At 36.4% G+C, this 66,686-nt stretch overlaps 7 protein-coding genes and 1 long non-coding RNA gene across 9 annotated transcripts in view; 6 read left to right on the forward strand and 2 right to left on the reverse strand.

Annotated features, from left to right (window-relative positions):
- LOC110855180 (probable chitinase 10) overlaps positions 1 to 1,313 on the forward strand; it is a 3,683-nt gene extending 2,370 nt beyond the window's left edge. The window contains exons 4-7 of the mRNA XM_022103597.2: positions 1 to 124; positions 212 to 484; positions 862 to 1,073; positions 1,146 to 1,313. The exon at positions 1 to 124 is cut by the window's left edge and continues 16 nt beyond it. Coding sequence (XP_021959289.1) covers positions 1 to 124; positions 212 to 484; positions 862 to 1,073; positions 1,146 to 1,238 — 702 coding nt within the window. The 3' untranslated portion in view covers positions 1,239 to 1,313. The remainder of the gene's footprint in view (positions 125 to 211; positions 485 to 861; positions 1,074 to 1,145) is intronic.
- Positions 1,314 to 1,549: 236 nt separating this feature from the next.
- On the forward strand, positions 1,550 to 6,425 carry LOC110855246 (putative WEB family protein At1g65010, chloroplastic). Its single transcript, XM_022103662.2, has 13 exons — positions 1,550 to 3,143; positions 3,223 to 3,289; positions 3,352 to 3,389; positions 3,467 to 3,830; positions 3,910 to 3,992; positions 4,052 to 4,248; positions 4,343 to 4,590; positions 4,662 to 4,831; positions 4,904 to 5,054; positions 5,132 to 5,370; positions 5,450 to 5,823; positions 5,891 to 6,290; positions 6,366 to 6,425. The coding sequence occupies exons 6-12, from the start codon at positions 4,153 to 4,155 to the stop codon at positions 6,179 to 6,181; spliced, it is 1,569 nt and encodes a 522-aa protein (XP_021959354.2). The 5' UTR covers positions 1,550 to 3,143; positions 3,223 to 3,289; positions 3,352 to 3,389; positions 3,467 to 3,830; positions 3,910 to 3,992; positions 4,052 to 4,152; the 3' UTR covers positions 6,182 to 6,290; positions 6,366 to 6,425.
- Positions 6,426 to 7,206: 781 nt separating this feature from the next.
- Positions 7,207 to 8,764, reverse strand: LOC118437119. Its single transcript, XR_004835880.1, has 3 exons — positions 8,529 to 8,764; positions 7,811 to 8,232; positions 7,207 to 7,719 (listed from the first exon to the last, which is right to left on the reverse strand). It is a non-coding gene; the product is annotated as an uncharacterized LOC118437119 (long non-coding RNA).
- A 9,250-nt stretch (positions 8,765 to 18,014) lies between these two features.
- Positions 18,015 to 19,324, forward strand: LOC110855316 (cell wall protein DAN4). The gene is made up of 3 exons (XM_022103745.2): positions 18,015 to 18,136; positions 18,215 to 18,278; positions 18,447 to 19,324. The coding sequence occupies exons 1-3, from the start codon at positions 18,077 to 18,079 to the stop codon at positions 18,983 to 18,985; spliced, it is 663 nt and encodes a 220-aa protein (XP_021959437.1). The 5' UTR covers positions 18,015 to 18,076; the 3' UTR covers positions 18,986 to 19,324.
- Positions 19,325 to 25,182: 5,858 nt separating this feature from the next.
- On the reverse strand, positions 25,183 to 26,971 carry LOC110855403. The gene is made up of 4 exons (XM_035856155.1): positions 26,555 to 26,971; positions 26,243 to 26,472; positions 25,600 to 26,184; positions 25,183 to 25,508 (listed from the first exon to the last, which is right to left on the reverse strand). The coding sequence occupies exons 1-3, from the start codon at positions 26,952 to 26,954 to the stop codon at positions 25,609 to 25,611; spliced, it is 1,206 nt and encodes a 401-aa protein (XP_035712048.1). The 5' UTR covers positions 26,955 to 26,971; the 3' UTR covers positions 25,183 to 25,508; positions 25,600 to 25,608.
- A 6,652-nt stretch (positions 26,972 to 33,623) lies between these two features.
- Positions 33,624 to 41,716, forward strand: LOC110855247. The gene is made up of 4 exons (XM_035856154.1): positions 33,624 to 33,776; positions 33,851 to 34,262; positions 36,307 to 36,960; positions 38,729 to 41,716. The coding sequence occupies exons 1-4, from the start codon at positions 33,726 to 33,728 to the stop codon at positions 41,338 to 41,340; spliced, it is 3,729 nt and encodes a 1,242-aa protein (XP_035712047.1). The 5' UTR covers positions 33,624 to 33,725; the 3' UTR covers positions 41,341 to 41,716.
- Positions 41,717 to 48,941: 7,225 nt separating this feature from the next.
- On the forward strand, positions 48,942 to 52,177 carry LOC110855309. 2 transcript variants are annotated; one of them, XM_022103736.2, is made up of 5 exons: positions 48,942 to 49,172; positions 49,608 to 49,919; positions 50,319 to 50,604; positions 50,977 to 51,269; positions 51,844 to 52,177. In XM_022103736.2, the coding sequence occupies exons 1-5, from the start codon at positions 49,091 to 49,093 to the stop codon at positions 51,972 to 51,974; spliced, it is 1,104 nt and encodes a 367-aa protein (XP_021959428.1). In that variant the 5' UTR covers positions 48,942 to 49,090; the 3' UTR covers positions 51,975 to 52,177. The 2 variants fall into 2 exon arrangements, with proteins under 2 accessions (XP_021959428.1, XP_035711956.1); XM_035856063.1 differs by lacking the exon at positions 48,942 to 49,172 and adding an exon at positions 49,383 to 49,434.
- Positions 52,178 to 52,867: 690 nt separating this feature from the next.
- Positions 52,868 to 55,121, forward strand: LOC118437182. Its single transcript, XM_035856028.1, has 2 exons — positions 52,868 to 53,368; positions 54,650 to 55,121. The coding sequence occupies exons 1-2, from the start codon at positions 52,943 to 52,945 to the stop codon at positions 54,674 to 54,676; spliced, it is 453 nt and encodes a 150-aa protein (XP_035711921.1). The 5' UTR covers positions 52,868 to 52,942; the 3' UTR covers positions 54,677 to 55,121.
- Positions 55,122 to 66,686: the final 11,565 nt, after the last annotated feature.

A 66,686-nucleotide genomic window follows, 5' to 3' on the forward strand; every position in this document is an offset into this window, starting at 1 on the left:
GATGGTGGACCGGCCTCAGATAAGCAAGGATTTTCCGCATTGGTGACCGAACTGCGACAAGCTCTTCCCGCCGGATCAATCCTTTCGGCCGCGGTTTCCGCCAGTAAAGGGATCATACCAAAAGGTTGTAAAGCGCTAAATTTAAAATTCTACCTCAAAAGTATTCTAATTTTAAATAGTAAAGGAAATTTATCGGGTTTCTTAATCGCAGCGTACGATGTTCCTTTATTGTCCGCCAAACTGGACTGGATAGGAGTCATGGATTACGATTTTCACGGCCCGTGGGATGGCATGACTGGTCACATTGCGCCACTGTATTATAAATCCGGCGATAAGGTTGACTACTTTAATGTCGACAGTTCCATCGAAGTCTGGACTTCGCTGGGTGCCGATCCCGCCAAACTCATAGTTGGTGTGCCCACCTATGGGAAAAGCTTTACTTTGAGCAATTCAGCCAATAATGGGCTTAACGCACCGACATCAGGTAATAAGAATTATAATAACGGGGAGATTGCGAATTATAGTATATGTTATATTTTCACTTAAACTCTAAATTTTTCAATATTTTGAACGATGGACCTCTTAATTCGCAATCCCTCTAATACTTGATAGATTATGAAGAGTTCAGTTAGGCGAACAGTGTTAAAAATCCGAAAGAATCACAAATATGTTAATACTCGAGATTGGTACTAATTTGGTAGTAATTTCCCACCGGGTTGGTAGCAGTTTATTTCTGAGTGGTAAATTCTTAACTATCACAAGATCAGTAAATGTTAATGCTCGCTAGAATGCCAGTAATTGCATGTATGCTCCGGACAGTGTTGATTTAGTACTCGCTTTCTAAGAGTGTGCATTACGCAGGTGCTGGAAACTCTGGGCGCTACACGAATGCCGCTGGAACGCTGGCATACTATGAAATCTGTGCAAATAGTGGATGGACGGTTGTGCAAGATTCTGAAGGAAAAATGGGGCCGTATGCATACTCCGGAAATCAATGGGTTTCCTACGACGATCCCGCATTTGCAAGAAAGAAGGTTGCCTATCTCAAGAGCAAAGGATTGGGGGGAGCAATGGTAAATTGAAAATAATTAAAATAATTCATGATTTTTATAGCTTGATAAACATTTTATAAATTGTGACACAAGGTTTGGTCCCTGGACTTTGATGATTTCAATAATCAATGTGGCGGTGGACGATATCCGGTCATAAATGCCCTCAAGCAGGCCCTAAATAGCTGATTTTTTTTCTGTTACGTTACATATGATTTATTACTTGATCAATAAAATGTATGCCTTGAATGTAGTTATCTATAATTTCCTAAGCTAATTCAGACACTTGCCTTTACAAAAAAATTGAAGCTTGACCTACCAAATAGAATATGTATTTGAAAATTAAATTTTAAACCAATTCAATAACTAGACGAAAGGGTAAAGTTAGTAATTAATATTCCTATTTAGTAAAATCTCATACATAAATAGTTATTAAAATTAATCCCATTATTACTCAAAATTTATTGAACCGAAGGAAGACATGCACATGCAAACTCAGCGACTGTAAATTTACAAAATATGTATGTATTTACATATTTATGAAAGACCCACGCACTGTTAAAAATGTACTGAAGTCACATATATCTGTATTTACACCCCGTTGATAGGTACATACATATGTACATACATACATAGTTTGGCTTTGATTGCGCGGTATGTTTTCATCACCACAACAGTGTATTCCTAATGCCCTACGGGAATGCACGTTGTTACCGTGCTGGTGAAGTCATACATATATGTACTCCATTTCGATTCAATGACATTTTTTTAAGAGTGTAGACACTGAAATTAAGTTGGTTGCTAAGTAATTTTGAATTTCAGATATGCAGGGACAGTTTTTATCATACGGATAAATATATTTCATATCGTTTATATATTTTGTAATGAAGTACATAAAATGGTAAAGTATTCTCTTAAATTATTTTCAATTCTATATTGTAGGATTGACAGATATCTAGATGCGTTTGCCAAACATTTATTTATTTCCAGTTATCATATAAAAATAAAATATTGCGTATTAACTTGATCAGATTTCGCATTACAAACTTAGCATTATGTAACAATGTGAAATTTTAGAGGCATGAAACTTTCGTGATGAAACTTTTACAAGGCTTTATATTTACATACATACATGCGTACACCAGTAAAACTTGTTTCTGCTCGCTGGAATGAATACATTTCTATTTTGCAACCATTGCAAATTGCATTCCAGAATTTTCCATTCATTTACATACATACGCAAGACAACGTTCTCTGATAAGTGCAATGTGCACAATATTTGCATACGAATCACAAACATCCCAATTTAGCTCAATTTTGTGTGTTGAGGATACATACATACGTATTTAGAAGGGACTTATAATCATACATATATATGGTTTATCACCCATGAGTGAAGTAATGTAAGCGCACAATATAGGAAGGCATATATGTACATGCTTTGTGATGGGTGTGAGAGTAGATCTTTTACCTCCAGATCACTTCATTGGATGAGCTTCACCATGTGCAAGGTTCATGCGAGTGCTTTAGCATTGACAGAGTTGGCGAATTTCTGCCAAGTCATTCCAGGTATTTTTATTTACCTATAGCTTGGGTGGTGGTGGTATTGCGCGAAAAAATATCGGGAACCGTTTAATGTTCTTTGTGTTCGTACTCGACGTGAACATAATGTAAAATTTTACCCGTCAGACAATATAAACTGTTCCTTTCTTCGCAAAAATACTGCAAATTATAAAATATTTCAGTACATTTCTATCCTGTGGATCACGGTGTAGATCAGAGTGGATAAAAGTTCATCACAGGTTTTTGTAGCTTGATTTCATATGTATGTAAAAAAAATTGGCTGACGGAAACTAAGTAATAGCGAATTTAGTACATACATATGTACTAAATTTATTTGTTAATAAATTTTTTACGACAAAGTAATTGGTAGTGGAATTAACCGATTTAAAAAAAATGATAAAACTAAAAACCTTGGAATTTTACGGGATAAGAAGCTTCAGCAGTCTTGGGGATGATAATAAATTAATGCATAAAATTAATTTCCACGATAATTTAACCATATTGCAAGGACATAATGGAAGCGGTAAAACCGTAAGTTTTCAGCAATAATTGTTGATTTTTTCAATAATGGCAAGAAATTTCAGTAATAATTATGCACTAATTATGACAGACTCTCATTGAAGTTATTGGGTTCGCACTGACAGGAAATGTTCCTTTTAGTCCCGGGAAAGAACACAGTAAGTTTTTCAGATTCCGCTTTACAGATTTTACCACTTATTTACATATAATTTATTTCTAGTGAAGTCATTCTTATCTACAAACCAAGAAGACAGCCAGGTAGATAATAAAATAATATACGACTTTATTAAATAATGATCCGGCTTTAATATTCATATGTCATTTTCCATTTTTAGTCTGACTCTCCTTCCGCATATATTCTACTGAGATTGGAGAAAGGTGACAATCCGTTTGACATTGAATGGAAACTTTACAGCAACGGAAAGAAAAGTCAAAGACAATCAAACTGCATTCTACGATGGCGCCAGGGGATGTCGGAGTGTTTAAATGCAGATACAGCAAGGAAACGTATTTCAAAAATTCTGGAAATATCACCGTCAGTAATACAAAATTTGCTACTCGTGCGACAAGAAGAAACACTTTGGCCATTTGAGCTTACAGGAAATGAACTCAAGAGTCGATTTGACGAGTTGTTCAATTTTGGAGAAAGAAATGATAACTTGAAGGATTTAGTAGAGCGCAGAGAAAGTTTACGCAAAAGTGCGTAAGAAACATAAAATTTCAAATTTCTGCCAAGCACTATTTTATAAATATTAACATCGTTTTATGTTTTATGCAGAATTGGCAGAGCTTGAGGACTCAATTGGGCCAGCAAAAGCATTAGATTGGAAGCATGCAAAACTAACAACGGAAAGGGAGAAAGTACTAGAGAATCAAAAATTTTACAGAGAAGAAGAAAAAAAAACTTTCAAATGATATAGGCTCACTGAGGAGCACATTACATAAGTATGAAAAAGTGGATTCGTGGGAGAAGGCATACCTGAAAATTTTTAATGAAGAGGCTAAACCCATCGGTCTTGCCATGGACGATACTTGCAATTATGAAGAAGCTAAAATGACCACAGCAGAAGATAATTTGTCAGATCAGTTGAAAATTTGTGAGGAGTCAAAGAAACAAGTAAATACATAATACGCATGTTAAATATCTAGGGTACCCGATAATAGAAATTTTTATCCCTTGATACATAAATTGCTCTTGATCCAATTAACAGGCTCAAACTGAAATAGACACACTTACCACCAGCTCTAAAGCACAAACTTATGAATTACAAAACGCTTCCAATTTTTTGGGAAAGGTTCAAGGTAGTATAATTGCGAGAACCGAAATACCGAGCATTTTAGAAAGTACTGGGTCTACTTCAAAAGATCATCTGGAGGCCAAAGTTAGGCAACTGGAACAAGATTTACTAAAACTGGACACTCAAAAATCCGGCCTGGAAACGAAATTGGTTGAGCTGAGGTATGTGAAGATATGGTACAAAATTATTTACGGAAGTATGTATTTACTCATTTTCCTATTTCTGTATGCAGGACCAACCTTAGCGTTGTAAATAAAAACATTGAGGACAATTCAGCCCAACAACGAGAGAGTACAATAAAATCGAAAAATTTGCAAGCCAATTTTGAAAGCGAAGTGAAAAACGAGAAGAAATGGAACTGGATTGATGATTTTCGAAATGCCAAATCCGCAGAAATTTTGGGTATCCTCAACTTTTAATATGTATTGTTGTCAAATTTATCTTTCTTAAATTTCAAACCTCCATATTTTTTAGAAAACAAACTAAAAATAACACAGCTGGGTCTGTCAGAATCAACAATTATACATGAATTTGAAATCAAGAAACAAGAGGTCTTTATGATTGAGAGAATTATTGGAAATCTAAACGGGAAATACGAACTGGCCCAACAAACATTGAACTATCGGTAGGTGACCAACCTTTGCAGTGATTAATTTATAATTACAAACTTGTGTTAAAAATTCATAATGATTGCAAATACAGAGATGAACTTGCTCTGAGTGATAAAACTCGAGCTCACATGGAATGCCTTACGCAGTCTCTTGAAAAGGAGATTAGCGAGAACCTTATAAAATTGAAACAAAAAACACAAAAACTTCGGTCGCTGGAGGAAATATTTTATTGTCAATTACGATTAGAAAAGTTAACGTCATTGGTGGAATACTTTCAAATTTTGGAAGAGAATCAGGAACCTAGTCCTAAAAAGGCGAAAATTATCTTTCGTATGTTATTTTAAGAATTATATTCTTGGTGCCAAATGTACATATAATCAACCCGTAACATTTTTTATTTAAATTTAAGAATCAAAGTCATACGAAATTCGAAAACAAATGGAGAACGAAACTAAGTATTTGAGTCAACTTCAAGCAGAAACTCCAGGATTTCAAGAACGATTGCAGGATTTGCAAAGTCAAATTAAAACTGTGAAGGAAGAATTTAAACCAGTCTCTGAAGAACTCGAATACAAATCTGCAGAAGTTGCTGGCTTGAAAAATAATTTGTTAAAACTAGATACACTCACGCAGACATTTGACAAGGAATTGTCAAATATTGCTGACACGGATGCGCAGGCAAGGGTTGTTGCGTGTAAAAAAAATTATGATGAAATTGTGGAAGAATTGAAAGTTGCGCAAAATAAGGTTGTTAAACAAGAAGCATTAATTGCAAAAACTCAGGTATAGTTATTACCTAAGTGAGAAATATCATTCACGCGTAATATGTATATTACTTTTTCGTTCATAGGAGAATTTGCAACTTTTGCGGCAGAGGCACAAGGTCGTCAGAAAGCTTAAACAAGAAAAGGAGAGCTTAATTTGCAAGAAAAAGCTTCTATTAACGGAAAACCTATTTCAAAAATTTGGAGTACCTGAACATCTAAAAGTGGAAATAAGCCGAATAGAAAATGAAATCGCTATTAAGGACACTTTACATACACAAGCGACCGCAAATTTGGCAGTTTTTACCACAAAATTGCGAGGCATTGATGATCATCTTGAAGGCGAAGTCATGGGGAAAAGTTTCTGGCCTCGTTAATTGTTCGGTTTGCATTAGTACAACACCGTATCCCAGGGTTTCCGGTGTTTGGTTTTGACGCCCCTGAGGGATTCTTGGACTCGGATGTAACTAAAAGTTTAATCGACAGGTATATTACCGATTAATTTAAATAGTGTATTTTTCCTGCATTTACAACGATTTCACAGTTCATTTCAATAAACAGATTTTCCGAACTTATTGGTAAGAATCAAGTAATTCTGACAACTACTTGTTCCGAGTTTGCGAAAAAAATTATGACCCAGGAAAACGATTGGAGTCCTTTGCTTTACCAACTTGTTAAGGAAAACGGGTAAAATGTACATTTTTTGATTTAGATATGATTTTATCTATATTGAGAAGATCAATGTGCTTTTATGTGTTTGAAGAATTTCAATCCTGCGCAAACAAAACGATGTCGCAACTACATCCCCTGCACGATAAGGTGATGATACAACAAGAGAAAATGATTAATTCAAGATTTTAATGTGCTAAATCATGAGTTAATTTAACTTTTAAAAATTATTGCTCAATAGAGACATTTCGAATTATTTCATATTTTTAAATGTTATATAAATACATTTGTTGTGCCATAAATATATTGGAATAAAAAAATGGATAGAATTTAACAAATATTGGTGGATTAAATTAAATTAAATATGCCAACATAAGCTTAATTTACGTACATTTGCATTTTTACTGTGTGCATATTGACAAGTTGTCAATGACAACAGACTGCTAAAAACTGTACGATGAAAATTGCAACTCGCTCCGACAATTTTTTGAGCAGTAATCAGCTCGCAGCACAGATTTGGAGTATACTTACTCGCAGACACTGGGAAAAATGGGATTCGGGAAATTCATGAGTTTCCGCCCAAGATTCCTTTCACGATTGGGGAGATGACTAGAGGGTGGATGTGTTTTTAAGAATAAATAGCAGGAATATCTATCTAATATTTACGATAAACGCAAAAATATGCAAGATTATATGTACATATGTACAAAAAAATGTAAAATTTTTGCAAAACTTGCATTCCTTAATATAAAGTTCTGTGTAATTTACTCTTAAATTTCTTTGAGCAAACAAATTTTGTCTCTTGTCTATACATTATTACTGGAATATACAGCACCAGGGCATAAATTTAAACCCACTCATATGCTGCGCGCCCCGATAGCTCAAGCTTATCAGTAGATTTTATTCAGCCATCGGGTTTAGGTGTATGTTGTACAGAATTTAACTGGCTTTCCAACGGTACTACATTTGGTTATGAAAAAGCTAACGGGTATGCGTAATTAATCATACCAGGAAAAAACACACAAAAATTAGTTGCAAAAGTTTAAACCCGCTTCTTATTAAAAATTACTTCATAACGAAGGGGGGTTAAGGCAAGGGTTTAGCAATTATTTACATTCATCATACATTCATCATTATTACATTCATCATTCATCATACTCTACTTGCAGAAAAAACTAAACAATGGGAAAAAATCGGGAGTTGACCATTGTGATAACAAATTATTGTAAATCTCCGCGAGCGAGACCTGGGACACATAAAAATTAGTGCTATTACCAAATTTAACAGAAATTCAATTAAAACAATGATTAGGAAATAGAACAATATAGCTACTGTACCAAATAAGCCTAAATCGGGACGGCCAACAGTCAAATCTAAGCGAATTGACTTAAATATTGCTTCAAAGGAAATCCAAAATCGTGGGATGGCACTCCAAAATTTGACCTCCGACAGCAAGGGTCATTGTGAGATCCAAATTAGCGCATGAATTGTAAAGAGGAGACCCCATGGACCAAGTCCCAAGCGACGATGAGTTCGAAAAAAAATGTACCTACCTGTGAAAAGCTTAACCCGAAGCCTGAAATGGGCCAATGAGCCACAAGCACAACCCGCCGGGTCTTTGCACGCCCACGCGACCACTTCCGGTTTTCCGTGATAAATTTCCCAGGAATATTTACAAGAAAGGTAGGCAGAACAATCTTTTCCACAAGAGCCAGCCTGGCTTGCATTTACAGTTGTCGCAGCGGAGGAGACCCCATTCCTGTAAAAAATAGCATGTTCGCAAGTGTTTGTCGGTCCTCTTTATGTATGTACAATGGGGATGCAGACAATGTGCAACCCAGATTATTTTTTGGACCACTCAGTTTGCGAGACTAACCGTTTAGAAATAGCTTTAACATCGACAATTGCGCAGAACTGCAAAATTCAGAAATTCGCCTAAATTTTTGAATTTCTAAATGTTGTTTCTAAATAGTTACTCCTATAAACTGAGCTGGTTAAAAATCAATCTTCGTTGAACGTGGTTTGCGTCCCTCGTCATAATAGCAAAATAATTACCCCGTCATGCAAGCACACGCGCAACCAATCGGCTTAGTGCACAATGACTCCAGCGCCTGGCTGGTTGAAGTAGTTGTACCAGCTGTTCTTGCATTGCAAGTATTGCCAACACTTGTCCCTACACGTGGTACTTTGACCGCTGGCCGTGCCGACGAAGACAATTGCAAATAGGACGAGAAATGGGCCCATTCTGTATTCCATGTTTTCCTAAAATTTCCCAAAAATTTGCAAGCAGTTTTGCAAAAAAAAGATACTGAAATGATCGCCTCCCTGCCTCGTTTTATATCAGACCCGATCAAAAGAATAATTAATACTAATTTTCATAGGATGAATAAGAACGAGCCGAACAAAACGTATTTCTGTTGAAAATTTTAATGCAAGGTTAAATTTTACAATTAAATTTTGGATTTGGCCGGATCTGAGTTACCTCTTCATTCATAAAATTTTCCATTAAACAAATTAAATATGAATCATTCGGTCCTAGTAAAATGATATGAATCATGTAAATATTTAAATATTTCAAGCCTGCTGGTATTGTTAAAAAATTACATATGAATCATTTTGAAGATATGAATGTAAATATTTAAATATTTCACATGTGCTTGAATTGCCAAACGCGTATTATTAAAACAAAAATTGTACCAAATGCATATGTACATGGTAAACTCCAACTATTAAGGTTTTTGTTAATGAAGTTACCTACATATATAGGTACGTTTAGCAATTCAATACCTACTGCGCATCGCATTTAGGCGTGTGGATTCTTAAGTGGGTTATTATTTATTACTTATGTATGTTATATTAAGCATTCATATACATATTGTTGCTTTGAAATGTGTCTTATTGTTGAGTTAGTAACACGCAGATCGATTATGTATATGTAAGCAGGCAAGCAATATGCTTGTGCTTCTGGCTTTAATGCAGACATTTAAACACTTGTATAGGGTGCGTCCATATATTATGTTATTAAAAAGATGTATGGGTGGTTTTTGCCTACCAACTTTTTTGTGTTAGGACTAAATATATAACATTAGTGGGATAGGGTAGTGCTGGGTGGAGGGTCAAAGATTTTCACGACATAATATATGGACGTTCCGTCACATATTCATTGTGCCGAATAATTTAATTGACTCAGCGTCCCCGAAGCAGAAGTAACCGCACGACTGTCCTCGCACAGAAGCTCGTCATAACAAGTGGGGTAGAAATTTCCATGTAATTACTTCCGAACCTGATCTTCATCTGGGCCGACGATAGTGCCACCTTTCGCAGCAAATTCACCGATCTAAGGCCCGGCTCCACTTGCAGGGCCTTCTTTTCCATGAGAACCTTGCATTCTTTTGACCGTTTATTGATAAACCCTGACATGGTTCCTAGAGCCAGTATTCCAAGACCAGAACCCATGGAGAGAATGGGAAAGATTGCGTTGCCCGGATGCCGGAATAATTCAGATTTTAGTGCGACCGTAGTACAGACTCCGAAAATGTTGACCGACAAGAGATACACGAGCACTGCAGGGAGGAGGACCTGCCTGCAACACAGGTTTATCTGGGCGACCAAGATTTGCAGCTGCTTGTAAATGAGGAGGACCCGAATCAGCTGATCGGGGAATTGTATCCGGTTGAATTTCACACAGCTGAAAAGTAAACCGATACGTTTCATATTTACTAGCACTTATAACGGTTTATATTAATTTATTTAACAAAGAATTAGTGATCCATTCATTCAGTATTCAATAAATTCATTAATAATGAGTGAATAATTTATGCTTACCGCCTTAAAGTTGTCACATGCATCGCTACGCACTGCAACGTCCCCAACAATAGTTGTCCCACTACGAGACAGAAACCAATTCCCATCACCATGATCATCCAGCCCTGCGCGAGAAACACAATGGTACGTCCGGCAGTTACTAGTAATCCAGCTTCGTTGTATGGTGGGAACACAGAGGTCAAGAAGGGTCTCAGGCCAGGTTCGAAGAACGTAATAATGACCATGGTAGGTGATGCGACGACACCACCATAGATCGCGACACAGAAACAACATTTCATTCCACGCTTCCAGCTTCTAACCTGATCAGCGGAGCATCCTGTACGCATCAAAGAAGTTAATAAGTAATTGTGACTCTTTAAAACAAATGACTTCGCAAAGAGTAAAACTATATTCACTGCCTCATGTTAATGGGTGTTAAAATGTACCCTATAAGTAAATTTATCAAAGGGTCCCACGGACCGGTCACTGGACGGATCGGTGACTACAAATACGTGTGTGCGTCTACCAGGGTTAATCACACGCCGTCTTTATGTCATATATTCGTCATGGGAATAACCAACAGCTACTAAATCTTCGCACGGAAGAAGCACACCATAATAAACACACTGAAAACTACTATCAGCAGAGTGGGTAGAGTCACGCGTATGAACTGAGGTCTTAGAATGAACAGTAAAAGGTTTATTTTTATCCCTTCACCTCGTCCTTCAGAAATTCATATTTCAATTTTTCATAATCAAAGAAAATCATAAAAATTTACTTACTGAACCCGAGAAAATACATCTTCTCAAATCTTAGAATCATATTGAGCGAATTCACAACTTGCTTTGGTTCGATCAGAAACGGCAGAATGGTCACAATCGCAGTTGAGTATCCAAACGTCAGCATCGTCATAATAACACCATACAGCACACCCAGCTTTACCTTCAGAAAGGAGTACGATGCGTTCATCACCATGCCAACAATTAACGAAACGACTATGCAGATCTTCAATTTTTGACGCTTTTGAGGGCAACTCTTTACAAATTTCTTGCTTTTCACGTCATACTCGATCGTGCTAATTCCCACTTTGGACAAGTAAACCAATTGGAAAGAAATCAACTTGATTCCTTCTTGAAGCATTTTTATGATCAGAAACTTAACTTGCTCCTCTGAAATTTAGCCTGGCAATGAAATGACTTTGAAGTTGTAACCGCAAATAGATAAAGTGAGAAATATGTATATATATTTGCAATATTTATTTTAAAGCCCCATGTCACCCATGGGTCTTGGTTGATGTAAGGTGCTTAAATATTAATTCCGCCACTTTGAAGAGCATAAATTGTGCATAAATTTATTGGTATCGAGTCAAATACATTGTTAAAGTGATAGTTAATTTCAATTTATTTCCAAAGTATTGCTATTAATAAGCAGTTGATTACATGGTCGTATTGACCTTTGGTGCAAAAACATGGGTCGCTGTAGCTTATTTGTTCACGAGCAAGGCTGCGGCATCCTCGTAACACTGGATTCCGTAGTTGTAATAATTGTGCTGGTATGTGAATATGCAGGATTGTGTAAATAATGCGGCACTACCTGGCCAAACCCACCTTAGTAAATACATACATGGAGAACTAAATTCTTGTGTAACAATAATATAATTGATTCCTGCTAATTTTATTATTAAGTAAAAATTAGAAACTTTAAGTCCCTCAGTTCAATCTTGTGCTCGCTTTAAGAGAGAAAGTCAATTTGTGTTATTCATGACATGACAACATTTTCGGTCTCTCAATTCCTCTCACTTAAACCATTTTTTTGCTGCTACATAGTTGCAGTTATTTCTCCGCTCTGTATTACATAAAGTGTACAATATTATTTAGACTTTTAACGGATGATGTTGAATTCAATCAATGCAGCAAATTTAGGTGAACTCAATATTTTGCAGATGTGTGAACTTCATCCAGAAACAATGCAACTTAATGAGGAGGTTGAGCTGGACGTCGCATTAGGCAATAAAATGATTATTGAACATCCGTAGACCTCTGATTTCAGCTCATCATCAAATTCATTTCATTATAAAAGCAACATCATGTTGGCGTGAACATATATCAAAAGAGCATCCATAATTCGCTGATCTCCCTAGACCAAGTTTGTGCTGAAATTATGTATCTGAACATCTAGAAGAACAAATTGCAACACCTGAAAGTTGAAAGGACTGACCATGTGGGTCAATGAAGCTTACTTGGACACAATGGAAGGTACGACATCACGCAAAATATCATGTACTCTAAGAATTGTACATGTCTAACCTGTCTCAATTTACGTCGAATATACTACTCAATATTCGAATTCAAGTCAATAAATAACAAGGAAGGACATTGCCGAAAACGTGTCACCGGTTTTCTTGAACTTAAACCACACAAACTTTAATTAGTATGCCAAGCATGACAAGTCGGTACGATGTACATAAATGCATCCACTCAAATCTGACACATTCCATCGGAACCTTCGCCACCAAGAATAATTAGAAAAGGGTAAGCATTCCATCACCCTAGTTGTGCCTGGCCGTCTAAATTATTCATGCCCTATACTGGCTATAATATGTGGCCCCATGCTTATACTCACTCCGGTTTATCTGGGTGACCTTAGATAATCGTACATAAATATTTAATCCATTTTCGCCGGAATTTCCAGCCCGGACAAGATTTCTTTTATTCATGCAGAAACATGTCTTCTCTCCAGCCTGAAAATAAATAGCAAGTCCACCGAAGTATTTGTGTCCTATTTTGAACTTTGTACGCAATTATTGTATAATTTGTAAATACTTACCAGGGCAGTAACGTCACTGCACTAATAGTAATCCAATTAACCACTAATGCACTAATGCACTAATAATCTAATTAACAGTGCCCAATTTGGGTGCATGTAATTTAGGCTGTTATCCTTCTTATAGACATAAATACAACATCCAATTGGTTTCCATATCAAGAATGAACATAAATCGGAAATGAATTTTTTGAGCGACTTCTGCGTTGTCTGTTTTTACGATATATTTACTGTGATATTTACATTTGTCTGCATAATTTCAATTCTTACTGAATAAATAAACCAGTGGACATACATAAACCGGTATAACCTAGTTTTGTATTAATGTCAATATGAATGTTCTACGTAAATAAAATAAATTCGCACAACAGCAAAAATATATCACAATTTGAAAGCTAAGAATTTTAAGGATTAAGAAATTTTATTTACTTTTCAAAAACATAACACACTTTTTAAGACTTACATAAACATGTTTCTCGAAGGGATCACAGTGTTCAACTTTCTTCTAAAATACCTTGAGATATTTTTCATTGAGCCAATCCAGTACGACGCTAGGAAATATAAGTACTATAATTCGAAAACTTCTTTAACAAAATGTGTCATAATCCTAGGTGGAATTTTTGCCCTTATCGTGACTGGGATAAGATCCACACTATTTACTAATGTTACCTCCGATCAAAAAGTTTTTATTTTATTTTTCGTCATCGCATTCAGTTTTGCGATTGTGATTTGTTTGCCAATTTTAGTCCGGGTGGATACATTCGTTTCCTTGTTAAATAAAATGATAAGCTTTGAGAAGGATAAGCGTTGGAAATTATTGGGTAAGTTGTTTTCCTTTCACAATGGAGGTCTCCCACCAAGCGTATGCTCTGCAAATTAAATGTGTCAATCAATCGCAAATTTAGCTAGTATTAAATTTGCAAAATACACAATCTCCCATTGCGCACGTTTGATAGAGAAATTGGGAAGAATGAAGAAAAACCGCGCAAAAAATTGACAAATTTTATACGTCCGAAATTTACTGGGAGTTTTCTCCTCTTCTGATACAAATAACTTTGCCAAACTTGGAAATTGCGGTACATTTAGCAAATTGCATATTAGATAATCATTTATTATCGATTGATAATACATAATTTGGCCAAAATTACATAGCGAAGCCTCTATCGTTAGTTTTACTATAAATTTTGAACCTGAGTTTTTTAGGTCTGGATAAAAATACGACGAAAAACTGGAGAAAAATGCTCAAAATTTGCTACTTTATTTCGCTCTTCATCTCAATAACGGGAGTGAATGGTGTCATCGCACTGACAATTTATGACCCTAGTCTCCCGCCATTTCTAGGCTCGTTGCTGTCATTGAGAGAAAATGGGTGGGCATTTGCGAAATTTATGCACCTGGTGACCTTCACCTTTCAGGCGTGGCTGTTCTCAGTGGTTGGGATTTTATTCAGTCTAACGGTCGGAAACGTATTTGTTGGGACGTTGCTATGCTTAAACTTTTATCTGGTGGGATTAAAATGGTGAGATTATTGGTAGAGAACTTGAATATTTATTTACAAATTCCGACTTAACAGGAACTTGCTAAATTTTGCGAAAAATTTCACATACCCCTTTTTGGAAAAATAATAGACCCAGATTTCCTATTGTCCAATTGCCATAGTAAATAATTTTTATAGGTTAGTAAACTCAAAATCAAGATAAATTAAAGTAATTACCTTTTTACAAGCTTAATCATTAAAATTCCCATATTTTAATGATCTGAATTTTGAAAATTTTGACTTATATCCTTTTATTTTCAAATTTGTCCCATAAATGGAAATTTCCTTACTAAAAAGGATTACACTTCTTAAGTTAATCGTGATTGGAAATGTCCATAAAAATTTGAAAAATTCTGAAATTTTCAGCTCCATCAAACGCCACCCCCTCTCAACCATTCTCCAGCTCTATAAACACCTCGAAATTCTGGGTTTGCATTTAAATCTCACCTTCCAAGATAGCATTCTACCCGCCACGTTGCTCTACTTGCTCACCATCAACATTCTATCGACCTATTTGTCCATTTCTTTTCAAAGATCTTTCAAAGGATTTGAAAACGTGGCGCACCTAATTTTTCCTATGTTCGCAATTGAGACAACCGTCGCCATCTTGGGGTTGGGCACGATGGCCTGTTTGGTCAACAAAAGGTCGGCCCAGTGCATCACACGCGTTCGAAAAGTGGCTTTATCGTTAGAATCCTGGCAGAAAAATGAAAAGCAAAGGAGCGGAAATAAGTTTTACTGTAAAGTCGTGAAAGCACGGAGACCTTTGAAGATCAGATTTGCCAGCAGTTTCGTCGCTGTGTCCACACCACTTGTGATGATTAGCTTTTGTGCAAAAACGACCGTAAGGTTGATACTGGTTCAATCGTAGAGATGATTAAAATAAAATTATGGAGGAACCTTCGATGGAGGGACCACACCAACATTTTTGAATAATGTGATCTATTCGAATGGGATACTTTAATCAAGGCATTATTCCTTTCACACGAAAAAGTTACTTTTAATAATGTTACCCTTTTGAAAAGCAAATATTGTCGACATTCCATATTAGGCTAAATATACTAAATCCTGAGTAGAGCTAACTTGATAAAAAGAGTGAAGATTGCTCTGGATTTAGTGTAGAGGGTGTTCCGGAAGTAATGCAACTTTGGTAAAATGCATATATGCAAGGGTATCAATTTGCCCCAAATTCGAAATTGGGTTAATATTGTAGTCCACACATTTATCTAGTAGAATCCGAAAACCAGAAGTCGATATCTCTATCCGTTCCAAAATGAGGTCAAATACCACCAAGCAACTCGCAACCATCGTCTGCCACTACCTCGAAAAAGTGGTTACGCGCTCCAAGAAATTGAGCTGTGTTCACTTTAAAAAATAAGAAATTCCAAAAGTGACGATTTGTTGTGTTATACTAAGGTATGAGCTGCAAAAAACGACTAATCGCATAAAATATCTGGTCGGTACATTCGTGTGGCAGCCCCGAAAGTAATAAACTTCGTGTAGATAGAAATTTGTTATGTCGGAGCGAAATTCGCTGAAGTACTTGAAGTTCTCACCGAACACCATACATTATTTGAAAGCTTAGAAGTTGGACATCAAATCCTAGAAGGTTCTAGAAGCTTATAAATATAGTCAGGAGTAAAATAAAAGTAGCAAGCAGGAGGGCAGAAAAAGTCCTTGACCTGAAGTAATTAAAATTAACCAAAATTCATCGTCCTGTACAAGACGATTTACTGCGCAGATTATCAAAATGCTTTTATTTGCACATAGTACAACTCTCCCACCTTCAAGAAAACCATTTATGCAAAACTGGAAATTAAATATAAGCCAAAGTATCACGCTCCGCCTTAAAACGGATCAAATGCAATTAACATGGGAGAGGTGAACGTTCCCAAATTTGCCAAATACAAGACCTATTGAAAAATTTTAGTTCCTATCCTAGAAAAAATATTGTAATCGAAAAACTTCAGTCAAAAATTGGAACTTATTTCAACACATGTGGTCAAAAATCTCAAAAAAGGTGACCAAAAACAGTGGCGAAGCACTAATTGTGAGCGCCCAACAAAAACGTCTCCAAATTTGGCGGAAGGGGTGTACGGACCATTGGAAGTAAAACTTAATTAGCTTTAACCTTTGTCCCTTTCTGACCAAAATTTCGCTTTAAAAAATTCATTCGTTGAGTTTATATGTGCATTTGACCAAAGTTGCATTACTTCCGGAACACCCTCTAGTTTACTTAATTTAGAATTAAGACAGTATATACTTAATTCTTAGCGTAGCTCTATTGTTAAAAGTGTACCATGATCAGAACTTAAAAATTCGTGGATATTTTTCACCTAGTGCGGTATCCTGCGAGAACAGCAAGTTGTCAAACCTATGACATTTTTCTCCATTATAGGGTGTATGCAATCGTGACATTTTCTCATATCTGAATTTATCGCTCTGAATTGAACCAAAGTTAATATTCGTAATAAGTTGGCCCAAATCTGGCATAAATTTGTTAATTGTTTTATGAAATAAACTGCTGGATTATATAATTTCACTTGGTTTTATACACGAGTGGACTTTGAACTGACTTTTACGTCATTACTCTCATCCGAAGTGTTAACGTAACTTTGGAATTATATAAATCATCCCTACTATTCTAAGTAAATGCGTTACATAAAGCGGATTATTTAATAAGACAAGTGTTTTTCACAATCTCCGGAATCGTGTTAATTACCAAACCACAAATACATTTTACTACCAAGTTTTTGATTTATCTCGACCATGAAAACATTTGGGCTACACACACGTGTAAATTATCCGAAAATCCGCAATTAGACCTGTCAGATTTAACCTTCACTCACCTTGCCATTGTAAAAATGAGATTGTGTAATGTCTACAATAATTATTCTAAATAGGAAAGAACTCTTTAAATAATGGAGTAAAATTTGCAGCATATGTACTCATAAAATTTATATTAGATACATGGGGCAGCCATGGACGCATAACTTATAACTTAAAATTATGACGTATAACTTAACTTATAATTATAAATATACGTCGCCTTATGGCGTTTCTATGACTTATAACTTATAAAATAAGTTATACGTCATAATTTTAAGTTATAAGTTATATGTCCATGGCTGCCCCATGTATCTATTAACTAAATAAGGCTCATAACTTGTATTTGCAAATAATTTGCATATTTATTTAAGTATCGCGTAATTATGCAATTTTGAAAGTCTAAAAATAATTAAGTATTTATTTACGTATTTATTAAGGGTGTAATACATTTCTGGCAGAAGAAACATCTGTGGCATGTGCTTGAAATATGTACATCCGGATTGAAAATGGATATAAAAACGGCTCCAATTCTTTCACTTAAACATTCGCAAAAAATTAACCTAACTAAAATTTAGGAATTAAAAATTTACAACATAAGTATTCATTAGCCATGTATTTTTCTTGGGTCATTTTTTCCTGCCTACTTGCAGTACATGCTTCACCCATCGAGGTATGTATTTATAACACTTGCCAAATTTTCAATTGTTCAGGGATCATTAATTAATTTTCGAAATACGCATTTGTGTAGGTGAACAATAATGCAGTAAGGTCGGCTAGAAATGTAAAGTTCCCCACAACGTTTGACATTCCTAGTAAGTGGATTTTTAATAATTATTAATTTAAATATCAATTGTGTATCCCATTTCGACGGAATTTTAAGTTGACAACTTTGTGCAAAATTACTACACCCTGAATTTAAAATTCCGTTCAGAAAGATATTCATTATTCAACGATTCTGTATCCATGAATGTACATTTCAGCATCAACTTCGTCCGGAACCACGTCCAGCCAAGGGTCGACGGCATCTTCGACCACGTGGTCCTCCCGAGCCCCCACCTCGACTCAAGGTTCCTCCACGACTCGAAGGTGGTCAACTTGGTCAACTAGGGCACCAACTTCGTCCTCCTCTTCCACTCAGCCAGCAACGTCCACGTGGCAACCAACCTCATCCAGCCAAGCACCCACATCGTCGTCATCTACTACCCAACGGTCAACCTGGTCCACGTGGTCGACACGTGCCCCAACTTCTTCTCAGGCACCAACTTCCACCACGTCGGGATCAACTTCGACCTGGATTCCCACCTCAACCACGCAGGCGACCACGTCAACTCAAGAATCGTCCACAGATGGCGGACAAACTTCGTCGACGTCCACCTTTCCAACGACGACTCAAGGCTCATCGTCGACATCCTTTGAGACCACCACGACCGGAAATAACCGGACGAGCAGTACGCAAAATCCAATCTGCACCATCTTCCCGGATTCTCCATTCTGTAAGTTGTACCGAATCATGGAATAATCCGATTATTTTGACGAAAATAAATTTAACAAACGCTTAACATCCTAAGAAACTATGTTTTCATCGAAATAAATAATGAAAATTATGTATCTGGGAAATAGTAAACAAACTTAAAGGCGGAATGCTTCATAATCTGAATTGTTTAGGTTTAAACTTTTATTCAAATGTTGAATTTATTTAATCATATTATTAAAGGCGTACTTAACATGACTTGAAATATTTCAAAACTGTTTAAAAGTATTCTTAGATAATACCTTGCATGCAAAATCTTATTTAAAAGTTCATGGAGTTAAAATTCCGAAAATTGATATTGAAATAAAAGGTCCTACATAGTTTAAATTATTCATCAGCCCGTGCAGGACTCAAGCTTGGTTACGTATGTATGCAGTGGCCGCGGAAGGCGTGGGGGCACATGGGGTCATTAATATTCGGGATAGGGGAGCGAAGGGTTTCTATGCGTAAAATGGGAAGTTGATCGATACATTGAACAGTCCCACCGTCCCCACGCTTCCGCGGCCCCTGAACTTTGTAAATAGTTGGTTGATAAAACTCTTGAACATTAAATATGTAGTACTTACTATTGAATGCATAATAAGGAGTGGACTGCGCACAAAGTACGGTATCGACAGATACCGGACATCCACAACCTACAAAACATCCGGTAGTGTCACATATTTATAATTTTCATATTTGTATTGACTTGGTAGTAATTTCCTACCGGATTGGTAATACCTTCTTATTTGTAATTGTTTCATTACCGTGCATAACATCAACATTCAGACACACATAGGTGCATATTTTGCACGGATCTTCTTAAAACTAACTAAAAAATCTAGTAACTATGTATCTAGTACTATGCAATCAACAGTTGTTGAGGCACTTAAGCACTTATGGTTTACATAAATACTACATAGGTTATATACTTTCCAAGTTTTGATTACTATATAGTAATATATCACGTGATATATCACGTTGAGTTTTTTTATTCATATATAAGTCTAAATATTTTCACCAAATATATTTAAGTTCCTGCATGCGTCTGATTAGCGTCAACATCATACTTATTTATGTTAATTAATTCATGATATTTTTCTCATAAAATTTTTCAAGACACCCAACCTTAAAGCGATAAAAGATAGGATCCAGCTTTTTACATAAGTTCTTTGCCCCTCCTAAGTTCTTAGTTGAATCCTTTCAAAATATTAAACTATCAAAAGGCCAACGACAAAAAAATTCAGATGAGAATTTGGTTGAGAAATTAATTAATTAAATTCCAACTTAAAATCTTCGCAACGCAGTATTTAAGATCTGTAGAAGTGTTCAAACGCCGCAATACATATATAACGGCTATATTTTGGTAGATGATTTTTTACTGCTGGTTGTACGAAGATCCGTAGTGCTCGCTGTTGGTAATAGCATACATCGGTAATAACTTAATGCCAGTGCCAGGTATGCACCTTGACTAGAAAAGGGCATTGGCGACCCAAAAACTACATCCTTTACGTACAGCCTTTAACAAGATAATGTAATTTTACCCGGGCAATAATACCTTTACCTACTTAGAAATTTAAGTATATTAATCAATTCCTATCTAAGCAGGTAACCGCTTCTAAGTTTGGCCGTTTTTCAGCGAAAGCTTAGCAATACGACGTACAGATACTTTGCCTATTCTGCAAAATAAAAATTATTTCAACCCACTGCAAAATGTCCGGTCGGAAATATTTCCATCGTTTCCATCGTTCTCGACAGGTTTTGAACGCATTGCAGAAACCACTGCAATCCACCGATTTAATTTCGCCCGGGTTATGGAAAATTGGGGAACAATATTTCACGCTTTTTGGAAGGATCGGGATCCTCCCGTGGGAATTCGTGGTAACCACAAGACAACTAAATTTAGCTAAAACTTCTTCCTTAAAGCGCGGGATTCTCAAATTTTCATCCCTCCTCACAATCGCGTACGCCTTAATGACTACCGTCCTCCTGACGAGAAAGCTGTTATCCTGGGAAACCAGGGGTGACGACACGTACGACGTTATCCGCACGTTCCTCATGTTTTACATAGCCATTCTCTACCCCGCAGTCATACCGACGAGTTGCATTATCGGTTTTCGGGCGAGACTTATTTGTCCGATAATTAATGCAATTAACCAATTGGAGTCTAGTGTATCGGGTAGGTAACAAATTAGGGTGCATTCTCTCATTGTAAACCCTAAAAATTTAGATATAAATCGTCACCCGCGGATGCTCTGTAGTGCTCTTTTTTTGGGTAACGATTAATGAGAAGTTTGTCACCAAGGGTAAATAGGTAACTCAAAAACTCATGTAGCAAACACACATTCAGATAACAAAAATGTTCAGTTTTAAAAACTGAATATCTAATTGGTAAACAAATTTTTGACCTATTTCCCATTAGTCTTCTTAATCATTATCTATTTTAAAAACAGAGCACTACACTTCGGGTGACGATTTGTCTTCAAATTATTTACAGTGTATAACCTGGGGTAGAATTTTATTGTGGCTTCGACAGAGGGAATTCCCCTGGTCCCCCACATGACATGCTTCCCAACACTGATAAAAGCATAACTGAAATTATGAATGATATAATTCTTGTTAGGCTCAACCATACATGTTGTACTTTTTGTAAGGCTAATACTTAATTGTATAATTTTGGCCACTAATATTTATGGAGGACAATCAGTACACCAGGCTTACAATGCGATGGTGTGAAGTGTAACCCTCCGATTTGGCTGAAATTTTAAAATTAGGTGGTCCAAGCCAATACAACTAACGTTTCTTCAGGCAGTTTGTGCGATGGTGAGAGTTACTCAAAATATTTGAGGTCAAAGTTCAAAAAACGGCCGACTTTTTTCAGGCGGAGTGAGAAAACTCCACTTCCAGTCTCTTCCCCTCGCTTTGATTTGCAGGTGTCTCGCTCACGCATACGCCTTCATGCACAAGCACAGGCTTTGATGCAAAATAATAAAAAATAAAAATTATTAACTACAGCTTAAAAAGCAATTAATACGCATTCTACATAATTTAATTCATAATTAAATAAGTGCGATTTTTACTTATTTCTAGTACAAATTTACATAAAGTTAATTTATAAATTCGCCAACGGCAAATAAACATGGAAAAACGTAACTTGCTTTCCATTTCGAACGCGTTGGTTATTCCAATTAATTTGTATTTTAAGTGCTCCTGTGTTTGTTCCAATGATTCGATATTGTTGGTACTCGAGCGGATTATGGGGTGATGACGAAAAGCCCGAGTTTAAAAATGTAAACGACGTTTGTTTTAGAGAAAAAAAATATTAGTTGCGACCTGAATTGTGGCAATCCCACATTCATCAAATTCAGCTGGTGCAGTTTATCGTATTGTTTTGTGGACTTTTATGAAAATAATCATATGGTCACATGTACAATGAATAATTAATATTTTTCTACAAAAAAAAATTAAATTTAAAATTGTTGAAATGAACTATTTTTCGGAGTGAAAATCAAAGCGAGGGGAAGAGACTGGAAGTGGAGTTTTCTCACTCCGCCTGAAAAAAGTCGGCCGTTTTTTGAACTTTGATCTCAAATATTTTGAGTAACTCTCACCATCGCACAAACTGCCTGAAGAAACGTTAGTTGTATTGGCTTGGACCACCTAATTTTAAAATTTAAGCCAAATCGGAGGGTTACACTTCACACCATCGCATTGTTAGTAGTGCTTTAATTTAATGATTTTGCCTGATTTAGTGTCCTCTTTTCTATTTATACCGCCCCTGGTTAAAACGGGCTTATATGTAGCTACAAATACAAATAAGTATGCATATTTCATTTACTTACCTAATTTTCACTATACTAAATATTTCCTAAATCAACAGCTCTCGGAAGATCCCGGGAATACGCACCGGTCAACAAAATCGTTGAATTTGGAATTCTCCACCTAATCAAAATCGTCGCATTCATGCCTTTTCTAGTTCCACTCCTCGCCTGGGTAGATATTGACCCGCTTCGTGTAATCAGCTCTCAAGTCCAATATGTGCAGATGTTTATATATTTTGATCCCCATTTCGAATCCTACCCCGTATCGGAACCGTTCAGTATGGATAATAGGCAGAGCATGATGTTACCAACGAGAATATTGCAGCCCATGCAGGAGATAATTTGGATAAAAAGCTTAATCGGTGTGGGGTAAGATTCGACGAATGAATATAGAGGATTTAGATAAGGTTCCGAGAAGTTGATGTAAATCAGGATGGGCGGGAACAAATAGTTTACACAGAAGTGGTACGCATAGAGTAGGTGGTCCACCAAAATGTCCGATTCGGTCAAAGGATTCTTCCGGCTTGATAGTTGTTCTAAGTAAAGTAATATAAATTAAGACGTGTTGACATACAAGTATTTTGTTCTTTCAAAATTCGCTCATTTTGCAATTGATAAAAATTATTCGTTCATAATTCATTCATTCAAAATTCATTCATTTTACAATTGATAAAAATTATTCGTTCATAATTCATTCATTCAAAATTCGATAGTAAATACTTCTTTACTCATTTTTAAATATGCGTTTTATCTCAAATTAGCTTGATTGGATTAATTTCTCAATTTATGGGCTATGTATGTTCATTCATGTGAAAAAACATTTTATCGATATAGGTATGTGTATTTATATGTATGTTGATATCTGAGGGACAATTATGTACGGCGCTGGTCGTTAGCTTTTTCCTAATAATATACATGCTCATGTACTTACCTAAGATAAAAACTTAGGGTTCCTATCTAGAATTACACATAATAAGCATTATCTCTGAAAAAAATTTATACTTAGAACTTTTATGCGATCATTAATATATATGCACACAGGGTCAAATTTCTGGAAACAGGAAATGAGCATTTATGTTAAATACATACTTTCCCACCTCAATGTCCAGCGTGTCGGGACACCCTGCTGGCCGAAGGCCAGCAAGGTGTCTGACATTTTTTCCTGACGTCACAAAAATAATTCGGAAAAATTTTCATTCTAAATTTTTCAAATGAATTTTAAAATTTAGATTTGAATTCAAAATGTATGCAACAGGGAAAGTCCATATAGATATCCTGTCGACAGGGTCTCATTTAATGGAACGGACTTTCTGTCACTTTTAGTCACAATTATTAGCTCGCCCTGCGTAGCACGAGAGCTATTGAATTCCTCTTGTCCGTCCGTCTGTCTGTGTGTTAACGAGTTTTTTCATCAATTGATGCGAATTAATAATCCCCTTGATCATTAGTGAATACATTAGGCTCACCATTGGTATCGAACAATCCGTGGCGAAAATGGTGCCAATTAATTGTGCAAATGGATCGAGAAAGGACTACAATTTTAGAATAGGCTGCACCGTTAGTATTGAACAGTTGGATATCCAAGCTGATGCAAAACAATTGGGGGGCATCCCTTGTTGCTAACTAGAATGGACCAGGTCCATTTTTTAATAAATTAATAGCACCGTTGGTATCTAACAATCGGTAACACAAAATGATGCGAAACACTTGGGTTAATCGATGCAAAACGCACCGATGGTACAGAATATTCGGGAGAAGGGAGTATATAATTTTGACACAAATTTTTCGAAATTTTATTTGCCCCGCCACGGTTATCTCCAACAGCGGTGCAAAATACTTTGCCGCCTTCCTCGTTTTTCTGCACCATTGATGCATAATTGTATAAAAGTTATTGATCTATTTCGTTGAACTACTATAATTTTGCACCAAAGGTGCAAAGGTGCAACGTAATTACGTATTACAGGGTGAGCTACTTCTAACGTTACTCCCGTTTATTTCATGCTGGGATTTTTAATTTAAAATTCCAATTCAATTTTCTCAAGAACAGGTATGTACATCTTTCAAAATTATTTTCATACCATTTATTAACCACGTATCGGACTACATACTATCCCCGTACTTCGGCTTTGCACCTCATTTGCATAAATCTGCTCGCACAAGTTCTTGTAGCCGTCGCCCGAGATGGGGACAAGTGAGACTCTATGACTTCCACGAATGTGTACATGAAATGTAAGATTTTTAACTACGGAATGCACGTATCAAATATGGTAAGCTATTTAGTAAAACGATGACGGATATATGGATATGTATCATATTAAATGCAGATAATTTACAAGAGAAGAGATAAACACATTCGTATTATAATTTAAAGAGAAGATGACATGATTGAAGGAAGAAATTGAATTTATTTCCCAAGTTTTCGATACTGCACTCGTGTCATCATCAGGGATTAAATATTTAGAAATCAAAACACGATATGTTCATATTATACTTTAATTAGTTACCTAAGACTTTTTCAGATCATGAGCACCACCATGGAAGCAAATTGCACGTGTCCAGCAAAATTTAATCATTAAACTTATTTAACTAAATGACATTACTGTCAACTATAATTGACCACCATCGCCTTCCCAGAGAGTGATGCGAAAGGAAGTAGCACTGTAAGAATGATAATTGGCCACGATTTGCAACTGTTTCGTATCTTCCTTCACCTACATATGTACATCATCAATTAATATTGGGTAATAGATTATTACTAATATTTTTGTAGTGAATAATGTTGGTGGTGAGCTAGTGACTTACATATTGAAATTAGCTATCGAAAAATTCTAAGTCCCCGTCCTCGCTTTCCAAATCATCAGATTCAGTATGATATTCTGAGTCTGATGAGTCATCTTCACGAATAGGAATAATTATGGGCGTCATCAAGTTCGTTGCAGGTGAATCTAAGAAATTGTCCATCAATCTATCCCTTTCCCACATTTTGTCTTCATATTTTATAGAATGATGGACGCAATTCCTCCACATTTCAGGTGTTATATTTGATACCGCTTTCTTCGACAATTCATATATTCCGTTCAAATTATTGCCTGGATTATGTTTAGCGATATAGCCCTTGACAATTGCCCAGATTAATTCAATCGGGTTAAACTCGCAGTGAGCAGGTGGAAGCCAGAGTATTTTTATATCCTTGTTGCTTTCTTCTGCAAGTTTCTCCACGATAAATTTGGGTTTCACGGGTTTTGATTTTGCCAGTTCGATTAGTGATGATTTGGTAAGTTTATGGAAACTTTCAACTCCTTCGGGCAGACGAATGTCATGTTGAACAACCCAATCAACAATTTTCTGCTTCAGCGAGGCCATGTTCGGCATTAGCGTTCCTTCAACCTATAGTAAAACAATCTTACTACGATTTTGAAATTACAACATTGAATTCAAAATGTACCCTTTTGCGGTGGTAGGGAGCCTGATCTAGAACTAAGACCGATTTTGGTGGCACGAGACTCAGGATCTTTTCAAACCACGTCAAATATCTGACATGGTCCATATTACCGTGATAATCTTTAACGTCCTTTTTTGAAATAAAAATATCGTCCCCATCCGTCAGAAACCCATCCTCGGATCCTATGTGGTTAATGATGACTCTGCCGTTTCCAGATTTTACCAGAAATCCTCCTGAATAAAAACGTTTAAATATGTTATAGTTAGATTCTGCTAACACGAGGTTTACTTTAGTAAAATGAAATAAAGATCAGACCTGTCCAGTTATTCATGTCCTGCAAAATCATGCCACTCCAAAACTGGTCCATTTCTTGCCGTTCACGGTTTGTTAGCAGCATTTCCCAGCAATATTTTCTCGTATTATCGGGAGAAGCCCACGTCTCGTCGGAGAAATAAATTTTTCTATTTTCTGCTCTATATTGCCGAATTTTCCTAAGGTAGTTTTCTCTTTGGGCAACTATGTCCGTACGTTCAAGATAAACAGGTTTTTTATTTATTAGTCGATATTTGAAGCTACATTTTGTCACCAGCCACTTTCGAAACAATGATTCGCTAATTTTAGGAAAATATTCATTATTGCGACATGTTTGCCAGAGGGAGTTCGCACTTGGATATTCTTTACGTGAATAGAAGTCTTGAGTAACACGACGAATCATTGAGGTCGAAAACTCATCACATTAATAAAGTGGTTTCCTTGGTGTATTATCAGTTTGAATTTCTTTGTTATTCTCTTTATTACTCGCGTTCTTCATAATTGTGTGCACTGTTCGTTTTGAAACGTTGCACAACCCTGCCACTTTTTTTGCTACATTTTCTAGCTTGAACTGGTTTAACACTTTCACATTGTATTTAAAGTAATTTTGTAAAGTTTGCACAAACTCGTGCACGTTTTTTACTACTCCAGATATATTTTTTGACGGTTTATTAACTCTTGTTACTCTCCTAATGCTCATGGTGACAGTATTACTATTTGCAATTAGGTATTTAAATTTTTACAATTTTATAATGTACAAATTATTTCGTTGTGCATGTTTACTAAAAACCACATGTTTACACCAGTTCCCGCACGCGTCATTCAAAATAGTGTGGGCGACGGCTACAAGAACTTGTGCGAGCAGATTTATGCAAATGAGGTGCAAAGCCGAAGTACGGGGATAGTATGTACATACATTATGTCAATTTTCCGAAGGAATAGATATAAAATTGTTGAATCTGCAAATATTTTAATGTTAAAATATTGCGAATTGAACTTTACATAATTAATACTACGGGGGTTTGACCGATTCATTATTGTGTCTACCCTAGTTATATTTAAATAATTTTTTAACAAGTTTTCATATTTTAAATGGATTCAATTAACTTCTTTAGTAGAAATTATTATTTTTTAAATTGGTTCAGAATAGTGGATTCGATTGTTTTATTTCTTTCCCGTTGCGTGTATTTCAAAATTTTCATTTCAAACATCTTGTGAATTTGTGTGATGTTGGCCCTGATCACACATAAGAAACTTGGTACACTTTTTTTTAAATGTTCAAATAGGTTTACAAATAAAAATACGGACCAACTTTATTAAAACTTGACTGTGCCAAAGTAGTAACCCTGCCCTACACATAACCATCAACCATAGTTTGCTCCCCCCCTTGGGGCCACCACTCTTACGTTTTTCCTGAAAACTGCAAAAACAATCCACGCACCTAATCTGCGTCCACTCTTAAGTTAAACTGAGGGAGCTCAAGCTATACTGCGCAGTTAGTTATTAGTAGAGATTGTCATTGATGAAGTTCATTTTACGGGACACCACTGCATGGGTTACGAGCTAGTGTAATGCATTTTTTGCTAAAATTGCGAAGCTTAGTAGCAATCACTGTGAAAGTGAAAACCTGGCGAATCGAGGTTTTCACAACCACATAATCGTCGCTGGCTCTAACCCGAACAAGACGTGGCAGTGCTTCAAAACGGAAACACGTCACAAAACGACAATATATCTTTATATTTCGATGCATTAGGATGACAAAAAGTGCAATTAGAAAAACACTTAAGGTCACCACTCGTCATAGCCAACCACGAAAAAGCACAAGCCATGAAAAAACTTTTCACCACCAATCCTTCCCGGTGAAGTCCTGCCGATGCTTGGGGACCGAAAAGTCTGTTGTGCAGCATTTTAGATCATCAACTGGGGAATACAGGCAAAATCAAACCAAGTCTCAGAAAAAATGTTCAAGACCAAAAAACCAGGGTGCAAAAACCTTGCAAAAAACGGGTCGCCACATGTCATGAAAAATTATCGTCGTTTGTGACGAGACCTACGTCGACCCTGATCCCTTAAAGAGTTCGAAAAGCACCTTTTTTGACTCAGGCAACCCAGTGAATGTAAATTATCAACAGATTATAACAAGTTATACATACATGAAATCCAAATTCCCTGTAAAATTCCAAGCAAGGCTTACATTGAGTCAGATGGCCTTAAAACTGAAAACCCTCCAAATGTCCCTATTTGCGAGAAATTGAAAATATTTGAGCCTTAGGCAAAAGAAGTTACTCCAACCTTCGCTCCAAGGCGAAAAACCTGGTAGGATTCGAACGTTAATGGCACAAAATCAATCAGGACATTTCGGAATAGGGTGGAAAACCGCAAATTTGAGTTTTGGTGCGGAAAGTCAGATTGGTGGTGAAGAACGGAGAAAAAATAAATCCTCCGCAGCAAAAACTGGTTGGTATGGTTCCCACCTATTGTGACATTGTTGTTATACACAAAATTATTGCACCCTTATTTTTGTCTGTATCGGAATCGGAGCAGAAAAACTTTTTTTGATTTTTGGGGCTTTTCTACTCTAGATATTATTATTAAATACTCTAAGGCAAAAACTAATTGGGACACGAATATGTCGTATTCCTATTTTCGGTATGTTGCGCCATACAATACTCAACAATCCAAGAAATCAATTGTTCGAATTAAATAAACAATCCTAAAATTTGGGATGATTATTAAATACTTATTTAGTGCAGGGACTGGCACGTGGCGAAATAGCAATTTGGTGAATAAATCAAAAAATCAAAACTAATGCTTTTAAAATGAAATTAAAATTCTTTGATGGGTTTTGTAAAGTTTTAGATATAAATGGGTCAAATAATCTCCACCGTTGGACTTAAAATGTTAGTTTTATGAACTACACCCTTCATCAAAATGGGGAGAGGAATATGTTGAAAGCATTTAAAATATTCAGCGGCACGTATTTAGGTTTTGGAGCACATATTTAGGACATCCTTTGGCACTGACCACTTCCTTGGACGCGTCGCAAATGATGCTTGAAAAAGCGCCGAACTGGTTTCCATACCTTTCTTTCCTCCCACCTACATATTGAATGGGCGCATTTTCTCTATGAAACACATAGCAAATCGATCTGGTCCCTTTGATATCATCTACTTCTATGTATGTATTATGTCAGGAGGAATCTCATTTACTTCTAACTCGCCTTGTCAGAAATTAAATTGCCACGAAGTACACGTGTTGCAAGTTTATCTAAAGTATTTGAAACCAGTTTTGTTTTATATTTTCCTAGTTTTTGGCAAAAAAGTTTCAAAAATTGATCCAGGATGGGGGGACATCCTCTGGAATCTGTAATAGTCTGTTATGTAAGTGGTAGCTTGGAGAAACGCTAATTTCGTGGGTCTAAAAAATGACCTATCACTGCCATACGTAGTTTGTTTTGAGGCAGCTGAAAAACCAGAGTTACCAAAACCTTCTTGACATATAATCATGCAAAATTTAGTACCGATTCGCAAGTTAAAAAATAGCAGACGAATTAACCGAGTGCACCTATTTCCAGATTGAACCATATACACAAATAAAACCATTATTTTTTAAAATAGTGTACATGCGAAGATGGAAACGCACATGGAAACTTTTGGTAACGAGAAGAGAGAAATGAGAAGCGCGAAAAGATAATGGACATTCATTGACACTGTAGAAAATCCTAGTGAAAAATTCACAGACTTTACGGCCCGTTTTCTCCTGTCAGATGTTAATGTCTCCAAACTCCGTACATATCGCCAAAAATCGCCAAACCAAGCTAAGCTTTGACAGATAATGTGTTTTGCAAATTTGATAAATTTGTAATTGACACTAAATCGTCAGCTTAACATTTTTTCTGTCGTTGGTGACATATTTCTGCGTAGCTCATACCGGGTTTTGTATATGACAAAATTCCTGCTGCTCCGAAGACTCGCCACTTCATAATTTCTCATAACTTCATAATTTTCCTTTTTATTAATTTTTAATTCCTGCGCCAGTGCTTCGTTTCTTGCGGGTTTTTCTCATTTTTGCACTGCAAAGCAAGAAATGCAAGAAATGCAAGGTGCAAGAAATGCAAGAAAGTGCAAGAAACACAGCGCCATCTAGCGACGCGCCTACAGAACTATGGAGGCGGGCAGGAGTTTCTTTCACTTTGCATTTCTTGCGGGTAAAAATAGCTGCAAGAAACCAATTTCTTGCGGTTATTTCTTGCAGGTGGTTACTTGCACCCGAAACACTGCCTGCCCAACTAAAGTTTTTATCTGAACTCAACAATGATCACTATCAACTTTTCATATTGGACGACTCATGGTAAAATTTTCGAAATAACATTTTTAGGTTCAGGAATTTCATTCCGAGCGGTTGTTATAAATAATAGGGAGAAAATTTGTCTGAGCCATTCAGGTTACGCATTCGGAGTGGAATGATATATTTTTTGATGACGTATTAACAAAGCTACATGTATGTAGGAATGTAATGTATGGAAAACTGGCAAATAAGCGGCATTCCCCCCGACGATGCAATTTTTTGTGTTGCTTTTATTTAATGGGGGGGGGGGTAGGGAGGACACCCTGCGCGCCAACGACCGTTTACACCCTGCTGAGATTTTCGAGGTGGGAAAGTATGGTTAAATAGATACGTGAAATTGTAATCCATATTAGATATATGTACATAAAAACATAATGAAGCATGACCAAATATTTTGTCCATTTGTAGAGTAATAAGTATGTATGCATGAATAGAAAGCAATATATTTATTGGGCAATAATTTTTCGTTGTAACCAGGCTATCTAGTAAAATATTAAACATTTGAAGAACGTCAGTCCCTAATTGAGCACAGAATGAATATTTTACGCAAAAGTACAAGATGGACAAGAAATGCAGAATAAGTTTCACTTTAAACTCAAGTTTAAATTATCTTTGTATTGTGTATATTAATTAACTATGAGATTAGATAACATTGATGTACACTTCACGGAAGGCCTTTTACAATCCTATATATATGAACCTTTCTCGCTGAAGATTTATAGCCAGGATGGATATCGATATGGTAGTGTTTTGTCTTTTTACACCTGCAAATTGGTGACATTTATAAGCAAGATAATTGATTAGGATTTTTAAATTAAGACACGGTACGGAATATCTCCGAATCTTCTCCTACGACTCATCTGTTAGGATACACATACCTGTGTATGTCTACCAATCATGTATGGAATTTTATATGTAAGGTTGTTACAATAAGTGTGCGTTTTTTACTTTGGGGCTGTAAATATTTAGTGGAAACAATATATATATACGTAGCGGGGATCGGGCTGTTCATTACTTATGTCGGATGAATAAAATTTACTGCATATGAGGAAAGCCTTATGTACTTCAGGACATGGTAAGGGTATAATTTTTATGAACAGACATAAATAAATACATATACACCGATATTTACTCGACGCTATTGGTGGACACTAGATTAGATCCAATTCTAATTATTTGCTCCATTTACTTGTCTCTGGATAATAATTAGATATTCTAAAACATAGAACACATCGCTCATTCCAAGGCTTGTTAAGAATCTATCTATTTATGTAGTAGGATTTAAATATTTATTGCCATGAATACACACATATAACCTAATGGTCAGATCAAAGCATTCTTAGCGACAAAAAAAACATGCGAAATTCCGGTTCAGTTTCTGCATAAAATTTTGCCCTACATAGCGCTTCAACCTGCATTCGCGCAACACTTTTTTGAAATTAGTATAAATTTTATTAGACACATTATGAGTGTAGGCACCACTGACTTGTTGAAATTATTCGTGGTACACTCGCTAACCAAGAGAATGTCACATTTATTCGATATACATAGAATACAGATACAATATTGCTAAAATCCAGCAATCTCGGACTATCTATTATGTGTTACTCTGTCCAGTCTCACACCAGCCCAAGTATAAGTGCTAGAGGCCGTCCATAAATTACGTTACGCGAGAGGGAGGAGGAGTGTCTAAGCCTCCCATGGTATAGTGTCAATGTTTCATATGTTAAAGGGGGAGGGCGGGGGGAGGGCTGTCTAGAAAATCACGATTTTTGCCTTACGTAATTTATGCACAGCCCCTTATTCATATCGTTGCAGCAGTCCAAGTATGGGCCAGATATGATTCACCTATGGTTCTGATGAGCAATCAGGGTTTTGCAGGTATTTAACACGTGTGGAGGACGTAAATACGATGAGCTATACCCAGAGCTCGGTGATTATTGGTTTTTGAGGGTGGATTAAGGATTATGGATTAACCACAAAACAATGTGGATTGTGATTAAATTATTTTCGTGACATTAATTCATGTCAGGATTAATCCGGATTAATCCATAAATTCTGAAAATTTCGGGATTATGGATTATGGATTAATAATCCGGATTAATTTGGTGATTAATGATTTTTCACTATATCTAGCGCAAAAAATTTCAACTACGTGGTTTCACATAAAAATGATGCCAGTTTCAATTGATACATATATGTATGTAGCACAGGGCAGCGAGAACATGTTGATTCTTCAAATGGTAGCTGACAGAACAACATTGTGAGAACTTGAGACTTCAAGCTACACTGTGGGATGAATGGAACTATGGGAATTGAACTGAGTAATCCAGCTTGAGAATTAATCATGAATACGTAGTAATCATGATTTGGATTAATCTGGATTAATAATCATGATTAGTAATCATGATTGGGATTAATCAGGATTAGTAATCCGTAATCACGATTATGGATTAATGAAATCAAATGGGATTATTCCCGGATTAATTCTAATTCCAGAATAATCGGGATTATGGATTGGGATTAATCTACAAAAAACTCACATTTCCGGATTAGGGATTATGGATTAATAATCCATAATCCGGGATTAAAATCCATAATCCTTAATCAGGATTATCCCAGCTCTGGCTATACCCACAATGCTTCACACAATATTTGATATTCCATCTTCACAACTGATTGATAACTGAAATAATACTCACTTACTCATTATCTCTGTCGGAATAAACTTTTTCTCTCCTGGCTCTCTAAACTAAAATTCATCCACTCATTCAACCATCCATTTAACACAAATTGAATACACATTTATAAGTTATAGTTTTCAAAAATGCTGAAATCCAGTCCTTATTCTATTGCCACGGCAGCTGGTAATACTTTGGTAATAAAAAACCCTCAAGTAAATTCTATTCAAATTAACGTTTCCTTATACATATTTCCTTACAAAAATTTTAGTACCCTAAATTTTCCACGGATTTGAAACCCCCGTGGTCATCATCGACTGGGTTTGAACTTGTCGAATCTGAGGCACTGGGAAAAGGTGCATTCGGAGAAGTTTTCAAGGCTCGACATCGCTTGGACTTAATTGTTTACGCCATTAAGCAAATCGACATTTTCCCAGCCCTTTTAAAATTTCGAGGACAGAGTACAGGTGATGATTCGCTTGACGAACTATTAGCAAAACTAAAAAGGGAAGTCGTGTTACATAGCAAGATCAATAGCTCGTTCGTTGTTCGCTACCACAGTCACTGGATTGAGGGACCGGGATCAGATCAATTCAAAATTAACGAGATTGAAAATCTGGTATCGTTGGTTTTAAAAAATGTAGGAACTGCAACATCAGGAGAAGGCAGCAATTCGGATTCAGGTAAATTAATCGAAAAATCTTTTATTTAGTTGAATTACAGAACAAATAATTATGCGCGCCAGTTAAACAAATTTTCCATTCAATTATATTGGGGGTACTCATCGCAAGTTTGCATGTTTGCTTTGCAACATATTTTTTGAGAAATATTTTACCAACTTAAGCCACCCTTGGAGATGAGCAAGTTGGCAAATCAATTCTCAAACCAAAAAAGTTTGCGAAATTTGCGAACTGTATTTTTTGCTAATTTGCTAACGATACGAACCTGTTATGAGTCCCCCCAATAATTTGCTATTCATTTTTTAATTTACTAGATTTGTTGACCCAGTAAAAATATTTTCAATTTAGTTACGACAGCTATAAAACGTTTTACTGCTCGGTTTGATCAAAAATTAAATACTGGTCCTTACTTTGTTCTGTCTCTAAATCTTTCAATTAAAATCAAAAAGTTTCCTCATTCTACATATCATCTCAAAGACGAGTATATATTTCAACACTGATTTTTTACTGTTTACTCATCACGTGGTTTTGCAAATATTTAATTTAATCATGCCATTATGGATTATTCAAGGAATACATACATACATATAGGGTTGCCGCGGGTAGCGAAAATGCTACCCGTTACCCGACCCGCTACCCGCAGCACAACTACCCGTACCCGCACGGGTACCCGTGCGGGTACCAGTTACCCGCTACCCGTAATGAAAATTGACTTAAAACCTAACCAGCCTTAAGAATAAATTCCATTTAATTAATTGGCTCATTTGGGTTGATATGTAATTTCAGATAATGCTACGCAAGTAACGAATGCCGTAAATTGCTATGGGAATATCCGCAGTTGTTCTGAAACCAAACTTTTTGACTTGCAATGGAACGTTTTTCAAACTACATCGGGATTTCTTAACGAATGATATCAAAAAATCAAGTTAAAAATTAGGAATTATCACTAATCTTTCCCTTGAATAGCCCGTAGGAAACTATTTGGATCAGAGTTCAAAGTCCACCATGATTTTCGTCCAGTGGAGGAATAAGATGCTGAACATTTACTTAAAAATCGAACTTTGCCTCCAATATTTTTCTTTAAAGTGGACATTCAACGGAAAGTATCATGTGATTCCTAATTTTTGGCTTGACTTTTTAATATACTCTCTAGATAATCTTGGTGTAGCTTGAAGAAAGGTTCAACTTTTAGTTTGATTTTTTTTGGAATTTGATTTAAATTTAAGTTTTCATTTTAAAAATATCTACAAATAAAATTTTAGCCTTCAATCGGATTCAGGTTTTTCATCTTCAACGAACAAATTAAAATCTCGTCAGTCTTACACAAATAAATAAATACAAAATAAATACAAATAGATACATAAATAAATACAAGTCAAATTGTTACTCAGATTTTAGAGCAGGCAAATTTTACTTGAGAAACAATAATTTCATTTTAGGGACGTGAAAAGCATATCAGGCTGCCATAGGCTTCCGTGGCTTCCGAAAAGACACGCACGCTATAAACCCTAGTTGCTGGAAAATAGCAAATTTTGAAATAGATAAATAATAAATTGACGCTTTTGTTGATAAATGGACTAACTTGCTGCTAGCTTTCTTTGTGAACTGATATATGTCGAGAATTAAATAAAAACAGAACTACCCGTTACCCGTGCGGGTAGTTCTCGCTACCCGCAGAAAACGGGTACCCGCAAGAATCGTGCGGGTATGCGGGTAACGGGTACCCGACCCGTTACCCGCGGCAACCCTACATACATACATAATTTATTGAACGAGAGTTAAAAAATGGACCGCAAATAATCTATATTATAAGCTGGAAATGTTTGTCTGCAACGGAAGTGAAAGTAATTTTCCGTGACGGAAGCAGAAGTGGAGAGAGATTCACTTCCCTTGCCGACAGACTTGTCACCTAATAATATAGATACAATAAAAAAAATTCGGTAGAACTATGAACAATCCCACTTAATTTTCATGAAAATCAAATAAGCCCGTCGCCCGGTGGGAGACGGGCTTATACGCTAGTTATTCATATTTTGTTTGTTTTAAGATTTCTGGGACTCAAGCACAGCTATCTATTCACAACCCACTCCAATGTCAACAGTCCAGCGAACATTTCTTTATATCCAAACAGAATTTTGCAATCAAACCAGCCTCGATAAGTTTCTTATTAGTGCAACCGAATCCGAAAAACTTTCAGAGTTTCCAAGAATCATTTACCAAACGGCTAAAGGCCTCAGTGCTATACACGCTCAAGGAATAATTCACCGAGATTTAAAACCAGATAATATTTACGCGACAAAAAAAGCAGGGAGAGATTTGAATATTTGGAAAATTGGAGATTTTGGACTTTCAATTAAATTTGGGCCCTCACCTCCAAATTTATTTGATGCCTTGGAATTTCAAATAGATTCGGAAGGATCTTCCCTTGAAAGTTTTAAAGGAGCGGACACCTTCAGAAGTCCGGAGATGTATAATCAACATCCGTACAGCAGTAAAACGGATATTTATTCCTTAGCGCTGATTTTTATCTGCGTTCTATTTAAATTTCCCTCGGTTAAGAAGCGTCGTGCATATTTTATCGATCTACAACTGGGGCATTGCACGCCAGAAAGTGTCCACTTGCAAGAGACAATGGACAATAATCCCGAGACAAAAATTAAATATTGCTCTCTGATTGAAAAAATGCTGAGTCATAAGCCCGGTAAGGAATTATTTCAAGTAAATATGCATACAGAGGTTGAACGGGCGAAAAAAGACCACTTTCAAATTATTTTTCGTATTAGAGGAAATTTTTTTTCGAATTATTTTTGTTCTCAATCTGATAACCCTTATTGTTGTTTACCGCTCTGCATCTTGATTTCAAATCAAGGTATGATGCATCGTCATCTTTGTACCTAAATTTTGAAGAAAATTGGGAATACAAACAGATTGCCTTGTAGACAAAATATGCAAATTTCGACGAATTTGGCCAAACCATGCAAATTTTGGAGCCATATTTAGGTGGTCTTTTTTCGCCCGTTCAGCCTCTGTATGTTCGTATAGTTAGCAACTTGGCAAACAAAATACAGTTCTCAAATTATTTTACATGTTTACAAAATGAAGTGTTTTAAGTTGGCAAAATATTTTTCAAAAAAGATGTCGCGATGCAAACATGCGAACACGTGATAAGTATGAATCCATGTCAAATTGACCCCGTCAGATTTCCCCGGTCATATTGACCCCGCGACAGATTGACCCCACGTCATATTGACCCCGCGACAGATTGACCCCACGCCATATTGACCCCGCGACAGATTGACCCCATGTCATATTGACCCCGCGACAGATTGACCCCACGCCATATTGACCCCGCGACAGATTGACCCCCGGCAACTATTAGTTAATACACACATAAATACTGTATATTTTTAGCCCGAGTCAGGGCTTATGGAACCGTCATGTCCGTCCGTCTGTCTGTCTGTCTGTCTGTCCGGCACGACAGAGCCAAAACGGCTTAACCGATTGACTTGAAATTTTTACCATGTGCATACTGGGCAAAGTTAAGAAACGAGTTCGAAGATGGGCGAAATCGGTCCAGTGGTTGACCGGCGGGGGTCATCGGAGTGGGTGGGGTATTATGCACGAAATTTCAAAGTTGTCGTAGAGAGCTGAAATTTAGTACAGAGGTTGCTAATGGCTTATAATGCACAAAAACTCATTCAAATTGGAAAAATTGTTATCTTGAGGGACCCTATGGTGTGACCCATATTGATTTTTCAAAAATCATCATATTAAACTGAAATTTGGTAGAGATGTTGCTTATAGGTCCCATTGGAAGAATATGAAAAGAAATTGTAAAATTTTTATCTTGAGCGACCCTATGGGGTGACCCATACCGATTTTTAGAAATTGCTTTAAAAAGATGAAATCTGGCAGGGTAATACTTAATGGCTTATCATTAAAGAATATGAAGTTAAAAGTGAGCAAAGTATAACCAGAGTGATCCTGGAGGCTGACCCATACCGTTTTTAAAAGTTGTTATTTCCATCTGAAATTTGGTATGGGGATAAAAACCACTTCTGGATAGCACACACAGCTATGAAAGTTCAAGATGTTAAGGGATTTTATGCCAAATAATAGATATTAGTGTGTAAATACATTAAGTAGTACCTGTATCTATGGCCTGGGGTCAAACTGTCGCGGGGTCAATCTGTCGCGGGGTCAATATGGCGTGGGGTCAATCTGTCGCGGGGTCAATATGACATGGGATCAATCTGTCGCGGGGTCAACATGGCGTTGGGTCAATCTGTCGCGGGGTCAATCTGTCGCGGGGTCAATATGACGTGGGGTCAATCTGTCGCGGGGTCAATATGACCGGGGAAATCTGTCGCGGGGAAATCTGACGGGGTCAATTTGACGCCCTACCGATAAGTATGCACCACATGCGTTTATTTTTTAAAATGTTGACATATTTTACTCTTAACTTTTAGACGAAAGACCTGACGCCTTGGAAATTTATAACCAGACAAGTACTCCTTTACATTTTTATAAGCGAGGAAATGAATTACTGGACCCCTCAAGGATTTACGGGAGAGAAGCTGACCTGACCAAGTTAGACACTTTATTCCAGAAAAACAGTAATTTCCTCATTATCACAAACTCTGAAAAGTATTCCGAACTAAGTCTTGGAAAAACGGCATTAGTCCACAAATTCCTGGCAACTTCCCCACGACTCAAAAACTATTCAACGATTTGGCTCGAGTCTTCCACGGAAGACTTATTTCTGCAGCAACTATTTAACCTTTGTGACGAACTAGATATTCCAACCAGGCAGCCGGGTGCCATAAATTTTACCCGGGCAATAGAAGAAATCTTAAAAGATTTGTGTAATTTTTTAACGGGTAAAAACACTGTAATTGTATTTGACGACTTATTCTCCAGTGAAAACATCGCAATCAGTGATACCATCGCGAAATTAATTCAGAATGTTGCAAATATAAAAGAGATATTTTTCATAATTACAACCACCCATGTTAACCCGATGCCAAAATCTTTGTCAATTGCGCCAGAAAATAATTTGATTCCCTTAAAAGTTTTAAATATTCAAGACGGACTGCTCCTACTAAACTCAGAACTTGGCTTATTTCCCGAATCAAGACAAAGTTACGCAACCCTTCTAAATGTCCTTCATTCCAACCCAGCCGCTCTAACGAACGCTATTAAAGTCATATCCGGTTGGCAAACAACCCGAGGTATTCTCATCCCATTCGGTGTAATTCTTTGCTCTAGAAAAGTCCTAACTTTACGGAAAGGTTTGACAAACTTAAAAAAAATAATGGAACCATTAGGATACAGTACGAACAAATACGTTATGTCCACCCTCACAACTTTTGTCCAGTCAAATTTCCACGTGCAAAAATTTTGCAACGAAAATGAACTATCCTCCACAATTTTATCCTTTTTATACTGCATCTACCCGGAAAAGGTAGCGGTAGATTTGAAACTTTTCCTACACCTCTTACCAACCGTAGACATACAACGGACGCTGGAATTAATGCAAGATTTCAATCTAATTAAGGTAGAAAATAATGACATTTCTCTCGTCAAGAATGCTTATTTAACTACAAATTTACCCGATATGGAAACCTTTCTGGATAAAACTCTTGCCACTTTCCAATCACTGATGCCAACCCGGGAAGAAAGTTGGGTTCCGATTGTATCCACTATTATTGACCAGGCTCAATCTTACCCAGACTTGATGAAAAAATACGTTCATTTTATCCTAGACATGAGCAATGTATTCCGCTTTTACAAAAACTTCAAGCAAGATATCTCCATCAGATTGAACGCTTTCAAAAAATGTTTTGGACCAGAACACGAGCATACGCTGAGCATGGAAAATATTTACATTTCAGGCTTCTTCGAGGACGGAAAATTTCAAAAAGCTTTAAACAAATGGAAGAAACTTGGCGATATAACGGGGAGAAGATTGGATCAAAATCACTGGCTAAATATTGACGTTAAACACGCCGTCGCTTTGTTGCATCACAATCTCGGAATGTTTCTCGAAGCGAGGGAGGAATACGAAAAATTGTTGGAACTCGACATAAAAAATAATTCGACACGAATCAATGTAAAAGCTAATTACGCCCTAACCTTGACTGAATTAAGGGATGATGAAAAAGCACTTTCTTTGCTAAATGAAGTTTTGGCCTTTTATCGAACTACCGACCAATTCGGGGATGAGAGTGAAGGCGTTATAACGGCTAAATGCCGCATAGCTGCGATTTATTACCTCCAAGACAGATTTTCAGAAGCACTCCCAATCTTTAAGGAGGTATTGGACGTCCGCACAAAAATGTTTGGGGAAGAATACGGGCTAACGTTGGATGCAAAGGGTTGGGTGGTTAAAACCATTTCTAAAATTAATGGGAAAAATATCAACCAAAACTTAACCGAGGCGATAACCCAAGTGTTTCGACATGTTCATTCCGTTCGGGAGAAAGCGTTTGGAAAACGACATCCAGAAACTGTCGGAAACTTAAGGAACTTAGCGGTGCATTTATTGGAACACGGGAATAATAAAGATCATATTGTTGAAGCGAGAGACATTTTTGGACTTGTTTTGTCATTAAATTCCGAACTATTTGGAGAATCACATCCAATTACTTTGGATACGAAAACATTCCTGGCACAAGTTTTGGAAAAAAGGGAAGATTTCAATGGCGCCTTAAAAATTTATGAAGAGATTTTGAAGAGTCATGAAACAATCTTTGGAACAGAGCATAAGACAACTGTTAAAACTAAATGTTCCGTTGGCAGAGTATGGTATGAATTGAAACAATTTGGAAAAGCTAAATCCATTTTTGAACAAATTTACAGTAGAAATAAGGCCTTCGAGAGGGAAACCAAGGAAACGCTTTATGCTCGGTTAAATTTTGCAATGTCGTTGAACAAGTGTGGCGCAAGGGAAAAGGCGATGCAAGTATTCGGAGAAATTTTAAAGCTTGAAGGAGAATTTGAGAAGGATGACAAAAGTAAAGAAATTTTTGAAGCTACGCGCAACCGGATGGAGGAAACTAGTAAGATAATTAAAAGATAATTAAGTCAGTGACCATCAAATGGAAAGTCTACGTCGGGATGGAAAATATTGTTAAAATCTGATTCTAGTAATTATTTAATTAGACAAAAATCTAAGTATTCCAGCCAAATTGTAATAGGCATGTGCATGCCTATTACAATTTTATTTCGCAAATTAAATTATTTTTCAAATACTTTTAAACCATGTATGTAGCAGGCATACAATAAAACCTACACACTTAGAAAACTGGTATTACATAAATCATTACCGACCGGGGTTAATGAATTACCCACTAGTTAAACTAGTCGCTCATCAGTATGCTAATACGTACGAAAAAATTGAAACGATTCCAATCTCTTGGAACAGGAAGAAATAACGATTCTCTTACAAAATCATAAGCTGGAAATGTTGGTCTGCAACGGAAGTGAAAGTAATTTTACGAAACGGAAGTGAAAGTAATTTTACGAAACGGAAGTGAAAGTAGAGAAAGTCAAGTTTCGAATGGCGCTAAAATTCAAAATAGATGAAATTCAAAAAATTAAACGCCTAATGGTAGTTGTCTGATGGTGGTTATCTTCTGGTAATTGAATATCCCGGAGTGGTTATCTGATAGTGGTCATCGGGGTGTGGCTTCTTGATGATGTTTATCGGGGCGTAGTTGCCCATTTATGTGTGTTTATTTTTGGTGGTTATTAAGAGGGATTATTTATCTTCTTGAATGCCTTCGCCATTACCGTTGCCATGAAGCAGTCTGAATATAAAGGGTGTTAATAAAGTCCGATCCCATGCATTTTTTGGAGCGTGGTTGTTACAAATTCAGCTGGAACTTTTGAACCAGTGAAGTTATTTATTTCAAATTTTTACCATGGGAGGAACAACTAAACGTGTAAGTCATGAGCATCTTAGAGTTGAGATACAAACATTGCATCAGCAGGGGCTTAAACCTACAGAAATTGTGCAAAAATTGGGCTGCAGCCGCAGAACTGTTTGGAAATGGAAGAATAAAAATTTTGTCCACGACAAAAAGCGACCAGGGCGACCCAGAAAGGTGTCACCTACCACAAAAAGAATGATTAAAAACAGACTTTGCAAGAAAACCGGTAGTTCATTACGTAATTGAGCAAGGGAGTTAAATGACTCAAAACGCTATAAAGAGAAGAAGAAGCAAATTAACTGTGTGACCGTGCAAAAATTTGTGAAAACTACGAAGTGGGGTCACACAGCTTACAAACTAACCAAAAAAACCTCTCATGTCACAAAAATATATCGATGACCGTCTGAAATTTGAAGAACTCCTTCAGAAAAGTGCCCATTTGAGTGAAAAAAGACTTGGTGAAGAATTGCGCAGTCACATCCTTTGGACTGACGAATCTATTATTGAACTATATCCAAAATTGAACCAACAAAATGTTCGTTACAGGACAGAAAACAAATCGGATGTACCATCAAGAGCGATCCCAAAATTCGGGCTTAAAGTTATGGTAGCGGGTGGATTTTGTGCACGTTGCGTGACCCCTCTACATATCATACCAAAAGGCAAATCAGTCAATGCAAAGCATTATATGGAAAAAATATTACCTATCTATTTCGATAGCATGGGGAACAAGGAAATATTTCCGAATGAAAGAAAAATAGTTTTCATGCAGGATGGTGCTATAGCCCATACAGCAAAAGCGAGTTTGAGTCTCATCAAGACGCAAGTTTCAACGGTCTGGAGCAAGGGGGTGTGGGCCGCTAACGGCCCAGATTTGAATCCCCTGAAGAACCATAGGTCCATACTTAAGGAAAATGTATACAAAGAGCCACAACCCCGGACGAGGGAAGAGCTAGTAAAAAAAAGTTCAAGATGTATGGAATTCGATTTCCAGAGGCACATTGGAAAAATTAGCACAGAGCCTTAAACAAAGAGTTGAGGGCATGGTTAAAGTAAATGGTAACAAGACCAAATACTAAGGTAAATATGTCGAACATTTTTTGTAAGTATCACGGGTAGTTTTTTTTTATACTAGCCTTCACTTTTTTACAGGAAAAATGGGATCGGACTTTATTAACACCCTGTATATGAACGTTCTCTGCATAAATTTGTAATAATTTCTGGGTGCCAATACGTCCCAACGAAAATACGGGTTTATCCCACCAAAATTAATAATATCACCAATTGTGAAATTTGCAACGGATTTCATTTTTCTTTCCAACGAAAATGTGAAACCATCCACCCAAATCATAGACATTTTGCATATCCTATTAGTCCAGGTTGCCTATAATATTATTGAAAACATAAATGGATGGGTAGATGTGGACATGTATTTTTATCATCCACCAACACCGTCACTAAAAATATAGGTCTCCCAAAGTACATATCTATGCATTCATGGCAATAAATATTTAAATCCCACTACATACATAAATAGCTAAATTCATAACAAACCTTGGAATGAGCGATGTGTCCTATTTTTCTAGAATATCTAATTATTATCCATAGACAAATTAATGAAGCAAGTAATTAGAATTCGATCTAAATAATGTAGTGTCCACAAATAGCGTCGAATAAATATCGGTGTATATTCATAAAAATTATATCCTTATCATCTGCTGAAGTACGTACATAAGACTTTTCTCATATTCAATAAATTTTTCCCATCCAACATATGTAATGAGCAGACCGATCCCTGCTAAGTATATTTTTTCCATTAAACAGCTCCATGGGAAAAGACGGATACTTAGGATTAGTGGAACAACCTTACATACATATGTAAATGCTTGGTAGACATGTTTGCACATAAGCATCCTAAGAGAAGATTCGGAACTATTCCGTACCGTACTTTGGCTTGATTTCAAAATCCAAATCAATTGTTCTGCTTGTACATAAATGTTACAAATTTGCAGGTCCAAAAATTTGCGAAAGACAAAACAATACAAGATCGATATCCATCCTGGCTATAAATCTTCAGCGACAAAGATTCATATAGGATTGCAAAAGCCCTTCCGTGAAGTGTACATACATAAATATATCTTATCGTATAGTTAATTAATAATATACATAATACAAAGATAATTTAACCTACCATAATGGAACTTATTCTGCATTTCATGTCCATCACGTTGTACTTTGGCGTAAAATTTTCATCGTGCACTCAATTAGGGACTGACGTCCTTCCAATATTTAATATTTTACTAGGTAACCTGATTACATGCGACATCCAAATACTGCACGACGGGTCACACCTTAATATAGATTGGTTCAATATAAACTTGCCAACAAAACTTGTGAACATGTCTGGATTTAAATATTGGGATCATGTAAAGACACGACTCGATATATTCAAAACACGTTCGTCTCCATATAGCAAATTTGCCATCTTTATTTCCCAACCTTATCATCAAGCTGCAGGAGAAAATCTTAATCACGATTTAAATTTGGATAATTGGATATCAAGTGCGACTGATGGCCACCTTAATTTTAAGAAAGTACTGTCTGACACGGACGATCATATGTTTTCACATATGATGCAATGCAAGGATATCGTTGTTGCATTTGTAGCTACACAGAATTACAGAAAGAATCTAGTATCAGTCCATTTTTCGTCTCATCTATATCATAAAATTTCCGTAGTTTTAATCTCACGAGAAAACCTAAATGTTGAAGTTTGTGCGTGGTCTCATGTGGCTTGGAATGTAAGTCTTGGGATATCTAACCTTTCTGAAAATTTGAGATGTACTACAAAACGGAAAAGCGCCATCTTGGACACTATCGAAGGCATTGTGCACCTCTCCTCGCCTAGATGGTGTTGCGAAACACAAATAAAAAAATCTCTTTCGAACTAATACAAAAGAGTTCAAATCCATTTCACCCCATGGTTACGGAATCTCAGTTAGAAACTATTGTAAATATAATATCTTCAGCGTCCAACGAGACCATAGAATTTTCCAGCTTTTGCAAAAGTTTTAACTTCAAAATTCTGGTTGATTCTCGACCCAAAGGTTACTTCGATTCTTCAACTTCCATCACAACCGAAACGTCGGGATATCAATTTTTATCCTGTTATCGTGAGGAGTACATCACATTTAAATTCTATATTACTCCATTTAAGCCACTGATTTGGATGTCTTTGGCAATCGCACTAACGTTAATTATAGTAATTGCATCTGCCTATGGATTTTATAACAAAATCTCATTTCCACCGTGGTTGTTCGTTTTGGCCAACATTTTCGAAGAAACGATCCCTGTTCCTATTACTATTCGGGCAGATTCATTCTTTCGCCTCATCCTGGGCTCATGGTGTCTTGTTTCTGTAATTTTGACCAACTGCTATAATGGAATTATGATATCAGAACTTAACTCACCCCTGAGTTCTTTTCGTCCAACTTCATTTGAACATTTGATATGCCAAAAGATTTACAAGGACGATGTTTCTAAATTATCCAAAAATACGGCTGCTTATCAGAAATACATAATGTATAATAAGGAAAATCGAACTTATACAGTTCCACTGATTCTACCTCATATAGCCCTCTCAACTCAAAGGTTTAAACAAACAGAGTGGTATGTGTACGTCCTCTATATTGTACAGGGACCCTTTGTGCGAAACAAATACAAATTTTGGTCTGAATATATCCATAATCGGAAAGAAGGCTTCAATTCTAATGAATGCTTCCATTTGTTATCTTTGCGACGCGAATATGCAGTCTTTCCTGAGTTCCTTGAATACTTATATAACTACTTTTGGATAAACGTGCAGAACGAAAATAATGAAAAGCTCATTAGCGAACGCTCAACTAAGCTCGTAAGTTTGATGAACCCTAGGCACATCCATCATCCAAAAGGATTTAACCAGTACAACCAAAATCAAACGAAACTACAGATGCGCAATAGTATAGAAGAGGAATTAGTGGATTGCAAGAAGTCAGTACTTATTACGAAATCGGACAATATTGATGCCGAACTTCAATTTCTGAAAAGGCATTATTCTTCTAGAAAATTTTATAAAGGCGAAGAAACGTTAGGGATTGGTAATTATGAATGGAAATTTCGCTACGTCGGGAATTCCAGAGTCCCTAGATATTTTCAAGACTTGATTGAAAATGGAATATATGGACGATTTCGAAAGGAAGAAATCCGCCAAGAATATTTTCATCGGAACCCGGTAAAGCAAATCGGAATTCAAGAGTTGGCGCCAGCTGTTGAATTGCATGGGGCACTCTTAACACTATTCATACTTTGCGGGGGTACTCTGTTAGGAGCTTGTTTCGTATTTATGATTGAAATTCGTAAGAAATTTTGCCATTGGTTGAAAGCATAAAAAAGTCTTTAGCCACTAGAATACTAACCAAAAATTTCTTACATATGTATGGTTTTCTGTAGTTATATAGAACTAGCCTAGAAGTCCGTACTAAAGACAGGTGACATGAAATTTTTGACGCGGCCAAGGAATTTTTTTGGTGTTTCTAAACATTTTTCTACGTTGTTAAAAAAGTTTCTATGCCGTTACTAAGGAGGGGAGCTTGCGAGGTTGATAATAACAGATCCTGATGCCCTTTGGATATGTGGTAGGGTCTCATGAGTGTACTAAAACCCTGAAGTGGTTTGACTCCATGGCCACATTTGCGCCCGCCACACCCACTCAAAAATGCCCAAAAAACGCTTTCACACCAGTCTTCACTCACTCAAATCCACGCAAAAAATCCAATTTTACTCGGATTTTGAAATTTCTTTCACCATTACACTCCCAGATAGTTGCTTTCTTCAATCCAATATCAAACTCAATATTTTCGAAATTTTTAGTATTTTTAAAATTTAAAATTCTGAATGAGCATTGTTGTAGTAATCAACAACGCAAATTATCCCTGCGAAATAATCATCAGCAAAATTGGATTGAAGAAAGCAACTATCTGGGAGTGTAATGGTGAAAGAAATTTCAAAATCCGAGTAAAATTGGATTTTTGGCGAGGTTTTGAGTGAGTCAAAACTGGAGTGAAAGCGTTTTTTGGGTATTTTTGAGTGGGTGTGGCGGGCGCAAATGTGGCCATGGAGTTAAACCACTTCAGGGTTTTAGTACACTCATAGGACCCTACCACATATCCAAAGGGCATCAGGATCTGTTATTATCAACCTCGCAAGCTCCCCTCCTAAGGTAATATGTAGATACATATGTACATATACATGGACTTTATTTTGAATAAATACCATTCATATTTACTGCAACTAAATATTGGTGGTAATTTCATTAAGCTAAATCATTTTGTGTTTCCAATGGATAAAAATCTATATGGTAAATATTTACACATATTACCAATTTTTATTTATTACCGGCTATTCAGAGCTTAAGTTATTACGAGTCGGTAACATATCACGTACATGTGTTACTCCATGAGTTATGGTTATAGACCTGATGTCGAAAATCGATTTTTCTGAAATCCTTCAAGTATGTGTTAGAGGAGCTTAAAATATGCAGAAAAATCAATTTCCTTTAATTTTTGAGGATTCCATGGGGAGGGGTTGTGGCTTCGTTGAGATACCACATTGACGCCGCCTCTAGTGCTTGCAGGGGATTCAAATTTCACTTCAACCTATCATGGGCCAATACAATCGCGGGATTTTTTCTCTTTTTCGAAATTAGGTGAGCTTTTTGAGGTCAAAATTCACAGCATGTCAAACTTGTCGGAAAAGTAAAAGTCTCACATCACCCCATAAATAGGGTATCGTTGGAGGGGTCTTGTAAATTGGATTAAGAATATATACTTTGTTGTGTGTATGACCACTCCCTGGTGTTCCAGGGGCACAACAATATTTTTGAGTTTTTTCCATCTATTTCTATGTTAAGCTCCCAATCTGCTGCTGTGTTAAGTAAAATCTGGAGAGATTGAAAATTCCCATTCTTCTGCTTCTGAAACGTCAAGGGGTGGTTTTAAGTTTGAGGTCAATAGATCACAAACTGCGATCACCAGAGTGCTATAACGGACCCCTTTTTTGGCGGATTGTGCTGGATTCAGCCTGTCGATTGTGCGGGCGGGAATTTGAGACTGGGAGGAGTAAAGTTTCGTGACCATCACTGTAATAACAATAAATAATTCAAATTTAAATCCGGATTTGCGTCCCGACGAAACCGGATAATTCAAAATCCGGATTTGACAGCCCTACATAATACAGAGTCTATTTTATGTCCCCACGCTTCCGCGGCAGGGTTCGGAAAACCCAACCCCGGGGGTTTTCCAGGGTTTTAGCGGTTTTTGTAGATTTTGGGGCAGGTTGAACCAAAATGCCTAAAACTATATATCGGATAAAAACTAATTTAATATACGGATTTACCATGACATTTTAGCGTTATCATTGACTTCTACTTTTGAATCGGAAATTCATGTTTAACATGTAAACCTGGAAATATGCAATGATACTTGGAAATTCAAGCCGCACATAAAAATTCTCAAAACTTCATGATCAATCCGACAATTTAATTAGCATTGATTTCAGTTGTAGTTTAAGGGATTTTGTTTCAATCTGCCCCAAAGTCTTACAAAAATCCTGGATAAACCCACAAAAACCCACAAAAACCCGCAAAAACCCCAAAAACCCCAACCCACAAAAACCCGGGGTGGCGAACCCTGTTCCGCGGCAGTCAAACTGGAACCTCTCTATCTCATAAAACTCACCATCAGCTGCTGCTCATTTTTTACTCTGCTAAATTTTCTCGTGAACTGCATAAATTTAAGTCGTGTCATATTAATTACATTGTTTAATGAATTCCCAACATATGTAACTATTTTTTTACCAACTATGGATCTACTACTGGTTGAACGTGTTAACAATTTATCCGCACAACTAAATAATTTGAAAAAATTTATTGAGATAAAATTCGGTAAGTACAAATATCCAGGGACCTTTAATCCTTATTGGATATAATAATTTTTAAAAACCGATGGTACGGAAAACAATTTTTTTTTTTAAATTAAAATTAAAATCCGCATTAATTATTATTCTAGTCAGTCACACATACTTTAAATGTGACGAGGACACCATTTACTTCATGTACGTTAGGGAATCACCTCAATTAATTATTTTTTTTGCATTTAAATAAATTTTAATGCAATTTCAACCCTTTATTCCAAAATATCATATCGGTAAATTTCAATATTATGATATTTCCTAACAAAACTAAGCTAAAAATCGTACTAACTACAAATATATTAAAATTAGATATCCTGATTTGTAGAAATTTTGCAGAAAAGTTAAAGCTACTTTTTCATATTTAGCTTTTATTTAATTATTTTTAATTAATTTTTCTATTTTACAGGTGCGGAGTATAAAGACTTTGAAAAGTTGGAACTTACCAATCAAGCGAAAGTCGTGGCTGATAAGGCGCCGCCCGTCATAATCTTCCCTGATAACCAGTCGCGACCCCATTTTGTCCAAAATACTGTTTCCCTCATGGACACAGGCTCAGTTGTGCCCCCTCAGCCCCCCCAACAGGATAAACCAAATTACCACGTGACCATCCTACCAACTTACATATCGACTATGAATTCAGCCACCTTGGTCCCCTACGCGGATACGAATTGTGCACCCCTACAAAATTCTGGAAACAGTGGAAATTTTATACTTCATGGTAGACTCGACCACATTAAAAAAAATACGATGTCCGATTTTGATGACATTACGATAATTATGTAACTAACAGATAAATAGATAATTGGACACGGATTTTTAATAATTCTTCTCAGTTTAAGCGAAATTACGATGGAATCCGTGAGCGAGAATTTTCATTTTTTTCCTAATGACAAAATTTTACAAGCAAAAAAATACCAATTCCGGTTACGGATTTCGTTTAAGCTAAGCAGAATTTTTTTAAATCCCGAAATATGTGTTCAATTTATCTAAGACTACATAAATATTGTAGATACTTAATTTCGTCAAAATCGGAACTCTAACATCAACGCGTTGTTAGTTAGCATGTAAATATTTATGCAAATTAATCAATTAATATGCAAATTAATAAATCATCCAGGTGGACCGATACCATCACCCAGCACTTTCTCCTCCCCTGCACAACCATTCGGTAAGGAGGCGGTAATATTTAAATGTTACCACTGCCCTGAGAATTTCAACGATATGAATTTGCGTCGTGCCCATTGGATTGCGCGACATTCCAATGTTTTTCGGCGCATCGAAGGGAAATATTATCACACGTGTTCATTCCCCGGGTGCAACAGGGATAACATGCTTACAAGCCGTTTTATGGCTCATTTCAGAAGATCACATCTCAAGAAGAAGAGAAAAATACTGACACCAAGGTATGTAGATAAGATAACAGTTTGGTCTTTTTTAAATGATGGTCTGGAGACTTGCATAATTTTTAAAATCGCAATAAATCGTGATTTTACAAATCCTGTTAACATGTGTCATACGACGGGGTGACAAATATGTAACGACAAAGATGTAACAGATATTTATGTAAACGACATTTATGCTACCCGACGAATATGTAAGCGACCCTTATGCAAACGATAAATATGTAACACGGAGGATTTCGCGAATTTTCAAAACGCATATGTGTCGGTTGCATATTGGTCGCTTACATATTTGTTGGATGCATAGCATAAATGTCGTTTACATATATTTGTCGTATCACTATAGATGTTAACCGATCTGTTTTCTTTTACCAGGAGGATTGCCCCTCAAACCGATTCTAACACCAATTGTATCGCAACCTTATCAGCCCCTTGTGACGATACTCTCGTTCCACATGACGCAACGGCTGTTGACCACACGGACAACTGGAACTGTAACACCGTACCCGAACACGTGGAGGAAGAGGAAGTCCAGATTATTAAACTGGAAGACTTCGACCTTCCCGAAAACGACCCGCTGAGATGTGATATTCCCCCCCAGACAGAACGTGGGAATGGTGATTTATCGCCGCCTAAACCGAAAAGCAGTAAAAATTTCGGCTCGTTCGGTTAGTGGAAAATATCTACTTTACATATTTTTTAATTAAAATATATGCTCAAAATATTTCTTGAAAATGCAAAATATTTCTTCCTGGGACCTACGATTTTGTAATTGCTTTAAGCATATTTTGATTTTTTTAAAATTACAGATACAGTATTTTTTTAAATAGCTTCCAAAGCCAAGTTTTCCAATTAACGAAATATTTATTTTAAAAATAAATACAGCATTTTATTTCGCTTTACATATTGCACTTTTAAATTTCGATAATTCCAAAGCAAATGAACAAAGTAAGGAATTGCTTCATGAAACTTTTTATGAAAGGGTTAAAAAATTAATTTTTAATTGTTTATTTTTTATAATTTTTTCTCAACTGGCAGCTATTGCTCCCTCTTTACATAAATACTTCAAATTTAAAGAATAAATTTCATTCAAGAAAAGACTTAAGGATGCGAAATGTATGGAAATATTTCGTAAATAATTTCCAATATACAAGTATCCCAGATAAATTATTGTTACTCGTAACAATTACCATTTTTCGTACACTGCATTTTAACCACTTTATCACTTTACATATCTTTCAGATCACTCGGAGCAGCCGCAAGTTGGCAAACCAAAACCTATCGAATGCCTCAGAGTCTCCTCAGAGATCAAATTAATTCCTACAAAGAAACCAAACCAACTGAAATCTTACCGCCGACCTTGGCCGAGTTAAGGATGCGAAAACAATGTCATCCGAAAGGGGGAGGGGACGACGACATGCTGAAGACTCTCTCCAGATCTCTGCCTACGACATGGGCGTAGCATTTATGTAAATTCGTGCCGTTTTACTAAAATAGCACAGACCAAAATGTATAATCTTTGTTACGAAAGTTATTGCGACATCATGAATAAATTGAAAATCTTTAATCGATTTAATTATATTATAAGACATTTATTCATAACGATATTTAATACATTTCTAACCCTTGCCAGGAGTCCCATAAGCAAACTACATGTAGTACATGTAGTTTGCTTATGTACATGTCATGTACATATAGGGGCTGTCCATACATATGTACATTACGTCATCAAACCTTCTCGATTTCAGCACCCACCCACCCAACGCATACATTGAAGGGTAGGGAATTTTAGCATGGGAAAGATAAATAGCAAGACCTAAACCACCCACCCACTAAAATTGATGAGGTAATGTATGCACGTTCCCATACGTATTTATGTAGTGCTTCATATGAATATTTAGTGCGGTCTCGAAATAGATTTAATACATAACCATTCCATTATTTTAAACCATGCTTCATTAAATCCGTGGCCATCCATCCATGGTCTCCCTTGGAGCAAAGGATCAAAAATATCGAAATATAAAAAATACCTATGTAGTTGGAGTTCAAAATGATATTCTTACATATATTTAAAGGACCCTTTTCAAGGGTTCATAAAATTCTTGGAAATTCCCATTAAGAAAATACCTCAAAGCAAGCCCCTAAAAATACAAATTTAGCCCCTCTTCTTTACCAATGTGGGATAGGAAGTTTTTAAAACTAACATTTCTTCTGAACATAAGCAGTTTTGTAACGATCAGTCACTTTTACCTGTTCATCTAGCTAACTCAAGTCTGGCTCAGGACGACACCGGACAAATTTAATATTTAGTCACCCAATAAAATAATACCGATCCACAAAAATGTTTAAACGATTAACCCTTTTGGTAGTTTTCTTCTTTGTGAAAGCACAAACCAAATGGGTCGGCTGGTCCGAGTGCCATCCTTGGCGACGTGTTTTGCAAGATTCGCCATTTTACACGACCTTACCCGTGGCCCGACTAGCCGGTGAGTATCGCGACATCACCCTGTTACCCTATCGCCGTTCGGACCTTGTAGCTTTTAGTGTCGCCCATGTCAAGATAAATACCACTTTTGGGGCCATCTTCCCCCAAAATGTGATCCCCATGGGGTACGAGTGGAAAGGTCAGGAGAAATGCTTGATTCGCAGTGCACAGTTTAAGTTTCCTTCCATTTCCCCATCCGATACGGCCCCATTTAGGGTGATGAATGTGTCCAGGGTCCACCTCTTGGTGAATGGGGATGGGGAAGAAGCCACGTTTTTTGAGGTGGGTGACTAATTTTTGTTGGAATATATTTAAACCAATTTTTAGCTGCTTCAAAAATACATGATTTAATAAAAATTATTAATCTGGTGAAATCGGCCTGCGCAATATGTAGACATACTTACATGTTCACATTTATTCATTTAATGATGAATGAATAAATTATTCATTTAATGATGAATGAATAAATTATTCATTTAATGATGAATGAATAAATTATTCATTCAATATTCAAAATTTGAATGAATATTTTATTCTGATTTTTGAATAAATGAATATTGAGTGAATATGTATCTGTTCAATTAGTGTGATTGAATAATGAATGAATATTTTCTCCATCACTCAATTTCTACAAATGCTTAATACACAGGGAAACTTGACAAATTCAATTTCTATTCAATTTCTATTATCTATTCAATTCGTGTGAATGAATATTTTTTCCAGTATTCATTTTCCAAAAATTCCTAATACATAGGGAAACTTGAGAAATTCATCTAATACTTTGAATTTTGAATACAATGAATAATGAAGGACTGGTTCAATAATACGAAGAGATATAAGAAGAATACGCAAATTTTTATTATTTTCACAATCTTTTTGTTATACATCGATTCATCTTTGCATGATTACTCCCCACTTCCCCCAGCGGCTACTATTGCAACGTCCATCCCAGCCCTGAACACGATCTGTAAGGTGACCCAGGTTCAGGGAACTACATACGTGGGGTCGCCACCCCTCATCCTGTGGGAGGTGGATGCAACCATTGTAAATTGTGACGTCCTTACCCTTCCTCCAATTTTTCAGGTGCACTACACTTCTGCGCCGAATTGGAAGTTCTGGACCACGTTGGGCCTCAAAACGTATTCAATGATGAAATCAATCTAAGGTAGGTATGCATGTTCAAAAAATATTTATTCAAAGTTCATTCATTCAGAGCCTTGAAAAAAAATTCATTCCTTATTCAACATTTATTCATTATTCACCATTCCTTCATTATTCATGTTATTCAAAATTCACAGTATTAGATGGATTTCCATGTGTATTTAAGCATTGAGTTAAAAATGAATGATGAAAAAAATGTGCATTAATTATTCATTCACACGAATTGAATAGATATTCACTCAATCTTTATTTATTTAAAAATCTGAATAAAAGATTCATTCAGATTTTGAATATTGAATGGATAAATTATTCATTCATCATTAAATGAATGAATTTGAACATGTAAATATGCTCTAAGGTGCGAGGAATACGATCCAAACTGAGCATTTTATTTTGTTACAGAGCATTAAATCTTGTCTCAAAACTTAACTTGTTTATCCATATCCAGCAACTAAGCTTCAAGAATAAAATTCCATTGTCACAAAAAACTTTGCGCGTGCTGATTACGGTCAGTTTTCAGACGGTCCAATCCTCTGTATCTTTATTGTCAATTAAAATCCATGGATGTTCAGAAAACCATTTGTCTTGGAAATTATAATTTAGGCCTCAATTAATGTATTGCTTGGAAATTTCCTGGCACGACCTCGTTAGGCTTGCCGATTGTACATATTAGTTGCAAACAAATTAAGTTTGGAATTTTCTTGTCCACTGATTTTTGTAATTAACCACATCGGTTTCATGATTTTAATTCCTAGCCTGATCGTTCTTTAGACATTGTAAATTTGACACATTTTCATTTTTTAGTATGATAGGTACATCCTCAATATCAGAAGCATTTCATCCGGTGATGTAATTAGTGTCTAATTAGTGTTCCGAATTTAAGCCCATGTACTAGGCTTCACAACTTACACAAACGGGAAATCCCCAAATTATACTAATGACCAAGAAAAATAAACAAAAACTCGTTTCTGAAAAGTGCACAAGAAATGCTTCGAGAAATTGCTGGTCCTTGAAGATGAAACTTTGGTCACATTTGACCCATCTAAATCTACGGGAACCAAGTTTTTCCGTGTATAAAATCATAATAAAGTGGATTATGAACAGAAATTGAAGAAAATAAGAAAATCTCTCGAAAATGTTTAACTTTTTTTAGCCAAGGATGAGCTTGGAAGTATTTTGGAACCCCACATATATGTAAGGGGGATTTATGACCACAACGTGTACGTTCAATAGTTTGTAAAAACACGATTATTACCCTTAATGAATAAGCATCATAAAACAGCTAATATCTTATTTTAGCCAGACATACCAACGCGCCAATATGCAACATAGTGACCAGCGACTTTGAGACGAAAAACGCTGAATATGCTCCCAAACAAATCAAGTAACCAAATGTTTTTCAACCTCGTGAGATTGGAAAGTTTGCATCTGCCTGCAAACAACAATACTTTCTTCGAGGTCAGGAAGCAAACAATTTGCAAAGTTTCAGACTAATTTGGCCAAAATTTTGAAAACTTTGGCGGAGAAAGTGGGAAATGAGCATATTTCTCGGGCTGCCATAAAAATTCGCTAAATCGGATACAAATAGATTAAGAAAGTCATAGCGTTACGACCTGCTAGAAACATTACGGATTCCGAATAAATTTGGAATTTTAGTTTGTACAAAGTATTTTTAATATTACATAGGTTTTAGTAAATTGAACCTATTTCCAGGACACCCTTTATCAGACAAAGTAAAAATAGCCTGGCAATAATTTTGGGGGCTGGTCACCGTCATTAACTAAAACCTGCAATTCTTTTGGCGCCCCAATGAAAAATTCGGCGATTGATTTACATACCCGCTTTGTCCTCATTATAAACGACGTAAAATATTATTTTACACTACCAAACTATTAGTTATTGAAAAAATTTTCAAACAATTTGAAACAATTTTCATAAGTACTCATTTACTTACTAATCCGAAATAAACGGCAAAATCAAAACGGACAAGCTCAAGCTGATTACATTCCCTGTGACTGACTCTCACTTTAAATAGATGAGGCATTTTAATTAAATATTTGTATGTACAGAATTCTTGAAGCTTTCAAATCAAGTTTGTTTTGGTATTAACTATTTAAGTAAAGCTAAAACAAGTTGTTGCTTGAAATCCATACTTAAAACTCCATTGGGACAAGTAAGCGACCAGCACGTTTGTTACATAATTATTATGATTTTATATACCAATATATCAACGTATTTTTGTGTACAATTCGTGTATACAAACGCATGGCTGGTATGTGTATGTGGCGTGTTTTTATAATGTGTCCAACAGGTTTTTACAAATATCGAACAAAAATAACTATGAATGTACATAATCATAATTGTGACTGTCTCAATGAAAAGGGACCTTGTTCACTAAATGTCTAATTTAGCGACTTTAATTTGTACAAGTATGTAACAATGTATGAAAGTTCTTGCCTTAGGCTTTAATTTGCCATTTATTTCAGCTAAATCTGTCAACTGCAAGTAACGTTATTTAAATTCAAAGTGCTGCATCGACAATATGGCAAAACGACTTTTTGGCGAAAATTTTCATCCTGATTAAATTTAGAACAATGTTTTAAAATTTAATATTGTAGCTCATATCGCGCTAATATTAGATTTACATATGCCAATACAAGCCTGAATGACGTTAAGTTTTAAATTTGAGGTTTATCGCCCGAGGTTAAGTGTTTAGGTCACGTTAAGGTCCTGAAAAAGGTCGAGGCGCAAATTTTAATTAGGTAAAGCAAGCCTGTACAATTGCCTGTTTTAAGTTTGAGGTGGAATGCTCAACATTAATGTTTATTTTGCCAATTCAGCTTTTTGACGAAATGGGTTTCGCTGAAAGTTCTCTGTTTTGGTATTTTGCCGTTTGTAGAAAATCAGCAAAGTATGAATAAGGTCCCTTTTCATGGAGACAGTCACAATTTTCAAATTCTAGTTTTATCTAGCGTTCTAGGATCAATTTTTTTTATATGCACTTGACCCCCACGTGGGGACAAATGCATTGACTGTCCCCACGGCAAAATTTCCGTGGGGACATTGTCCCCATGTCCCCACGCTTCCGCGGCCACTGGTAGTAAGACAATGAGATAGCAATATATTTTTGATATATCTTTGAATATAATATACTCCCTTGCACAGAACCTTAAAAACGTATTTGATACTGTGAATTGATGGTATACTTTTCACAAAGTTGACGGCGGCAAAGTAACTAGTGCTTGTAAATTTTGTCCAAATAAAGCGATTACCGGCACAACTAATGTCAGCTCTATTTACCACAGCCATCTCAAGGTAGTGCGTAATTTGTTTCAAATTTCAAAATAATCCTACATTTTAAATTCGGTGAACGACGACTTCTTGGAGGCATTAGCCATGCTCAAATGTTTTAAAATTAATTCATAAAAAGTTATGACCATGTCAAGCTTAATTATTCAGTAATTAGAAGTAATTAATTAGCTTATTAAAAATTAATTAGATTTGCTTGTTCAGAAGTAATTACTAATTAAAGAATTAATTAGATCAAAATCTTCGGAGCTAATTACTAATTGCTAATTTATTAGAAAAGTGGATAATTAGAAAGTCCTGATATAATTAAGCATAACTTTCAAACCAGTTAATACTTTACTTTAAAATTTTGCGTACAAGTCCTAATTACGAGCAATATAACATTTACCACACGTTTTCACCAGTTTTGAGCTACAAGTTTCCAAATGTATTTAGGAAAAATCAGGACAAATTAAATCAACTCCCTTTATCAAAACGCTCCTTATTTATCACCTCTCCTTTTGCCGTTAAAGCGACGCCCGCCCGGTCATTGCACGCTATCGAGGTGATCTCCTGGTAGCCATAGTGTTCCTTGGGGATCAAAATGGGCATCCAGTGACGACCCGAAGCGTGCCTATACCTTCCCTGAGGTGAACCCCATTGATGCACATCTCCACCCACACTTAGCCCCACGGTGCACGTCTTATTCCACCCGGGCAACGCGACTTGACGTATCTTGACGCCCGTCAGACTACCCGTGACGAGGACGGGGCTGCAAAACGAGGTCATTTTATTTGCCGCACTGCAAGAAACGTAGCGGCCTAATGGATCCACGATGTCGGCATCGAAGCCCTCGTAGCCGTCATCCTCAGCAGGCTCAATCCACCAGGAGAACAGGTGCCCGTCCTCCATTAGGGCAAAGTTGATTGATCCAGCTCCAGTAAAAAATTCTGTAAAAAAATATTTCAAAAATTTACTGTCAGAGAAGTCCCAAAGTTGTTAAACAGTATAATGCTACTTTTTAGATTTTTCACCCGCAAGATGTAACAATTTCTAACAATGCAATGGAGACGCAAATCATGTTTCGCCCAAATTATTTTTGGACAATCTCACTTTAAAATATCAACTCTTTCGGAATAACATTAAGTGTGACACTGGCGCAGATGTGTGCGAAAAATTTTGCAAGTTTTGTGCGCCACGCAAAATTCTGTTGGCCATCATTGCAAATAAGTCATGCATACTTTGAACTGAAATAATCTGGGCTGAACATGGTTTGCGCCCCATTTGTAAGTGGGCGAAAATTTGAGTCAAATTTAATTTGGAAAGGTGTCATTTTTCCGGGTAAATTTTACCGTGGAAACGTTGCATTGATCGCTAACCCGTGAAACTGTCAAATGTTGATGACGATTTCCATGAGCTATCAGCAGTAAAAAACGTCATATTTTATTTTACGGTTTTTGAGCTCAAAAACCTGTTCACCAGGATTGAACTATTCGATTTAATCAGTTTTTTAAATTTACATGACCCCCTACGTGTAATGGCATGAGCGAAAGCACTACCTTTTTTGACAAAACTTGCCGACTTTCTCCCTCGATTGTGAAGCAACCAGTAGGCCCACAGCGGGCAAACATAGACAATCCCCAGGGCATGCTTTAGGGTCGTTCGGAAGCGCTAGGTTCTATTCGTACTCTATGACCTTAAAATGACATGAGGTCAACTTACAAAGTTGACCCATTCATCACTATTCTTGCAATCGCTACTATTTCTTCAATCCTGGATAGATTTTCTTCATATTTGGTACAAACTGATCTAAATGGATTGTATTATCATATTCGTCAAAAATTTTGAACTTTTTCAAAGGTCAACAAATTTTGCGCACTAATGGAAAAGGTCAGTAGGCCAAGTCTCAGATAACCCCATGAGTGGGGTATCGTTAGAAAGGGCTTGGCGGGAGGATTCAGAATATATATACTTTATGGTGTCTGGGACCACACCCTGATATTATGGAGACCGATAAATATAATTTTTCCAGATTTTTACGTTAACACAGAAGCAGATTGAGGGCTAACATAGTAGTAGATTGCTGAAAACTCAATATTACTCATCGGTCTTTAGAAATCTAGGGTGTGTGGTCCCAGACACCATAAAGTATATATATTCTGAATCCTCCCGCCAAGCCCTTTCTAACGATACCCCACTTATGGGGTTATCTGAGACTTGGCCTACTGACCTTTAGTGCGCAAAATTTGTTGACCTTTGAAAAAGTTCAAAATTTTTGACGAATATGATAATACAATCCATTTAGATCAGTTTGTACCAAATATGAAGAAAATCTATCCAGGATTGAAGAAATAGTAGCGATTGCAAGAATAGTGATGAATGGGTCAACTTTGTAAGTTGACCTCATGTCATTTTAAGGTCATAGAGTACGAATAGAACCTAGCGCTTCCGAACGACCCTAAAGCATGCCCTGGGGATTGTCCATGTTTGCCCGCAGTGGGCCTTTTGGTTGCTTCACAACGAAGGGAGAAAGTTGACGAGTTTTGTCGAAAAAGGTAGTGCTGTCGCCCATGCCATTACACGTAGGGGGTCATGAAAATTTAAAAAACTGATTAAATCGAATAGTTCAATCCTGGTGAACAGGTTTTTGAGCTCAAACACCGTAAAATAAAATATGACGTTTTTTACTGCTGATAGCTCATGGAAATCGTCTGATATGATTTTCGTTAACATTTGTACTCACCTTTCACCTGGATACCGTAAAGTTTCCGAATTTTAGAAATTGTGCAGTCACTGGAAGCAGTATTTTTGTAAAAGAAGGAATAAGTTTCGTCCGTCATGGTGACGACGAAACCACGATTGTTCTCGGCAGCATGGGCTAATTTCGCCGATTTCAAAATTTCCTCTCCATCCGCCCCCGAGTTTCGAAATACTGCCGAACTTTTCAACCGGTTTTCGGGAATGACGCCACACGATGACTCCATTGTATCTTCTCAATTATCAGGAATTAATTAAAAGAAAATATTAACTCGATGATTAGTTAAAAAAAAGTGCAAATTAGTTTTTTTTATTATTTTATGTTTCTTCTTCAACAAAAAGTAGCCATCAGCAGCCGGGATTCGTTCAAACCAGTGGCCACGAGAAGATCAATTTACCATGGGAATATTGAGAGTAAAAAAATAAAATGCTGTCCATGAAGCCAGTTTCCATGAAAGGGCCGTACACAAACAATGTGATCGATTTTCGGGAAATTTTGATCCCTACCCCCGGTGTGGTGTTATAATTAGCAGGGGAAGGATAGGGTTGCCCGCGAGTAGTGAAAATTCTTCCCGTTACCCGACCGGCTACCCGCAAGCCTATTACCCGTATTTCGTTACCCGTTAGGAGTAATGAGTTGTTTTTAGTTGTTTGTGCATAACACTGGAAATTTGGTCATAATGCGGCGGGCATATGAATTTGTCTTCATTTTAAAGGTTTTGATCAATATTAACACATAATCAAAATTCAGCTTTATTCATGTTACGCTGTGAGGAATTGAATTTATATCAAAATTTACGAAATTTATGTACCTTAGTATGCGACTTTAGAAATGTGTATTTAAGGACATATGTAGAACCGGGCTGAAGTGATACAATAAATTGTGACGCACTTATTCCACCTTATGGAAGGTCCATTAATTATGTCACGCTGGCTTACATGGGAGGGATAGGGAAAAATCCCTATCTTGCCAATACTAGCCAGAGTGACATAATTAATGGAACTTCCCTTAAGATTAATATCCTTTAATTTCTGACAGAAATATTTTCTCTCGTCCAAAGTTCTAGTACAGTATTTGATTATAAGTTTTGAGTCATGGAATATGTCCAAACTCGAGGCAAGCGTGCAAATCTTGTATGCTGAAAAGCAGAATGAACAAATTATTCAGCGTTATTCGCTACATTCATGAATAATTAGGGATTTCCGAAGATTTATTAAAAACTATTTAGTTTGCAAAGCTTTGACAAATTTTTTGATCAATTTAGAAATGCATACATTTGTCAAATATGTATTTAGTTGAAATTTATAATTATGTAGTGTACCACTTCACTCTCCCTTATCGTCGAGTATCTTTGCCCGTAATCAAACTAAGCGACACGGTCTGACTCATGCAAAAGTTCTGCATCACTAGCGGCGTTCCTCTGTCGATAAAGTTGGATCCGAATTTCACCTTGAGTACGGAACATGCCCAGACCCGTCTCCTCATCAGCTTCTTCTTCTCCACCAGAGCAACTTTATCCTTTACGGATGCCAAAGCCTTTACCGACGCGGTATTGATGCAAGACGCGAGCGTGTTCACGAGCACGTTGTTGATCATGGCGTTCCCCCCGATAAGTGGAAATACTAGAAATCCCGGCATCCCGATATCCCCGTAGTGATTGATGCACGTGTACTGGGCAAGTATCTGAATCGCCGGGGAACCCGTGATCACGGCTGGGATGACGCGCACCATGAGGAAGTCATTGAACGATTTCTCCACAATTTGAATACAGTGATACAGACGGATGCAGCAGTTCATGTCGTCATGGTTTTGTATTGCACGGATTTCCCTGTAGGAATTAATAGGAGAGTAGTTTTAATTCACTTCTAAATACAAGATAAAAGTCTGCAGGGTAGACCTTAAGTTATGAATATTATTTCATAGACAGTGCTAGGAGGGTGACCATATTTGTCCTGACTAAAACCGGGACATTTTTTCAAAATTTTTCAAAATTTTTCAAAATTTTTCAAAATTTTTCAAAAAATTTTCAATAATATCTAGTGCTTGGCGAAAATTTTTTGCATAATATCTACTCCTTGACGGTTCAGATATCACCGAATTTTTGGAAAGAGCCAGGAAAGGCAATTAGGTAAATTTTACATGCACCTTACTGGTATTTATATGCTAAAATCTACCTTTTCATCAATATTTTGGCGAAAAAGCGAGATAATTTAATTTTTTCTTACTATTTTAAAGACTGGGACACTTTATGAAAATCGAGACATTTTTGGGACGCCGGGACAGGTTTCGAAAACCGGGACATGCCCCGGCTGAACCGGGACGTATGGTCACCCTAGACAGTGCGGGTATAAAATAAATCACTATGCTGAGTTCTGCAGTAATTGACAAATGTATTTTACCCATTGTTTACGTTAATCCATAACTTAAAGAAGCATGGCACATCAAGAAATTCAGCCATACAAAAAAGGCAAATATTAGAACGAGAGTACATTAATTAGGGGACGTTCGTAAACTTCGTAACGCAAAGGGGGGTGGGTGGGGGGTCAGGGCCCAATCATATCGTGCCTATGTGACACATGTTAAAGGGGGTGGGTGGGTGTCCAAAAAATCAAAAATTTGCGTTATGCAGTTTACGAACGTCCCCTTACATATGTGAACTTACCCCTCCAAGACACTGACAATTTCTCATCGTGCAGAAGTATAATAATATTTTGACCAACAATTGTTCACATATTTCCACCAAAATGACATATTACTCGGAGAAACTATTATGTTTCCTTATTTTGCATTCCAGTAAAGTCGTAGAAATAGGTAAGAACCAAATATAAATTATTTAGCATGAAAAGCAATGGAAACATAAAGGAAAAGGAGTCCATATATTACGTCATCATTTTAGTGGGTGAGGGGTTTGGGTTTTCCTATCTTTCCCATGTTGAAATTCCCTATCCCTTAATGTATACGTTGGGTGGGTGGGTGCTAAAATCTAGAATTTTTGATGACGTAATATGTATATTGATGTCCCCTAAATAATATTATATCTCGGAACAACTAAGCAAGCAAAGCGCTGATTAGACAAATACATTAATAATTTAACAGCATCGATCATAGATCCACTTAAATTACTGCGGATATTACCGATTTAAATAACAGGATGAATAAGTTGGTTGCCTATTTTTGATAATATCACCTTTACCAAAAATTTAAATCTCCTTAAATTTCCCCAAGGAATTTTCTCCAATGGGGTCGAATGTACATAACTTCAATTGGTCATTCAACGGATAGATAAGTGCTAACTGATTCCAAATTTTTGGCCTGATTTTTTTATGTACATCCAACGTAACTTGACATTTTGGGTTCCATTGTGACAATTTTGTCCAAAGAAAATTGCAAATCGATTATTAATTTTGCTTAACTAGATATTTACAACATTGACAATCCAGCATATTCATATTCATATGTATATCCCTATTTAATTAATTGTTTAGATTTTAATCCATGTATTGGGAAAACACGTTTCAGCATCCAGATATCTAATGCAAATACTTCTGCATTTGTCCTCGTTCCGACGCATGTACATCAATTTGTCGGACGACTTGTAATATTAGTTTTACAATGTTATTGTTTGACCATCGACACTTCGAGCTTAATTAATTTAGTGCCTCAGAATTTAATCCACCACCTAAACTAATTCTGCTCGTCACATTTTAAACATTGACGTAGGTGAGGGATACACATATATATTGGGTTTCATTTAATGGGCCAGACTTTTAATTGAAATCACATAACTAAATATATTGAAATTGCATAACTTGAATTTCCAGTACTTTATATGCCTTAAAACAACCTCTATAACTGAATCCATCAGACACAGATTTGCATAACTTATGCATTTATTTATATGCAAAAAACCATTAAGATCGTGACTTTTCAGGTGAATAACACCATCCCTTGCTTTGCTAATCAATAGTAAACCACACTACCATAACCTAAGAGTGCAAAGTTAGCAGAAAACCGAACACAATAAGGAATTTTGTAAGTATTTTACTGTAATAAATCTTGTACAGTTAAGCATTGATTTTGATTTCTCGGTATTACAGTTACTACAGTTTGGTATTAAAATTATATCGTTCCTTAAAACTTTCCTACTAATATGGTAAACTTTAATACCGAGCTATTACTACACCATATCAGTACCGCTTGTATAGAGTCATATCTGAATACCGCTTGGTATTTTTGGGACTTGGTATTATTGAGGTATACTGGATTTCTAAGATTGTTTGATACAGAGTATCTTATGACACTCGACATATGACCTCCAACTGCAAGAAAATCTGTTAACTAGAGCATCGACAAGGAACAAGCTGGTTCAAAAAGTAAGTTGGGGTGCCTGGGTTTCGTTGTCTACTATGTAAATAGCCCCACTGGTATGCTTGCACTTATATGTACATCTATATCCATTTAATTGGAATTGAAATAATCCAGAAAGGTTTCACCCTGAGAGATAAAGCCGTGAATGTTGAGACAAAGTGACGTAGGGGTCGCTCTGCGAAGGCAAAGAGGCCATTACATACTTGACTAAAATTATTTACGAAATATTAGAAAAAAATAACTGATGTTTGCCTTAAATTTCTAATGTTTAATTGTTTAAATTGAATAAAATGTGTGGTTTTTAAAAGTCTGGCAGATTTCAATTTTACAGTTTTTAAATTGAATCAAAGCACTGTAAATTCAAGTTATGCGATTTCAATATATTTAGTTATGTGATTTCAGTTAAAAGTCTGGTGGATTAATAATAACCCATATATATTTAATAAAGGGGTGTGTAGATTAGAGTGAATCCGTTTTATGAGAGAGTAATAAACACTGAAATTCGTAATTATTAGCAAAATTACGTAGCAGCATTAATATGCACGATTATCTCTACAACTAATCCTTGGCCACACCGTCAGAGCAAAAACTCATTAAACAATTGCATTTGTGGGTGCAAGGCTATTCCCTTATTTTAGTTTTATTAATTTAATTCCTTACAAATTAATCCAGCACTTAACTTAACCTTAACCCTGCCAGTCATGATGAAAAGAAATAGGTATGTAAAGCGTTTGTCAATTACTAAAGCCTAGTACTCCTGGCGGATTTTTCATAGGCAAATGTAAGCAAAAATGAGGATACGAAACTTCGGCAACATTGTGTAATTTACGCATTAAAAAAAACATTGTTGAGATCGCAAAAAAATACCTGTTTTAACCCTTCTCAGAATATGCGCCACGTCGTACGAGTTTGATTTAATGCTTGCAATTGTATTTGAATTAATTACGTATACATATTTATTTAATTTCTAATACCCATAATCTACGTACGATTTTAATTAGTTTTAAATTAAATGCAACTAAACGCAACTTTAGCAATTTTATTGTGGCTGATGTTGCTGGAAGGGCCAGAGCCGGAGATGAAAAATACCACACAATGATTTGGTGCTATCTAAAAACGAGTGGAAATTTTAAATAGGCATTAAATTTTAGCGACTCTTAAATATAGGTAAACTGTCTCATAAATAATATTCGAGTTGCCTACATGGAAAACGTCTCTTAATACAAAAAAATGTCTCATTAGTATTTACATTTGTCTCATAATTAGATAATTTTTTCTAAACGATTTCTTATCTTTTTCCTTCTCTTAAAGTGCCATATACAATGCCTGATTGCTGGCCAATCACACGGTACACACAAAATACTCATGGTTTGTTCTGAGGTATTACTAGTTTTCCTCTAATTTTTTTTATGTTTTAATTAAAATGGCGTCCCAAGTACTTCGGTTTGAGTCTGGCAACTCATATGGATTCAAAAGGTCCTTACAACGGCAGGATTTAATTGTAAAAAAAAGTTTCAAATTGTAAACTATTTGGCACCAATGCGCAAAATGCAAGGGCAGAAAATAATACCATTAGGAGGGCAACAAGCAGAGGCTAACAAATACTGAGCATGGACGAGCCATACGTAATTAATTCCGAGTTTGACTTCGAAGAATATCTAGAGTGGTTTGGAGTATTTGTATCCACAAGCCATACGTAATTATTCTCCCAGAATTCTAATAGCAGATGCAGCAGAATCAATCACTAACGCATTTGGGACAGTTTTCGGACCTAATTTCATCGTGTTTTTTTGCTGCTTTCATTTATGCAAGAACATTGACTTGCACAAATCTCTTATCAAGAACAAAAATGTGTGGGGTGATATAAAAACGGACGTGATACATCTTCAACTGGCAAAATTAGTTGAGGACTTTAATCTTGGACAAGAATTATTCTGTCAAAAGTATAGGGAAAGCGCAAATGATTTGATTGAGTATTTTAAAAATAAGCATGTCACTGACATTAAATATGTATCGGACAAGTGG

The sequence above is a fragment of the Folsomia candida genome, unplaced genomic scaffold, assembly GCF_002217175.1.
Source record: "Folsomia candida strain VU population unplaced genomic scaffold, ASM221717v1 Fcan01_Sc012, whole genome shotgun sequence".
NCBI lineage: Eukaryota > Metazoa > Arthropoda > Collembola > Entomobryomorpha > Isotomidae > Folsomia > Folsomia candida.

Coding starts and splice junctions, on each gene's coding strand:
- LOC110855246 (XM_022103662.2), top strand. CDS start 4,153: ATGGACGATACTTGCAATTATGAAGAAGCTAAAATGACCACAGCAGAA. Junction 4,832..4,903: donor CAAATCCGCAGAAATTTTGG/GTATCCTCAACT, acceptor CATATTTTTTAG/AAAACAAACTAAAAATAACA. Junction 5,824..5,890: donor CATTAATTGCAAAAACTCAG/GTATAGTTATTA, acceptor TTTCGTTCATAG/GAGAATTTGCAACTTTTGCG.
- LOC110855316 (XM_022103745.2), top strand. CDS start 18,077: ATGTATTTTTCTTGGGTCATTTTTTCCTGCCTACTTGCAGTACATGCT. Junction 18,137..18,214: donor TACATGCTTCACCCATCGAG/GTATGTATTTAT, acceptor GCATTTGTGTAG/GTGAACAATAATGCAGTAAG. Junction 18,279..18,446: donor CACAACGTTTGACATTCCTA/GTAAGTGGATTT, acceptor TGTACATTTCAG/CATCAACTTCGTCCGGAACC.
- LOC110855403 (XM_035856155.1), bottom strand. CDS start 26,954: ATGATTCGTCGTGTTACTCAAGACTTCTATTCACGTAAAGAATATCCA. Junction 26,473..26,554: donor GGACATGAATAACTGGACAG/GTCTGATCTTTA, acceptor GTTTTTATTCAG/GAGGATTTCTGGTAAAATCT. Junction 26,185..26,242: donor CTCCCTACCACCGCAAAAGG/GTACATTTTGAA, acceptor GTTTTACTATAG/GTTGAAGGAACGCTAATGCC.
- LOC110855247 (XM_035856154.1), top strand. CDS start 33,726: ATGCTGAAATCCAGTCCTTATTCTATTGCCACGGCAGCTGGTAATACT. Junction 34,263..36,306: donor AGGCAGCAATTCGGATTCAG/GTAAATTAATCG, acceptor GTTTGTTTTAAG/ATTTCTGGGACTCAAGCACA. Junction 36,961..38,728: donor AATGCTGAGTCATAAGCCCG/GTAAGGAATTAT, acceptor CTTAACTTTTAG/ACGAAAGACCTGACGCCTTG.
- LOC110855309 (XM_022103736.2), top strand. CDS start 49,091: ATGGATCTACTACTGGTTGAACGTGTTAACAATTTATCCGCACAACTA. Junction 49,920..50,318: donor TGGAAATTTTATACTTCATG/GTAGACTCGACC, acceptor TAAATCATCCAG/GTGGACCGATACCATCACCC. Junction 51,270..51,843: donor TAAAAATTTCGGCTCGTTCG/GTTAGTGGAAAA, acceptor CATATCTTTCAG/ATCACTCGGAGCAGCCGCAA.
- LOC118437182 (XM_035856028.1), top strand. CDS start 52,943: ATGTTTAAACGATTAACCCTTTTGGTAGTTTTCTTCTTTGTGAAAGCA. Junction 53,369..54,649: donor AAGAAGCCACGTTTTTTGAG/GTGGGTGACTAA, acceptor ATTTTGTTACAG/AGCATTAAATCTTGTCTCAA.